The following is a 62,124-nucleotide window of genomic DNA, read 5'->3' on the forward strand; positions in this document are numbered from 1 at the left end:
GGCTTCCTGAGGCCCTTTGGAGGAAACCAATGAGTTGGTATAAAGGGAGTGTGATTTGTCGGGACGACAAAGTCTCGGCTGGGGGGAGGATGTAAGCAGTGTCAGGATGAGCTCCACCCTGACATCTGGTGGTGAGGTGTGGCAAGTTGTGGAAAAGAATTTCAGGGGCCGATCTCATTTGCATAGGCACACCCACCACGCCTAGAATGAGACCATAGCTGCCCAAATGGTCACTTTGGCTGCTGTGGGATCCCCAGTGTCTCTGTTATTGGGGCAGGAAGAATAAATTGTTATTACCCTGATTATGGGAACTGTGCTTGGAACTGTACGTGGCCTTTTGTTACGATGGAGGGATTCACCATCATCTAAGTAGCACTCGCTAGGCAAGGGTCATGGGTTCCAAAACTGTGTGAATGGAGAGAGGCTGGGGACAAGTATTAATACTTGGTGGCATGGGCCCCTTGGTGAGGGCCTTACATGCTAATTGCACTTCCTCCTCTCTCCACTGTGGAATATCAGAGCTAATTTTGATTTCATTAGAAGTCTAGTTACAGGCTGCTGAGCTCACTTTGGGCTGACAGTGCACCAGCACTGGGGCTCCCCTATTATAAGCTGAATTCACCTAAGCGCTGAAATCACTGAGTGTTGTGTTAAGTAGTGGGGGAGCCTGAAGATATATTGTGGAGCAGTTTGCGGGCCGGCTGGCGAAGCAGTTCGACACGGAGCAGTGTGTGGATGGCAGGAGCTGCTTGTGGGCCGTGGAGCTGAGCGAAGGAGTTCGTGGGGCGGCTGGCGGAGCGGAGCGCAGCTGAGTGAAGGAGTTCGTGGGGCGGCTGGTGGAGCGGAGTGCAGCTGCGCGAAGGAGTTTTGTGGGGCGGCTGGCGGAGCGGAGCGGAGCGCCGCTATGGAGCTATGGGGCGGTCAGCTTCAGATCACGTAAGGTGCCTCTTACCCCCGTCCCATTTCCACCCAGGTTGGGAGGTAAAGCTCCGCCGATAAACTTTCGAACTCTGGGGCTGCCCTGACCAGGGACAGAGACTTTTGGGGCATTGGACTTTTGGGGTTGCTGGACTCAAGAACCAAAGGGAAAAGGGCATGCCCCGATTTGCCTGGGGTGGGTTGTTTTTGCTCATGGGTTGTGTTATGAATCCGGTTGGTGGTGTTTCCCCAACATAATGCCACATTGTTTCTCTCTGTTATTAAAAGACTTTTGCTACACTCAGACTATGTGCTTGCGAGAGGGGAAGTATTGCCTCTTGGAGGCGCCCAGCGGGGGTGGTATATATTTGTCCCAGGTCACTGGGTGGGGGCTCGAGCCAGTTTGCATTGTGTTATTGGAATGGAACCCCTAGATATTGAACCCGGCCCTTGTTGCTGCCAACTCTGACGGGCAGAAGGGTTACACAAGAGCTAGTGATATTAATATTACTGTAAATATGGATGAGTGTTTTGGCACTTTAAGTACATGCCTGAGCATATGCATGTCAGCATGTGAGCACATTTAGAATTGTGCAAGTCTTTTAGAACAAACCCCTAAACAGGACAAAATTCACAGTGTTGATGACTCACGGTGTTATGAAAACCTTTTCTTTAAGATGGGTTGACTTTTAAGGGCACCAAAGTTAAGTTTCAGGTCCTGAAAAGGAATGCATGGTAAAAGATGCAATTAAAAAAGAGTTTTAAGTGAGATTCCCTGAATTTTAGGTTTGGACAAAATAGTCTCATGGTCAAAACCTTACTCTAAGAATCAAAATCATTTGAGGATTCACAGACTATCAGGTCTCTGAGTAACATTTTTTCATAATTGAAATGTAGAAAAGGGGAAGAATTGTCTAGTGGCTCGAACATGAGTCAGATCATCTGAGTTTCAGCTCAGACTCTGCCACTGTTTCTCTCTGACACATAGTGAGGTTACATGACTTACCTGAAATCTATTACCTGTTCTTTTCAAGAGGCATGATCTTTCCCCACCGCAAATGCACTGGAATTCTTACTGCTTTACTTAGACTAATTGCTGAGGGCAGAAATTATGTCTCCACTTAATTCTGTGCAGTGGCAACCCCAATTTGGTGCTCAGCAAGTAAGTACTAATAGTAATATTACTAACGTGTCTGAGATCTTTAGATGGAAGGTGCTGCTAAAGTGCAAAATATTAGTATTGATAAAACACAGTGAAACCAAATTTCAAAGGGGGAAGATATCCACATGTAGGCACCAAAGTGAGTACAGTATAAGGAGATCAGAAAGAAAACATTAGCCTGTCCTACGAAGGATATAGCAAGCCACTCAAAGATACATGCCAGAGCCTAAATACCTGTTTTCAGTGCCTTAATACTGTACTGACTTATACTAGACTTGATGTATATTTTAGGTGCCCAAAACTGAAAGTTTGGCTTTCCAAGTTTACAGAAACAGCAAATAGTCTAGCAAGCCTAAGAACAAGAAACAAACCACATGTACTGAAGTGTAAATCAGTTGATAAAGATGATGTTGACAATTCCCCATTTATACATCAACAATTGGAACAGAAACAGTCACCAGGATGAACTCTGCATACAGTCCACCAAACCACTGTGCAGAACGGCTAACATACTCACTGCCATATAGAACATCCCATACACTACCAGGCTTAGATCCATATTTACTACACAAACGTAGGCAGGATAAAACTATATAGTCAAAAGGAACAATCTTGCGTTACTGAGGATGACAAGATTATGCAACACGAACTACAGAGCATCACTTGAGCTAGGAAAGTACAGAGGATCCCCATCTCTATCAGGGGCAGTCTCTGAGCCTGCCCAGTCAAAAACAAAAGGGAAAGCATCAAAAGGCTTTGAGCTGTGTTTTATAATGCAGTGAGAGCAGTCTGAAGTCCACACTAAGCTCAGAAAAAGGTAACTAAAACTGCTTATACATGTGAATTTTATTCATCCGTCTGTGACAAGTTTCTAATCTCTTTCCACGGTCAGTTTCACACAGGTTGGTAGTTTTCCAGGGATTGTGTTGATGAAGCAAGGTCTGTATCTGTGAGAGTCCTGTTATAGAACAGAGTTCTCCTTGTCCCTTTGATAGCCAGTCTCTCACACTTTTGTCTCTCCTGCCTCCATGATGTGCCTGTGCCAAAGGCTTGAAATTTACACGTTTTGCTTTTCTCTCTCCAGCACAGGCCCACAGAAGTGACCTAGCTGCCAGTAAGGTAATGAAAGCTTTTCTGCAGTTTTAAGACAATGCCTTGGAGCTGGAAAGCTTTTGATTAAACCTTCCAGTATAAGAGTAAAGTATGAAATCTTTGAGTGGCTGGCTAAATCCTTGGTAGGACTTCCCTAATACCCAAGGTGGGAGAAAAGGGGAGTAAACAGACCAGATCTGGGAGGTCTTTAGAACCTTGTCATGGGGAAGGATGGGTTGAAGTTGTACCCTTCAGTAGGTTTTCCGCAGATGAGCAGAAAACAGCTGGATTAAAGCATAAGGGAACTGGTCCATCTCACATTACTATGCAGAATTAGTCAGGGCTGATATTCTGATCAGGGGGCTGAGGGTGAAGAGGAGAAAGTATAGGAAAAAGCCTGTAGGTTTTGGTGATAATGACTCATGGGTACCATAGAATCTGCATATTCTCATTTCACAGTCAAGCAGGAGGCATGCTGCTGCTGCTTCCAGTCTTCACACTACCAGACAAAGCCAGCTACGAAGAGAATAATTTACTGTGTCCCGGATTCCAGCCACCCTCTGATTAATACACTCTGCCACAGTACCCATTTAGGGAAGCAACTTTACTGAGCATGTGCAATCCAGTCAGACAGCTACATTAAACAAAAAAGTAGCTGTAAAAAGTAGCTCTTAACCAAATATGTACTACTAATTATTTGTATTGCAGTCTCATCTAGGAACCCCCGTCGCAGACCAAGACCCTGCTATGGTAGGTATTGTACAAACACAAAGATGATCCGCTTCTGTGTCCAATATTGTATAAAACCTAGGAAAGCCTTCAGGGATTGTGTTTTCTTCATCAGTTCATACCTGTTGATAGAGAACATGGAGGATGATTCCTTGAAGACATTAGCATAGTGGAGGACAGACTACCATTCTATCTCTATAATATAAAGGGTGGCTACAGAAAGCACCTAACTGAGTAGGACCTACTTAAGTACAGTTCTAGTCATACAAATGACTAAAACTGGCACCATAGAGGTCCATGTTTAGTGCTGCTTAATGATTTCAGATCTCGTTTACAACTAAATATGTTTCCCCGCAATGCCCAGCCCTGAATACTTTTGCCCCCTCACATATCCCCCCTGGGATAAGTTAAACCTCTTTCATCTATTATCTGTTTACACACACACACACACACAGAACAGATTTCAGAGTAGCAGCCGTGTTAGTCTGTATTCGCAAAAAGAAAAGGAGTACTTGTGGCACCTTAGAGACTAACCAATTTATTTGAGCATGAGCTTTCGTGAGCTACAGCTCACTTCATCGGATGCACGTGATGAAGTGAGCTGTAGCTCACGAAAGCTTATGCTCAAATAAATTGGTTAGTCTCTAAGGTGCCACAAGTACTCCTTTTCTTTTTACACACAGAGAAATGAGCATGCGGAATAGACAGAGGAGGAGCAAGTGATATTTCTACCTACGCCTTTTGTTCTCTTGTTAGTGGCTTTTCCTGCTTCTCTTCACTCTTCCGGTCCCTTGGCCTTGTTAAGTTAATTTTGATAGAATTAATGAGTCCAACCAGTCAACAGTACTAACATGACCCTGTTGCTGTACAACACTAAACAGTTAAACAGATTGGAGTTCCAAGCACAGAGACCTCTGCCTGCTTACTCCCATGGCCACCATACTATTAAAAACCTTAATCTTTTATTTAAGATACAGAAAAACGTATTACAAAGGCCTTAACTGAAGTATTAAACAAGGCTTTCATGTTAATAGCCCTTGTTCCCTTTCTCTTTCCCTGTATAAAGCTTTTAGAAGGAAAATCCCCTGCCTGACAGGCTCTTAGATGGAATTAAAGAGGGCAAATAACTCCTTTTGGGGAGAAAAGAGAGGAAGTTAATTGAGATGGGCTGAAGCTGTTGCTGTAAAGTCCAATCCTTTAAGGCACACAAGAAGAACACACCAAAAAAAGGGAGAAAAAAGAACAGCAAAGAGAGAAAAATGCAGCTTTTGTCTTGTGTACTGACTTACTTTCATTCTCACTACTCAAGCAAACATAGGCCCCGTAGGCCCACTCCAAGATCTGGAAAACTCATACCAGCAATGGTCTGTTTAGGGCATTACTTTTAGCTCTCTGTCATAAGCTTACAGAAATGTTCCAAAATATGCAGTAGTGGCCAGCTAATCCAGACTTATCAAAGAGAAGGCAAAAGAAGAGGGCTAGAAAAGAGAAGAAACAAGGTGGGGAAGAAAAAGGACACATGGGGGAATGGAGGACAGCAGGAACCAAAGTCTCACATTCCAGGTGGCGTCTGGGATTTAGCCAGAGCCAGTCAAGTGGCAGTATCATCAGTATCCCTCCCTCTGGCTCAATCTGGTCAGGACAACAAAGACCTGGGGGTCCCAGGAGATGGTGGTGATCGTAGTCATTATGGTGAAGTTTGCTCCTTCCTTGCCTCCCAGTCCACCAACTTGATTCTTCCCCTGAAATCCTTTTATTAACAACCCTGAAAGGAGTGATGGAAGGAATACCCATCTCTTCATTATTTTGTCTACTAGCTAGGTCCAATTTATGACACACCTACATGGTTTCCAGGCCAACACTCCTCTTGTTTACCTGATTTGATCTCACTCCAGTCCTTGGGTGGCATCAAGAGGCTTTTTGGTTTGGATTAAGTCAGTCTTCGTCCTTGACTTTTGCTGACTTGTACAAGCAGTTCTGTGTTACAGGGACAGCTAGACTCTTGTAATCTTGAATAACTTATAGCACAAGCCTCTGCACAACAGCCTGCAAGCTGCACCAGTTTTGGCTTCCCCGTACTCAGAAGGTCAAACACAGAGGTGATGTGTAAAGGAGTTAGGTGTATGTTAGATGCTAGTAAATGGGTGTGTCTCTCTTAAATTATTCTAAATGGCCCCTAGACTAAGTGTAAGTTAGGCTAATGTATATATTGATTGTGGGGAACACAGAGATGGTGTAAGTTACACCAGCTTAGACTGTGTTCACCTCTGAATTTATCCCTGCATATGCATAAGCAGTATTTGAATAGTCTTCCAAGTGCAACTACTTCTGAAGCACAATTGAGCTCTTTACCACTGGGGGTAACTGTCTGACTGCCCCCCAAAACAAGATGGGAAACTTTAATGACCCTGAAGATCAGGTCTGCAATTTTACATTCCATTAGACAACAAGCATGCATAATTGGATGCTCCTACGCATGGTAAGCTGCAGTTTACACAATACGGAAGTGATTGCAGATTTGGCCACAACAGTGAATATTGTTGTCAGTCACTCAGTACTGGGCTAGCAACAGGGCTACCACATGAGTCTCACTCACTGTATAGTCTTCAGTTTCAGTGCAGGGCAAGAGATTTTCAATACTGCTCTCTCTTCTCATTATCAGGCTAATCTTGAAGAAAGAGACTTGACTCATCCTAATGAGATATGCTACGCCACCATCAATCATGGCCTTAAGGAAAACCTCCCCATGATAAACAGCAACCATGAAACTGAATATACCTTAATCTGCATGCCTGCCAAGAAAGTGACTTTTACCGGTCACCAGGACAATGAATATGATTATGTCCTGATAAGTTAGGAAATCTGCTCCTCTCTTTACTGCACCAAAGGAGCCTGCATATTCTAAGCAACTAGGATGCGTCTTCCAAACCATTTTCCCAGTAACATCAACAGTTACAATAAACCCAGGGGCATCCCTTTAACATACACAGCCTACACTTTGGGGTAGTCCTGCCATTCACTGTTCAAGTGACACTTTACCATAAAAGATTTAACACAATGAAATTTACACAACATGATGTTGGGACTAGTTGGGTAACAAAGCAACACAAATCAACAATATCTGCCCATTGCAAGATGGTATAGTAATTTAGGAGCTTCATTATTAGAAGCTGCTAAGGCTTTCAGTCCTCTTTGCAGAGTTTTAAATAATTGCACAATTTATTTTAGAAGGGGACTAGTGAACATTTCCAGTGACCCAACTGTTGGTGAAAATTTCAGTGACTCTGGTAAAACCTCACCAGAATGCTTGTTTACTTAAATTATAAAACAAAGACCTAGAGTGCCCTTGCACTGGCTGATCTTGCTGTAGGATGGTGTGGGTACAGAGCTGTGGTGGTTAATTTGACCATCCGTACAGTGGTTTTACAACCTGTGACCCAGATCTCAGAGAAGTCTTAATGAAGTTGCATTTGAATGAAGAAATAAAATTACACTGCTGAGGATTCATGTGCAAATAATGCTATCGCTAGTCATACTCACTGCCACCACCTAAAAGAAGATGAAGTCTTACCATGGAACCTAATGCTGCCTTCAAATGCACATGTGCTATCCCTGTCATTTCCAATAGGAGCTCCGCTGGGACACAGCTCTTGCAATTCACTGCACTCCTGGCTTGCAGCACCATATTGCAGATTTGCATATTGCAGCACAGCCTACAGATGGAGTCATAACTTCTGCCCGCAGTTTTGAAAATGTAACTAGTCCTGGCCAGCAGAAGCCCTACCTCCCTACTGTTCCAGTCCTGGGATTTTTCCAGAGACACACAAATATGACATTTTTGAGATGGATAAAGGTTTACAGTCAACTAGATGAGACAGCTGAACTCATTTTGTCTTGCAATTTCAGCGAGACTGAAAACCAAGTATTAAACAGATTAGAAGAGTTAATGCTGTGACACTAAGCCCCCTGTATCCTTGCCTGGACATTTGAATGCCTTCAAATTCTGTATTAGAACACATCTGGAAAAACACATATTGTGTCTTTTTTCTGGTTTTGAACTTCCCATGTACATAACTGCTGACAATACCTCTAGCATTTCTGTGCCTAACTCCTCCCTCGTTTGCAGCTCATTCATCTTAATATTGTCACATCTCCGTGCTACTTCTTTGAAAGACAGCTAGGACTCATGAGTCATGGAAACTCAGCCAGCATGGCACAGACATTGCTAAGGCAAGGCAGTCTTATCTGCATCTGGAGTTTCTGCACACCAGCAGAGAGGAGAGCTGCATTTAGAGCACCGTAGAGAACATGCTACCATTGATTGTTGTACAGAGGACAATAGACAGAGTTATCAGGACTAAATTTTCTCGTCCCCTTTCATTTTGGTTCCAGGATCTTGGACATTACATTCAAATTAGTAAAGCATTTTAAAAAATATACTAGCCAAATTATTGTATATTTTCATGTTGGATAACATTAAAACCCATTCATCTGCCCTGTTATTGTCTTGTATGGTTTAAACTTAAACTCAAAGGAAAAGGTAAAGATCATTTTAAAAAAAAATCTGTTACTCATGTAAATGAAGTGCACAGTTGGAGGATCTATTTTATAATGGAGGCCTGACTGTGTGAAGACTGCTGACAGCCCCTTTTGTGCACAGCCCTTCAGGTTTACTGTATATAAGCCTTACTCCATGTTAGGATCCTGGTGCATTTCCCCCACAGCACTCTTACTGGCCCAACTCCCCCTCTCTGTACTACAACAGTTGGGAGCTACTCCTTTCTCCAAGTATGGCAAAGCTGGCTGGGATAAGGGGAGGACTGGAGAGTGGTGAGTCTCCCATTAATTCTCACTCCAACACTGCTCTCGCTCCTCTCACCGAACCCAGGTGGAAAACAGGCAAAGAAAGATTATCAATTGTGCTGCTTCCCTGCAGGGCCCAAGGGCAGGTACAGTCACCGCAGACAATGCATCACAGGACCAAGCAGCAGTGCAAAGGCAAGGGGACTGGGCATGACTCCCATTGCTCTGGAAGATCTTCATGGCCCGTTGCTTTGCAGGAAAGACTACCTGTCACTTCTGTGAGGGTGGGAGTGAACTTTATCTTCCTCAGGCTAAGAATCAGGAAGACAATATACCACCTACGTGCAGAATATGGCTCTAAAAGCACCTATATCACATTGGTGCATTAACATCAGCCACATTAAAAATGAGAACTGACACCTAGTAAGGAAACATGAAGCCCCGGCCACGTTGTACCTACCAATGTGGTGCTGGTGGCAATAGCTGTGTGACAAATGGGAGAATCAGGTGATTCGCTCATTTATCCTGCACCACTGACCAGACTTCCTCATCGAAATTGACCTAGCCCAAGTTCTGAGTCACTGCTGGTTACACAAGTTTTGCACGGCTCTATCTTTATCGTCATCTTTCAGCTCAAAGTCACCAGTCAAGGCCTAGAACTGATACAACAATTCAAACAAATGTTAAATAATATCGCAAAAAATAATTTAATATATGAGCTACAGTTTTGTCATTTTCTAAAAATAGATTACAATTCTTTTTAAAAAGTGATTTCCCATATACTTGTCTCTTACTGTAATGCCATAAAGTTTCCTAAGATAAATCTTACAGTAAAAATGTATTAAAATTCACATTTCAGTATAAACCTTCACTTCAAAATTCAGAATTCACTGCAGGAAGTTGCACTTCCATAGTATAATGTTGAAGTTCTCTCTTCAGCCCACATGAGTCACAAAAGTCATAGTTCAGTTTCTCCTTAATTTTTCTGCCACGTGCAAATGCAGTATTACTGTCATTACATGATCACATGTTGACTTTCTGATGTGACATGCTTAGAAACAAAGGATTTGCCTGATATTACCACTGACCAATCTAGTCCAGTGTTTTGCCTAGAACTGTGACTAGTATTTGATCATACAAAAGGCCGAAAAACCCCATCTCCGGTCATATATCATATCTGTATATGGAGTGTTGGTGAGTATTTCCTGACCCCTGCAGACAATCAGGATATGGACCCAAAGAAGGGTTTTTAAAAAAACAAATGATAGTTGTGTCAAATACTTGCCATTTGACACACATATTGTGGACTAATTGTATTAAGTTAGCAAGTAAACAGGTATATTGACCCATGAGAAATTCCTAGAACACTGCATACTGGAACATGTCACTGAGGAGCACATTTATCCTACATACCTCTGGGTAAGCAATCCTAAATTCACTTTACTCATATCAATAATCCCACTGAATGGAATGGAAATATTTGTGTCTAAGTGCTTGCAGGGCCAGGCCATGGGACAGTAGTAAAGCATCATAAATATACATGGCACTTCACTGTACCAATAAAGATAAAGTCACTGCTCCATCAGAGCTTACAATCCATCTAAATTAAGGCAAGAAACAGGAGCAGACATCTCCAGAGGGAGGGAGAGAAAAGGGAAAGATGAACAAGAGAGCAACATGACAGAGGTCTCTGGAAGAGACTAATGCAAAAGTTTGAAGGTCAGTTAAAAAAATCAGGAAAACGGTGAAGTATTTAAGTGTGTTCAGTTTGCAAGAAATGGGTTTGGAGAGGGATTTCCGGTTGAGGGATGAAGTATGGTCGATGCAGTCAGCATGAGAGAAGCCAGGAGGTGAGTGTGGGAAACAAAGTGAGTTTGTGTGTGTATGGGGGCGGGGGGGATGTGAGAAAACCTTGATCTATGCAGGAAATAGCCCGACTTGATTATGTTAAGAGTTGTCACTTTGGATGGGCTAGCACCAGCAGGAGAGTGAATTTGTGTGGGGGGGTGGAGGGTGAGAAAACCTGGATTTGTGCTGGAAATGGCCCACCTGTTGATCACTTTAGATAAGCTATTACCAGCAGGACAGTGGGGTGGGAGGAGGTATTGTTTCATGATTTCTGTGTGTATATAAAGTCTGCTGCAGTTTCCACGGTAAACATCTGATGAAGTGAGCTGTAGCTCACGAAAGCTCATGCTCAAATAAATTGGTTAGTCTCTAAGGTGCCACAAGTACTCCTTTTCTTTTTGCGAATACAGACTAACACGGCTGTTCCTCTGAAAAGTTCAGGGGGCAACTGCATGGACAACTTAGCATGTGCAAAGAGGAGAATGTGACTGGCAGTAGGGTGGGAAGAGTGGAATGTTACAAAGGAGCTTGAGGGAAAGAACAAGTTCTGGAGTCAATTGAAAAGGCAATGTAAAACTAGTGAAGGTGCTGCAAAAGTGGATGAAGGTGATCAACATCAAGTTACATGATTTTTGGCAACAAAGCTTCAAGTGGATTGGAGAAGGGTGGAGTAAGTGTCAGGCAGCAGTGAAGGAGATTGCTGTATTCAAAGTGTAAATAGCTGTGATAAATATACTGCATTTGCTACATACATTATTGCATTATGTAAAGTGTTCACAATAGAGCCATATTCTTCAGAAACGTTTCAAAATAATTAAAGTAATTCTCATTCCTCAGGATGGTATTAGATACGGGAAGCACATGTTCTCAAGTAGCCGTGGTAAACTAGGAGTCTTTCCGCTATTACTCTGAAACAGAAACAGTACATTAAAAAAAACTTAAAATTAAATGTTAAAACAATCTCAATACATACGTTTCTTAACTACTTTGTGGTTTTTTTCATTCACTCCATTACTACTTGAAAAATGAAGTAAGTAGTGCAAGATCTAAAATGACAGCACGAGTCGGCTTTCTGTCCCATGCTTCAATAGCTGGACTATATTTCTTGCAACTAATGTGAGAGCCTTTTTTACACACACATTACATGGCATGATATAGGCTGGGATTTTTGAAAGCGTGCAAGGTTGCCCAACTGCCATTGCCTTTCAATGAGAATTGGGCATTGAACTTCCTCCTTTGAGACCCCCACACCAAAGGAACTAAAAATCACTGAAATGAGGCTTTACAGACAGGTTGGGAAAAGGTAAGAAGAGGGTCTAGAGCTTTGAATAAACTATCTCCTAACTGACCAAAACATTTTCAGGGTCTGGTTTGAATTTCCCTCCTGATAAAGTACTTCTACAGTCTTTTTACAACACAGTACTTTTTACAGTGCTTACATTCAGCAATAAGGAAGAAAAATCACCTGACCCTGGGACTTCAGTCAAACTTTAAGGCAATAGGATTTTTAGCTGGTATGTATACATTGTCATTTTGAAAACAGGGGATAGTCATCTCATGAGTTCCAATAGGCCACAATATAATGAGGGGAAGGAGGGAGGAAAGTCAGTACTCAGGGTCTTTTATAAAAACCTGATCATAACAGACAATTTCCATAAGCTTTATCCAACACCTATGTACATATGAAGCAATATTGTTCCTGCACATTACATTAAGGATTTAACACTCTTTTACAAGCATCTGAAAGAAGGGCCTATACTAATGAAGTCTTATATAATATATAATAATAATATAATTATAATATATATAATATATAATAATATAATTATAATATATTATATATATAATGAAGTCTTCATTACTGAGACCTCTTGTAACCAGTTTTCAAAACTTATTGTTCTTTGTCTGGGACCGTGGCTGGAACTGTAGTGTGAGAAGCTGGAGAGATAGGGCAGGCTGGTGGAGCACAGTGATCTTTTCAAGTATCAGGGGGTAGCCGTGTTAGTCTGTACCCACAAAACCAACATGGAGTCCAGTGTACCTTAAAGACTAACAGATTTATTTGAGCATAAGCTTTCATGGGTAAAAACCCCATTTATGCTCAAATAAATGTTTGTGATATTTTCACAACTCTTTCTGCATCTACTCCATCTAGTACTAAATAAATCTCTCTCAGAATGTACGCATAAATTAAAGTAAGAGTACAACAATGTTATAAACACTGATTGTTGATATTTTAGAACATTACCAGTACCTCTATGTGCATAAATATATTAACTGCCAAGTCTCATTATCTTTCCATAAATACTTCTTTCATTTTAAAAAACTGTGAGTACTTATTCTCTTTCTAGAGATAAATTCTATTATATATGGCACTTACAAGTTAGTGTGAGAGAAGCTGGATCAAGCCTTATCTTAGTACATTCAGGTGCTTCCTGATCATAAGTATCTTCCTGATCATAAATATTTTGTCGCAAGACATTCATCACAAACTCTTCACTCATCGTGTACTTCATGAACTCATCAGCCACTGGTGGTAAGGAGAACACCAGCTGGTGGAATGCAGTGGCATTTTCATGTCTGAAAAAGAAACAGACCTCAGGAGGAATAAGCACTGAAAGCTTTTAGAATTGCCTTTCCTTTTAACATGAGCATTTATTTTGAAAAAACATGACCTAAGGAGAAAACATTAAAAACAACGGCATATTTAAACTAACATGCTGTCCGCCTTCGCCCCGCAAGTGCAATTACTGTTGACGCTAATGGGATTTGTACATATAATCCAGATATAGCACGGGTAAGACTTTCAAAGAGTACAAAAACGCACTGAGAAGTCAAAAATCTCCCCCATATGGACATTATTGTGAGCAATCCAAATATGGTGATACCAGGAGACCTGCTGCAATAGGACACCTTTATTTTACATAATAGCTCACAGAAGTGACTACTTTTCTGATAACATTTTCCATTCTTCCCTCTAACAATATCTGATAACAAGCCAATGTTTCTAATTCAAATTCTGGAGTATATTATGTAAACCACTGAATTGAAGTCCAATTCTGGAGTGATTTGTGAATTCATTGAACTGGAATCACAACTTTATATTCGATAGATACAGATTGCTTTTTTTTCCTGGTATCTTTTATCCCAAAGGATCACAAGATATAGCATGCAGAGCAAATTGCCTCAGCACATGCCTATCTCTGCGGTATTCTACCATAACCATCCTCACCCAGTGTGACCCTAAGAAAGCATCACACCAAGATCACTAATGACCACTCCTTAGGTGAATCTGAGGGGGTTTGTCTCTGTCCCCTGGCTTTCAGCTCTGTGCTGCCTTTCATGCTCTTCATCATAGTCTTTGCAAATCTATGTTCTCCTAGTTTCTCCCTATTTTTTTTTAGCCTTTTATGTCATTTTATGTCTTCTGTGGGCATCTCCTGTACCAGGTCTCCTTTGCTTCTCCCCTCCTACCCCCTCTCAGTAAGTGATTCCATAAGTTTCCACAATTTCCACTACCATCTGTACGTGGACAATTCTATAATCTACCTCTCAATCCCCTCTCTAACCTCCTCTTCTGTGTTAAAACACTGCCCTCAAATTCAGTCTAAGCCCTTAACCTCCCTCCAGTGCCATACTGATGCTGACAACTCCATTGTCTTCCCCCGTCTCCCATGATTGCAGCTTTCTCCTGCCTTTCCAGAAAGTCCTGTTACTTCTTACTCTGTACCACCACCACAATCTGTCCCATCCCTTCCTTTCAACCTTGTTGCTAAATTTCTCTCCATAGCTCAGCCACCCATTACCTTTATTACTGTGACCTGAACCTCCAGCAAACCCTCCTCTCATTTCAACCTCTCCAATCTATCCAAAATACTGCTACTTTACTCTCATCTGCTCCTGCTACTCTGAGCAAGCCATGTAGAAAATGGAAATCAAGTGTGATTTTCTTGTTGCTTGTGTGTGTCTGTGCTGTCTTTAAGTTCTTTAGAGCACATACCTCTCATTTACAGAAACACCTACCATGCTTTTGGGCACTGTGATTGGATTTTAAAAAAGGTATTTAAGCAATGCTTCGCTCATTGCAACATGTAACTGATTTAGGAGTCTAAATCTCATTTTCAAAAGGGATTTAGGGGCCAAAATCCCATTCCCTAAAATCCTAAGTACCTAAATTGCTTCAGAAAACGAGATTTAGACTCCTAAATCAGTTAGGTTTCAGAGTAACAGCCGTGTTAGTCTGTATTCGCAAAAAGAAAAGGAGTACTTGTGGCACCTTAGAGACTAACCAATTTATTTGAGCATAAGCTTTCGTGAGCTACAGCTCACTTCATTGGATGCATACTGTGGAAAGTGTAGAAGATCTTTTATACACACAAAGCATGAAAAAATACCTCCCCCCACCCCACTGTCCTGCTGGTAATAGCTTATCTAAAGTGACCACTCTCCTCACAATGTGCATGACAGTCAAGTTGGGCCATCTCCAGCACAAATCCAGGTTTTCTCATCCCCCTCCCTCCCCCTTCCTCAGACGCTTTTGTTAAACCCTGGATTTGTGCTGGAAATGGCCCACCCCGACTATCATACACATTGCAAGGAGAATGGTCACTCTAGATAAGCTAAAAGAAAAGGAGTACTTGTGGCACCTTAGAGACTAACCAATTTATTTGAGCATGAGCTTTCGTGAGCTACAGCTCACTTCATCGGATGCATACCGTGGAAACTGCAGCAGACATTATATACACACAGAGATCATGAAACAATACCTCCTCCCACCCCACTGTCCTGCTGGTAATAGCTTATCTAAAGTGATCATCAAGTTGGGCCATTTCCAGCACAAATCCAGGTTTTCTCACCCTCCGCCCCCTCACACACAAACTCACTCTCCTGCTGGTAATAGCCCATCCAAAGTGACAACTCTCTTCACAATGTGTATGATAATCAAGGTGGGCCATTTCCTACACAAATCCAGGTTCTCTCACTCCCTCACCCCCCTCCAAAAACCACACACACAAACTCACTCTCCTGCTGGTAATAGCTTATCCAAAGTGACCATTCTCCCTACAATGTGCATGATAATCAAGGTGGGCCATTTCCAGCACAAATCCAGGTTTTCTCACCCCCACCCCCACCCCCATACACACACAGACTCACTCTCCTGCTGGTAATAGCTTATCAAATCAGTTAGGTGTTTCAACACTGAGCACAGCAATACCTAAATACCTTTGCAATATCTGGGCCTAATAATGTATATTAAAGCAAAGTTGCTCTGAAGCAATTCCAGTTTTCTCACTTCAACAAGTGTGATAAAGCTGGCAGTTGAGACCACCAAGGACTGAGCATATGGACAATACTTAAAGATATCCTATAACTTAATAACATGTTCTATTGGTAGGCAACTTATCCTTTACAAATGTAATTGGTTAATTTTGGTGGAAACATAACTTCACTGATTGTACTGATATTTCTCCTGAGAAATATTATTTCAGAGTTTTAGAATGTTTTGTATGTCTGTGTGACAGATTCAATTCTGCTAAACAAACACTTAAAGAAAATTCTGACATTAATTTCCTACCTGAAGGAATCCACTTGAGCAGTGATAAAATAGCGCCCCAGGGCTGGAGATGAACTGTAGACATCTATTAGCTTGAAAAGAGAATCAAATATTTCTTTCATGGCATACCTTCCAACACAAGTAGAAGAAAATAGGGTAATTTAAGTTTTCAGAATGAGGGAGTGTATGGAACCTTGAGGTCAAGTCCTGGCAGATATCTGTACAAGGAACTCATTTTATTTTAAAATCTAATGGTAAAAATCAGTTTCTGCTCTCATTTGGGAGTTCAATTTCAGTTTATTTTCTCTGTGCCAACTAATTTTTTTTTTTAAATACATACAATACTTTTCTGTTTATCTGGAAAAATCACTCGGGATTGATGTTAGAGTGGGGACTTCAACAATCTCTACTTATCCTTTGCATTGACTGAACTAAAAACCAGGATAGGAAAGTAGGTGATGCTGCTCCCTTGATAGTAATAAGGAATGTCAGACCGGCCAGGCAAAACTGATCCTAGCTTCTCAAGCCTTCTAGGATTTACAATACTCGAAGGAGCAAGCCTGAGGTTGTGTTATATCGACATTTAATAGAACTGTGTAGCAAATTTGTAAAGTAAAAATACAGCAAACAGCTTAGCTAAGCTAAGGGAAAGTTCATGGTTCAGGATGTAAACCAGCCAGTCTACAGTTTAAAAAAAAATAAAAATAAAAGTTTTTTTACAGCTGCTTTAATTTCCCTGCTAAACCAAGTCAGTTTTTTAACCAGTATGGCTTCTTCCTCAATCTTAGGATTGTGGGATTTTGAGCACATAGTAAAGTGTTCTTAAACAATTCCCAACTATCACTTCCATTTTTCTGAATCAATTCTTCCTCCCAGAGATAAAATTGAGAACCCTTTGACCCAAGAAAATAGCATGGATGAAAGTTTAATGTCAGCATACACAAAGGAAACACCAAATAGGTGTTATGGTCAGAATCAGCTATGGTGAAAGCTCTGTCATAATTACCCTCCTAGTAAGATCTTCAGAATAATTTGATTGAGCAGCACACTTTACTTGTAGTGTTCCAGAAAAATTGCGGTAATTTCCACTTGATACTGATTCAGGATCCCAATATTCATCTTCATCGATGTAAACCTCTGTAATACCAAAAAATGAAAGAGCGTGTTCCCAATTGGCTGCTACAGATAGAAAAAGTTTGGTATCATCCAACAATGGCAGCTCTCAAAGCATGGTCAACAGAACACTGCCGGGGGAGGGGAGCATCAAACTGACACTGTCAGAGTGGAGATGTATTTGTTAGTGCTCAGATAAAATACTTCCTGCCATATGTAGCCCAGACCTATTTCCAGGGACATTTTGACTGGCTGAACTCAAAGGAACTTGTGCCTGGAAGCAGCCCCTATGACTGCTTTGTCAGGTGTTTCTTAAATGTAAATTTAGCCACAGTGAAAACTGGAGGGTTACAGGCTGACAGGCACAACACATAAGTTATCCGAAGAAATTCGAGCAGTTGCGGGTGCAGGCACTGCTCTGACTCATATTAGGAAGACTGACCCCCAGGCAAAGCTAATGAATTGCACCAATACAAAATATCAGGATAACACCAATCTGGCTGCATTCATTGCATTGACACAAATATGATTTTCATCTTGTCTCTTTGACCTTGTCCTAGTATTATTTTCTCATGTAACCATGGTCTGCAATTGCCATAGAGAAGATATGGGATCAGACTGGGGAGCTGGCCGTCACAGGATTTTAGCTTAAGAAAAGGCCCAGAGCATAACAGTTTGAGAACCTTTTGTCTAGACTTAGTTATTATATTAACAACCTTGGCATACCCCTATTCAAATCAACGGGCATGTTGCCATTGGATTCAAACAGCAATTATCTTGAAGGCAAGCTACCAAGCAAATATAGTTTAACAGAAAAAAGAGTAATAGATTTAAATGTACAAGCATCAGCCCCTTAAGATCTCTCGGTGCCTTAACTGAAAATCAGTACTAGTTACAACATGGCAAGAAGAAAATTCCTCAAATACACCGAATACCCAACTGCTCAACCCACCACATATTATAAACTACCTTCATGACAAAACTCTACAGCCAAACTCCAGACAGGCTGCAGCATGCATCTAAAAGAAAACCACAGGTCATTTAGTTTGTGAGACACAAATTATCAAAAGTAAAGTACATACCTGAATAAAGAATTAAGCTGATAATAATCACTAGAAGGAGCCCTAGGAAAACTGAAGATATAACCATCCACAGTTTACATTTCCAAAAAATTGTGTCACCACAAGACCTCCGGTAGTAGGCTCTCCCCTAATCATACAAAGAATAAAAGAAGTTGTCTGTTTAGAAACTAGGATGGAAAAGGGGAGGGGGGGGGAAGAGAGAAAAAAGAGCTTTTCTTTATCTTTAGGATAAAGAATATAAAAAAAAATCTATATAGAGACAGGAGATAATATATTGCATTTTTACTGTGCTTTTAATTCAAGGATATGAAAATATTTTCAGAAGCATTAGGATCATGTATCACTTTCAGGCCTGGTCTACACTGGGGGTGGGGACCGATCTAAGATACGCAACTTCAGGTACGAGAATAGCGTAGCTGAAGTCGACGTATCTTAGATCAACTTGGAATCACTTACTTCGCATCCTCGCAGCACAGGATCGACGGCCACTGCTCCCCCGTCAACTCCGCTTCCGCCTCTTGCAGTGGTGGAGTTCCGGAGTCGACGGCAGAGCGATCGGGGATCGATTTATCGCATCTACACTAGACGAGATAAATTGATCCCCAATAGATCGATCACTACCCGCCGATCCGGCGGGTAGCGTAGACGTGGCCTAAGTAAACCAGCATTAGTTATAATTAATATCAGTCGGTAAATTGACTTGCCTAAGGTTACACAGTGGTAGAGCAGTAAAACCTTGTCTACTTTTGAATCAATCTGCTCTGATAAGTGAAGACTGTAGAAATGATGCAATTTTAACTCAATGATGAAACCAAGTGGTTGTGTATAATCTAGTTGACTATCAACTGAGTTTTTCCTTGGAGATTTGCGTCTATATTATTTGCAAGGGCTTGATTCTAGGCACAGTTGCATCTCTTCAGTTTAAGGTATAATTTTAAACTGATTCTGCTAAACTGCTGCAAAAAACAGTGTGAACACACTTACTGAGGTTTCAATCAATCAGACTTACTTTCACTAAACTTAAATCAATTAGGAATAGGTTTAAAATAAACCAAAACAAGCCACATCTTAAACCAAAGTCTCTACACACACGGGATTTTCACCAGTTTAACTAACCCACTTTAATTAACCTGTTACAAATTTCATATTTAGACAAGAGCCAAGTTTCTTGAAACAGTGCAAAAAGGCTTAAGTATCTAGAGTCTCATGAGTGGTTCTCAGAACCCAACATGGAGCTTAGATCTTTCAGACCTTGTAACCTGCCTAATGGAGCTTACAAGGTCTGCAGGATGGGTCTCTGTTCTTAGTGAGAAGAACTGGAAAAATATACTATTTATGAATATTATGTGTGATTCCATTTCCCTGTTCAGTTGCATATTGGTGCCTGACTGAATCCCCAGAGCTCAGGCAAAGGAGGCTGTCAAGGGGCTGCTACAGAACTCACTAAGAAAGGGAAAAGAATGACATCTAAGAGAGCAGCAAAATACGAACCCTGGACTTCAGAAAAGCAGACTCTGGCTCCCTCAGGGAACTGATGGGCAGGATCTCCTGGGAGGCTAATATGAGGGGGAAAGGAGTCCAGGAGAGTTGGTTGTATTTTAAAGAAGCCTTATTGAGAGTGCAAGAATGAACCATCCACATGTGCAGAAAGAATAGCAAATATGGCAGGCGACCAGCTTGGCTTAACAGAGAAATCTTCGGTGAGCTTAAACACAAAAAGGAAGCTTACAAGAAGTGGAAATCTGGACAGATGACTAGGGAGGAGTATATAAATATTGCTCGAGCATGCAACAGTGTAATCAGGAAGGCTAAAGTACAACTGTAGTTGCAGCTAGCAAGGGATGTGAAGAGTAACAAGGAGGGTTTCTACAGATATGTTAGCAACAAGACAACGGTCAAAAAAAGCGTGGGAACCTTACGGAAAGGGGGAGGCAACCTAGTGACAGATGATGTGGAAAAAGCTGAAGTACTCGATGCTTTTTTTGCCTCTGTCTTCACAGACAAGGTCAGCTCCCAGATGGCTGCACTGGGCAGCACAGTATGGGGAGGAGGCGAACAGCCTTCAGTGGTGAAAGAACAGGTTAAGGATTATTTAGAAAAGCTGGAAATGCACAAGTCCATAGGCCTGGATCTAATGCATCTGAGGGAGTTGGCTGATGTGATTGCAGAGACTTTGGCCATTATCTTTGAAAACTTGTGGAGACTGGAGGAGGTCCCAGACGATTGGAAAAAGGAAACTATAGTGCCCATCTTTTAAAAAGGGAAGAAGGAGAATCCGGGGAACTACAGACCAGTCAGCCTCACCTCAGCCCCTGGAAAAATCATGGAGCAGGTCCTCAGGGAACCATTTTGAAGCACTTGGAGGAGAGGAAGGTGTACAGGAACAGTCAACATGGATTCACCAAGGGCAAATCATGCCTGACCAACCTGATTGTTTTTTGAGATAACTGGCTCTGTGGATATGGGGAAAGCGGTGGACATGATATATCTTGACTTTACTAAAGCTTTTGATATGGTCTCCCACAGCATTCTTGCCAACAAGTTAAAAAAGTATGGATTGGATGAATACACTATAAGGTGGATAGAAAGCTGGATAGATTGTGGGGCTCAATGGGTAGCGATCAATGTCTCGATGTCTAGTTGGCAGCCAGTATCAGCGCACTGCCCCAGGGGTCAGTTTTGTTCAACATCTTCATTAATGATCTGGTAGATGGGATGGATTGCACCCTCAGCAAGTTCGCGGATGACACTAAGCTGGGGGGAGAGGTAGATATGCTGGAGGGTAGGGATAGGGTCCAGAGTGACCTAGATAAATTGAAGGATTGGGCCAAAAGAAATCTGATGAGGTTCAACAAGGACAAGTGCAGAGTCCTGCACTTAGGATGGAAGAATCCCATGCACTGCTACAGGCTGGTGACTGACTGGCTAAGCGGCAGTCCTACATAAAAGGACCTTGGGATTACAGTGGATGAGAAGCTACATATGAGTCAACAATGTGCCCTTGTTGCCAAGAAGGCTAATGGTATATTGGGCTGCATTAGTAGGAGCCAGCAGATCAAGGGAAGTGATTATTTCCCTCTATTTGGCACTGGTGAGGCCACATCTGGAGTAGTGTGTCCAGTTTTGGGCCCCCCACTATAGAAGGTGGTGGAATCTCCATCCTTAGAGGTTTTTAAGGCCCGGCTTGACAAAACTCTGGCTGGGATGATTTAGTTGGTGTTGGTCCTGCTTTGAGCAGGGGGTTGGACCAGATGACCTCCTGAGGTTTCTTCCAATCCTAATCTTCTACAATTCTAAGACCGCCCCTCAGGTACCCAGCTTTAAACAAGTTAAGATAATAATGGATGGGCCATCAATTGAACGGAGAAGTTACTTAGCTGGCTCCATCCAGACCAAAATGTTTTACTCCTCCCAAGGCGAAGTCTAGACTCAAAGAGGAGTCAAACAGCTCATGGACTACATAGAAGGGGTGGGCCGAGAAAACAGCCAGGATATCTGAAGACTTGAATACTGCGTGCGGTTCTGGGTGCCCCATCTCAAAAAAGGAACATTAGAATTGGACAAAGGATGGAGATAGGGAGCAGACATGTGTAGGGATATGGAACAGCTTCTGTATGTGGGGAGATTCAGAAAAAAAGATTGGGATATGATAAAGGCCTATAAAATGGTGACTGGTGGGGAGAAAGTAAAGAAGGAAGTTTTATTTACATAAACCCAACACACAAGAACCAGAGGTCACCCTATGAAATTCATGCACAGCAGGTTTAAAACAAACAGAAGGGAGTACTTCTTGACACAATGCACAGTCCACCTGTGGAACTCACTGCTGGGCAATGCTGTGAAGGCAAAAAATATAACCGGGATCAAAAAAGAGTTAAAGTTCTGCAGGATAGGTCCTTAAATGGAGATGCAACCCCATGTGCTGGGTTTCCCTAAGCCTCTGACTGCCAGAAACTAGGCCTGGATGATGGATCTCTCACTAATTGCCCTGTGCTGTTCATTCTCTCTCAACCATTGGTCTGACCCAGTATGGCCATTCTTAGACTCTTATGTGTGAGTGAAAAACCTGGCAGCCTGGACAGACACATACACAGACAGAAGGAGAAGGATGCAAGCAGTCAGCTGGTTCTCCCAGCTCAGAGGTGGGAAATGAGACCTGACTAAGCTGAGGATAAAGAGGCTAAGCGTAGGTGAGGGAATAGGTGTGCACATCTCTTGTTTTGACTCCAGCTCTCTAAGTGCTGCGTATCTTCTGAGCAAAATAAATTATGCCTTTTGTGCAAGACGTCGTTTCTGTAGCACTGCCAATGCATTCTGTGTCAGGCTCCCAAGGAAAACTGGCAGGTCAGGTTTTCCCCCAGGTCAGATTGGCAGTGACCTTCAGATTTTTACACCTTCCTCTGTAGTGCATGGGTCAGAGTTAGTCATCAGGATTATCTAGCTAAATCTCATTTAATCATTTCCCTGCCACTGCAGGGGCGGTAGGCACTTGTGCACATTGGTCCCTCCTATTCTCTGCCTCTGGCACATAATAGTCTATTTTTCTGTGGGCTGACACACATTGGTCTAGTTTTGATGGCTGGATTTAATGCAGAGGTCCTGGGTGGTGTTTATGGGCTGGTTGGTGTTGGTGAAATACAGGATGCCAGACTAGATGATCTGGTGGTCCCTTCTGGCCTTAAACTCTATGACTGTGACCTGCTGAATTAGTTAGGGGCTATAACCTAAAGACTCAGCGAGAAATACACAAAGAGAGGAAGAGGGATAGGCCTATTCCTTGAAAGGAGTTCAATCTGGTGACTGGAAAAGGGTCTCAGCAGGGGCAGACTACCCAGGAACTTGTGACACTTAGTAAGGAACAGGCTGCCCCTCCAGACCTTGCAAGCTACCTGTGTATAATAGTACCTGGGTAACAGAACATCTTCCTAATGGTACACAGTTCTTCAAGGGGATTAAATTTATGTATGGAGTTTTATTCAGTGGAACTTCTGAACCCAAAACTGTCAGGCTGCACTTACAGACTTCCTATTCTCGAATCAAAACTAAAACATTATACTGTAATACCCAGCGTCATTTCAAAGTTTCTTGGACCAGACCACTTGGTTTATGAAGTTTATAGATTCCTCCGGGTGTTAAAGTATTCATGGAGAACTTTACAAAAACATCCACACCTATGAAGTTTATAATATCAGTCCACATAGCCCTTATATACAAACTGTCATAGCAAATAGCAGAAAGAAGTTTTGAGGGGGTTGTTTTTTGGATTGTGGGGTGAAGTAGAAATCATTTACATTGTTAACTAGGGCATTGCTAATGTTAAGGTGTTGATGTCTACATTAAAAAAATGAAGAAAATATGGAGAGACAGACAAGAACCATTTGATTATTGTACATTTAGGTTTTCACTTTTGAGGGCAGGTTGCAGGAGGTTGGCAAAGGAGACAGTGAGTAAGGCACATGTGTAGGATGTACTATTTTTGTTTGGATATTTAAACACATGAGGTTTATAGTAAAATTAATAGTAATGTTGTGTTTAAAAAAAAGAAACAGGGATTTTCTAGCTTTTAATTTAACGCTTGGCGCTAGTGTATCACGTTATTTCTCACAACACTTCTGTGTAATCAGAAGGCACAATACCCATTTTATGGGTAAGGAAACCGAGACAGACACTTCCCAAGGCTACAGACATGAAGGCACGGATTTCAGCTCAGGTTTCCAGCCTTGTGCTCAGACCATTACAGAATGCTGAGTAAAGAAGTTTTAACTGACTTGATGTAAAGTACACATTCAAATCCTGGATTCCTCCCTAGAACTGAACAAACACCCTCTTTACTTAGATAAGAAAAATCAATATGTCAGAGAGCTCGGGGGAAAGGTAGCGCCTGAAAACAATGAATAGTTTCACAGACGTGTTGGGCAGTGCTGTAGGGTTGATTACTGTGCAACAGGAGTGAGGCAGAAGAAGAAACCGGGAGTAACCATGTTCAAGATCATTTTCAATCACGCTTTAGATCTCGTCGATAGCTCAACACCTGATTTGCCAGTGCAGACAGACACACACTTCTAAACAAAAACTAACCACAAGAGTCTGGTGGGTAAATCCCTAGACTGGGTTTTAGGAAACTGGATTAAATTTTTGGCTCTGCCACAGACTTCCTTTGTGGTCTTGGGCAAACCACTGAATGTGACTGCGTCTGAATTCTCCATCTGCAGAATGGTGATACTACTTCTTTTCATGTATTTGACTAAGCTTTTTGGGGCAGGAGTCATCCTACTATGTGTATATGTAACATGCTCATCATACAAATTAATAATCGTTCGCACTCACAAGTTACAAGCATTGTTATTAACAATCCTACTCTCGTTTTAGCAAAGTTAAAGAAGTTTACAATAGCTGACAATATCCCTCTGCTGGTGATGTTAATGATCTAGAATACAGAATTTATATCTGCCGTTGCTTCCTTTGATCACACTACACACTTACTTATATATTAAAGGAGAAGTGCTAAATAGTTTTGGCCCAAAGGTTAGATTGTGGAAAGGAAGAAACTTTTTTAAACAGAAACAAATCCTAATATTAGTAGTAGTGTTTTCCTGACATTTTAATTCTTTTCCAAATGAAAAGCTTTTAAATTTGCATTTTAACATCTCCCTTTAGTGACTGCAATTCATCCATTGCAATACTGATATCATGACAAACTGAAAGCGAAACTTGTAAAATTACAAGTGTGATTAGCATTTCACTCCAAAAAATGAAATGAACAAACAGCATTAAAAATGGTAAATGAGTTAGATTTTAAATATCCTGTTTCAGTCAGATGTCATTAACAGCGGAGGAAAAGAAATCTGCTTTTAACCTTAGTATTTCTGACATTTAACTATAAGTCAACAACAACAAAAAAGATGTAAAATAAATTTTACAATAAAGCAACTTATTCCACCAGAATGCTCCTCAGTTATTTCAATCACTGTACAATGTTTAGGTAACATGCTTATAAGTAGAAAGTGAATGAATATGAGTCCTACCTTATTTGTGATAGATGCTTCAGGATTAAGAGGTTTATTATGGTCCGCCTCATTTTCCTCCTCAAGTTCTCTCCCCCCCTGTAATTCAATAGCCTGACATTCATGTTCAGGAACACAACCATTCATCGCTTCCACTTCTGTGAGGAATTTTGACTTTATGGCAAATACCAACAAGATACACTTCCTTCCTGTTTATGCTGCAATAATATTGGTGTCTGTTCAGGGACAAGATCTGATATGTCAGCAGCCAGGGTCAGCATAATTTACAAGCAAGTGATCTCAGTAAGTTGGGTAAACAAGGGAAATTCCATGGAGCAAGGAGTGGACTGGGACTGTATCCTCTGAAAAAGAAATGGAATGAGGCGGAAGTATTGATTTGCCTGTACTTTTGAAACACAAATGTTCATTCTCAAGTTGTGTCATACTAGATTTTCCAGTTTGGTTACCTTACCACACCAGCCCTTAGCCAGCATAAGCAGCTAAGTGAACCTGAGGCAACATGGTGCTTGCTAAAACAACAAAGTCAGCAGATGAAGCAATCTATCTTCGTCTCGGAAGAGAAGACTGTGTTTTCCGACAGGGCAAGCAAGCAAGCAAGCCAGCCCCCTGTCACATTCTGAATACCACTATACCTTTACAATACAAAGGAACTAAAGCAAGCTGATATTTATACAGCACTTTTCCCAAAGAAAAGAAACCAAATGGGTCAGTAGAGAAAGTAGGTCTGAACTGTCAAGTTCAGTTCTGAACTACCCTAAAACTCTGGCACCTGCATTCATGGCTTTGTTTCATGTAGTGATTGCCTGACCCAGAGGCTCCTGGAGAGGTCTCAGAATATTCCTGATGGATATGAGCTCCTTTTGCTCTTAAGCCAGCAGTTCCTAGAAAAGTAGGAAAACTCAGCAATACACTTTCAGATGTTAAGATCTGCAATCATGAACCTGGTGTAAGCTTTGTGAAAATGTCATTCCTATTTCACTTACCTGTCAAGGCCAACATTAGTTCATTCACAACTAATAAGTTAGACCTGCACACTAACTCCTGAAATATGCATCCAGATGCGTACTTTGTGGTTTACCTCTCGCATACACACACACTTATATGTAATGGGCTGAACTAAAACCCAGGTTTTGAGACCCCACCTTCCTAGTGTAAGGGACTTTGAGAACTGGATCTGAACTTTGTGGCCAAGGCTCATGTCTTATCTAAAACTGTAGGAATGCAACGTCATTCTCTGGTGATGATATTCAGAGTCTTATCAATATAAAACAAACTCAAACCTTGGCAGGTTAAGCGCGTCTCAGTTCAACTTTATTTAAATAATCAGGAAACTTCAGTTGATTTTAACTCATCTGCAGCTTAAAAGCTGTGACTGCAATTCTAAGCATACTAATAATTCAGGGTGAATTACTTTATTTCAGTAGTGCAATAAAGCTAATAAATACTTAGTCTCCACATTTTATTTAAAAGGAGGAAGTGAATGACGATTCAAGAAAAACCTGTACATTAATAAAATACTTTTAGAATTTTAATGTCTTTCGAGTTTAGAATAGACAGTGCTTTTACATTCAATTAAAAAACCTGGAGAAAGTAACACACATTTTAATGAGAGAATTATATTAAAAAAATGAATCTTAAATACATGAATTATGTAACATGCAGACAACAATAAAATTCATTCCTGTACCTAAGTGTAATTTACAGAACGCCTTCCCCGATGTACTGTACAATGAGTCAGACTACGAAAGTGAGCTAAAAATAAGTGAGGGTAGTATTGCCAACCTCAAGAGAGATTACAAATCATGAGTTAGACTCAAAGTATGAGGGTTTAAAAAAAAGAGAAAAGATTACATAGTGGTTTCAGTCTTGATTTTTGAATGCTCTCCCATCCCCACCCCCAAGAGAGAGAGCCACAATTACTGGGGCCCACTCTTCCAAATTTATTAGATAAGTAGATTTTGGCTGTTGCTGCAGGAGCGCTCATCCCCACACCAGCCAACCCCCTGCCCAGCAATTCATTCTGCCCCTAGCCTCTGAATCACTCCTGTCCCCTCAATCCCGGTATCACTTCAGTCCCTCGTAGCCCCCGCCCCTAAATCCCACATCAGAGCAACCCGGCCTCCCCTCTTCTCCTCCGGGGTTCTTCATCCCCGTCTCCCAGGTGTGGGGGGGCTCCAAAGGGGTCCTCTTTCCCACTTTCAGGCTGGAGGGACAGATCCAGGGTTCTTCAGTTTCCCCAGCCCCGCTGCTCCTTTCCATCCCCCAAGGCCAGGTGCTGCAGAGGGGAGGAGGGAAGAGCAGTGGACTTGCCCTGAGCTGCTGGGCTCTTTCTGCTACCTCCTCCCCATGCCCCTCTTATGAGGAGGGCTTTGGGTTGCTGCAGAGGGGAGGAGGAGACAGCGCTCTTCCTGTGGCAGCTCTGGTTGGCTGCCTGCCCCATTTGCCCACCTCTTGAGGAAAAATAACCAAGCAGAGGGCTCAAATACACTAGAGGGCTTGAGTTACTTGCATCATTGTGAGACTAGCTCCAGCCCAGCCAAAATCCCATCACTCATGACAAAGAAAAAACAAATCACAAGAGCTGGCCACACTATGAGGGGCACGTTCATCGAACCATAAGCAAGCTGTGCATTTGTGAGCGTGGCAGGGAGTGGCAGCCATGTCGCCAACTGCCGCCATCATCATGTTACCTCAGGTCTGAAAACCTAAAACTACAAGTTCTAGAAGGGGAGACAGTTAAAGCTGTCTAGCGGGGTTAGACATATCTTCCATTCATTTTAATGATACAGGTGCTTTAAATCCCCTAGACAGCTTTGGAAGTCTCAGTCAGGATCTATCTACTGATACCAAGCAACGAGAAAAACTTGTGATCAGTCTGCTAAGAAGGAACCCCCTCCCCACTGATCTATAACCCCCTGGGATGGACATTCAGGCAGGCTCATCACCTTCTGTGGGCCAGTAGGGAAAAGGGGCAGAAACTATGAGAAACCCTGACCCAGGAAGTAAGCTGGCACTTGGGGAAGTGGGGCAGCAGAGAAGCTGATGTCAGAGGGAAACTGCCAGGTAACTGTGTTCAGAGCAGGCTGCAGCAGGAGCTGGGAAACCACATATGGAACAGTGACTGATGGACATTGCAGCCAGGTTCAGGTACGTGTGGATGCAGCAGAGGCTGGGCCGGGAGCCAGCATAAAGGGTTCTAACGAGCCACACCACTAACTGATCCAGGCCTGGAACTCTGCACAGTCTTATTAGCTTTTAAAAGAAAACTGGACTGGAGAAAGCACCCTGGGCACTAGGCCTGAAAAGCTGTTTAGTGGGCCCAAATAAGAACCACTATAGTTTCACTTTGAGCTCTAACTGTTTAAGCCACTATACCTAGGGTATTTGCAACCTTTCCCTCTCCTGCCAGCCCGAGTAAAATGCCCCTTTCCTTTCTCCAAGTGTCTGGAGGGTTCTTGGGACACGCCAGGGCTAGCATGACAAGGCCTAGCAACTGAAGCACCTCATCCCTTACCTGCCAGTTGCAGTATCCCTGACACACTACTAGTACCTTAGAGGCTGGGTGTACTACAGCCCTAAGCAGATAGAATAATTGCAGCCTAACAAGTGCTATAGATCCAGGTGAACCTCAAGCTGTTTTGACTACAAGATAATCATCCAAAAAAGTGTAGATTCCTATTAAAATGTACTCCAATTGTTTTAGTTTGGAATATCCTAAGGTCAAGCTCCTGGCTTTCTTTGTATAGGAGATAATTCAAGATGAGCCTCTTATTGCAGTCTGACACCCACGAAAGAGTTAATTTGAATAAGGCTATTACCATAAGTAGCTAGCAATAGGTTTGTTCTCACAAAGTATAATCAGCTTATGAGACTGTGTTGTGATTATATAGTTTAACATTTGATAGCAGCTAGGGAGCTTGTGCGTGTGAAGTTTTGTTTGTACCAGACTGAAAAAGAATTCTCTCTCCATCTAATAGGTGCAGTTCCCTTTAGATTAACTGAACTGAGCTCCTTTTAATAACATGTTAAATCCTTTAACAGCATTTTCACCTGTTCTAAAATACCGTCACTCCAAAGACACCAATAATGGTATTTAAGTCCTTGCAAGTCTAGGGCCAGAACTTCAGGTTTAATATGACTGATTTATGCTACACTACTGATGGAATTTGATCACCTTTACATAGGCGCTGGCCTAGGGATACCTGAGGGTGCTGCCACAACCCCTGGCTTGAAGTGGTTTCCATTCTATACAGGGTTTACAGTTTGGTTCAAGAACTCTCAGCACCCCCACTATAAAAATTGTTCCAGCTCCCCTGTATGCTTGTCTTAACCACCCCAGGGAGCATCACGAGAATCATAGAATCTCAGGGTTGGAAGGGACCTCAGGAGGTCACCTAGTCCAACCCCCTGCTCATAGCAGGACCAATCCCCAATTTTTGACCCAGATCCCTAAATGGCCCCCTCAAGGATTTAGCAGGCCAATGCTCAGACCACTGAGCTATCCCTCCCCCCAACATTGGCATAGAGCTTAGTGTTATCTTTGGTCTTGAATGCCAAACACCCTCCCTGCTGCTAACTTAACAAGGAAAGGGAGCGTGGCTACCAAAGCGGGAGAGAGTTTGGGGTGCCCCTACATCACAACAAACCTGAACTATGTTTTTGGCCTCTTCCGGCTATTAAAAACCGTATTAAGGTAGAACAGTCTGAGACCTCCTCTAAACACAGCACAGGAGGCAGCAGTCCTGCATAGCAGCACCATGAGCAAAGGAGAGCTTTAACCCACTTTTGCACACCACCCTGACTTGCAGTTTGTATATTTTGACCAGATGTGAGAAGTGGGCCCTTGATCCTGTCTGAAACCCCAATACATTGCATATAGAGAGTGCATGTATATATTTATATGTGCTGGGGCTGGAGAGGAGGGGAGAGGAAAGGAATGATCCAAATATCCAATAAGGTTTGGTTAGAATTTGGCCCAAGGTTCCACTCCATTCTTACTTCATTCAGCCCTGTTTGTCTTCATCACCAAAAATGGACAATGAAGATGGAGAAACAATTACTTTCAGTTCAAACTGTTCCTGAAATGTGCAGAGAAGTTAATTACAATTTTTAAATATTTATATTTATATTTATGAACTTCAGCACAAACATCTACAGTGTTTCCTTATGATATCAGAAAAACATATTTCATGGATTACTCCGGTAAAAATAGTGACTTTTGTTTTCTTCTAAGCACATCAGTTTGTGTACTGACGAATCCAGTCATAAAGCTCTGTCACCTTTGTATATACACCAGGGCGGTTACGCCGAGCACATCCTTCACCCCAGCTGACAATGCCGGCAAGATACCATCTATTTCCCTTTCCTACGCAGGCCAATGGACCTCCAGAATCACCCTAAAGCAAAGGATACAGTTCAGTCATTAGAACAAAACACATTGCACTGTAATACGAAGATTAGGTAACATATGGACAAAAGACACTCTCCCCAAATTATTATATTTTCTATTTCTGGACAGTGGCTGTACATTTGTTCATGCATCCAATTCACGTTGTGACATTTCATTACAACCAAGACGACCAAAGAATGCAAATTAATAGAACTCTGCTAGGGAGGATTAGATTTTTATTAGTGAAGGCTAGTAAATGTTAGTTTTACCATATACACCACAAACTGACAAAAAATATTTCCAACAATAATCATTAAAATTTACAGCTAGGCAAAGAAAGAAAAATGCTGCTTGAGAATTTATTAGAGAGTTTGATTTAAGGATATTTACTTTGTGTGTTTTGATGTGTGATGTTGACAATTTGTTTTTTAACTACTAGAAAGTTTTAACTTTTTGAATCTCAGGATCTACTGTCATTACACAATTATTGTCCGACACCCTCCACCCATAATGTCCCTAAGTCTGAGCATTTAAAATTGATAAAAATAAAAAATGCTTAAAACAAACATCAATATAACCCATCAAAATTATTTAAAAAAATGAAAATCTAATTCTGCCAAACCCAAATGGAACACAATGGCAACAACAAGGGGATGCAAAGGAGAAGAGAAGAAGATGAATGGTGACTTACCTCTCTTCTCCGAATCATCCCATTGAACAAGCAGCTGGCCATAGGGCAGTGCAGGGACAGTAGAAAGAGATGAAAAGAGGGAATTCCACCTTGACTAGCCCATGAGTTCAAGAATAAGAAATTCATCCTTAAGATTCCACAAAGAACCCTAACTCAAACTCCTTGATCGCTATATCCCTGTTCAGCCAAAACCAATAGAAGCCCTCTTATGGCAAAACAATCTCAACAGACTGGATCTTACCTATTGTTTTGAAAGGCAGCATTTGTTTCAAAGCATGGGCAGCGGATATCAAAGGCAGGGGAAGGCTGAGCCTCCCCAAATAGCCTTGCGTGGCCCCACCCATGCTCCATCCCCAGGCCCGTTCCTGCTTCTCCGTGCTGTGCTGCAGGGGACTCTTCTCCTAGTGGCCAGCGCCCCAGACTGGGGCTGCAGTTAATGGGGACCAGCCTGCGCTCTGGGGCTGGGGGAGGGGGCTGCGCCGCCCACCCACCCGGCGCTCCAGGGCACACCGCCCGCTCACCTGCCTGGTGCTCCAGGGCTGGGGGTGGCCTCTGGGCTTTGGCAGGAGGGGCAGGACTCAGGCAGAAGGAGCAGGCCGGGCCAGGGGCTAGCCTCCGCGAGCCTGGGGTTCATCTGCCGCCCATGTTTCAAAGGATGCAAGTATTGCCTGTCAAACTTACCTCCCTGCTTCTGAGATCCTTATGTCATGTTACTAATTAACCACATTCCCAAAACACTGTGCTCCATTACTGCATTAAAGCCAAACAATCCTGATATACAAAGGAAATACATAGTGGTAGTTTTCCTACAGTTTTCACTTTTACCTGGCATGCATCAATGCCACCATTAAGATTTCCAGCACACAGCATTCGAGATGTAATCAGATCATCATATAGCTTGTTGCAAATACTTTGATTAATTATTTTCACTTTAGCTTCTTGCAGTGTTTTGGCAAGGTAACCTAGAACAATATAAAATGTAACATATGCCGGTTTTACAGTTCTGAGGAAAAAGCAGATACATCAGAAGGGAGGAATGTGTTTAGAATCTACCGAGCCGAAGGATTACTATGTACTGTAGTTTAAATTGCCCTTCCCCACAGCTTTTGAATGTCTGTCACTAATGCTGCTTTCATATAAGGAGGGCAGGAAAGTTTACAACCCTCTGCCATTGTTGCCTTCTTGCATTTCCTTAGTTCTTGCTTTGATAATGATTAGCCAAACCTTGAAGCAGGGGATGGCATGGAGATCTGCAGGAATTATCAGTACAACATGTGACACCCATTCCAAAATTTAACAGGTTTTTGGTTTTGTTACATGCTTTGCCCTCACTTGGGCTTTTTAATATTTCTGTGTTATTTGTATTGAAATTGTACCCAAAAGCCCCATTCAGGTCCTAGTATTTGGCAACCCACTGCTGCTCCTAGCAGAGAGGGAATCGGGAAGGAAGATGTGGATAAAAACAAACCTGCTTTGATTAGTTATAATTCCCAATGATAGTAGCTGATTGCTAAATTGCATCATGGGCCATATTTGGCACCCTGCAGAATACCAGACTGGTGTGAGTGTCAACTGTTTCACCATCAATATCTTTCATCTGTGCCACAATTTGTACTAGCAACCTGGTCTTTAGGACCTTTTTAGGGCTTTGGGGGGGGGTGGGTAACTGAAATTATCAGAGGGGAAGGTGTTCAAATATTTTAATTTCACAGTTTCAAATTAAGTTGAAATTATATATATCTCAATTTTTATTGAAAAATGGACACTGTATAATAGCTGTTTTTATATTATAACTTCACTTAAAGTATATTTAGGTATAAATAACCAGTCTTGGGTTCAGATGTTAGATGAAAGGTATGTTAAGAAAGCCAAAGATACCCTGGTAGATAAATTTGGGTCCAATGTAAAACCTTAGATTAGTGGTGGGCAGCCTACGGCCCATCAGGGTAATCTGCTGGCAGGCCATGAGACAGTTTGTTTACATTGACCATCCGCAGGCACGGCTGCCCGCAGCTCCCAGTGGCTGCGGTTCACCATTCCCGGCCAATGTGAGCTATGGGAAGTAGTGACCAGCATGTCCCTGCAGCCCGCACCACTTCCCGCAGCTCCCATTAGCCAGGAACAGCAAACCGTGGCCACTGGGAGCTGCGGGTGGCCGTGCCTGCAGATTATCAGCGGAATACCCTGACAGGCTGCAGGTTGCCCACCACTGTCTTAGATCATAATGCAATTTAAGAGATTAATTTAAAAAACTGCGAGCTTGAAGCACTTGAGTTCTAATTCTGGATCAGATATAGACTACTTCCTAGTTTGTGCTAGTCTCAACTTTTTTCCTATTTCTCTATCTATAGAATTGTTTTCGAAGTACTGCAGAAATTAAATGAGTTGTACATGTGAGAAACAAGTGCTAATCCAGGGTAATTATCTTTCTAATGGCCTATGACAGTCTTCAGTGCCTAATGGTAGGACTCCTAATTGACCTAAACTATTTCTACATGCCCACATTAAGAAACTCCACAGATGTTCAGCTGCACCTGAGCCAAACCACTGAAGTTGCTTTGACAAAGAAGGAATATTCTAGCTTTTAAAAGACCAACCAAGTCAGGGGTTCTCAGCGGGTCGCAAGGTGGTTCCATGGCAGTCGTGAGCTGTCAACTCCTTGGGGTTGACAGCCCTGACCCCCCGCCCTGCCGCCATTAAATTAGACACACCCCCGTTTTTAATTTCTAAGGGGCTTCACAGTCAGCAGCTTGCTGCATGAAAGGGGTCACCAACACAAAAAGTTTGAAAACCACTGTGCTAAGTAAACCGTGATTATATTTGTTTTTAGCATAATCACATCACTCTTACAGTTTAAAATTAGAGTCAAACTTGCAAGAAACATATCCAGGAAATGAACATACTATTTTCTTTTAGGGCTCCCCAGCCAGTTACATAGCAGACAGTTCCATAAAAAAATACTCTAGGACTGCTGGGTAAACAAATGGGCTGTACCAGCTCACTGAAGAATACTGGTGTCTCCATTTCCAACAGGGCAATGTCATAGTCTGAGATATATTGGTCATACCGTGGATGGACAATAATCCTTTTGATTGATCTCATAGCTACATGATTGCTGTTTTTGTTAATGATCCTTATGCCCATATACGCTTTCCAGCCAGAAGGCACAGAGTATCTGCAAAACAGACAATATTTATAAAATGCCCATCGGATAAACATCATCATGCCAGGTTGTTGTTTAAGAGGTATTCACAATATTTTGTGAGAAATACCAAAGTCGGGGAGAGAGGGGGGCCCAAGGGGCACAATATGAAATCAGTAGGACAGATACATCTCATTTTTATTTTAAGTAGAATATTAGTTTGCGTTTTTGTTCATGGTTTCCAAAGGGATGCTTTCTGGGAGTAATATGACTAATACTTTGCACTTTTCATCTAAGGATCTTGAAGGACTTTACAGGATAGGCGAGTTATCCCCATGTGACTAATGTGGAGAACGGAGGCACAGATATGTTAAGTGACTTACGCGGGTCTCACCGAGTTAGTGGCAGGGCTGGGATTCCCAGTCAGATTGAGCCAGTAATGATTGCTACAGTTCCAATTATATGGTGAGCCCCATCCTTTAAGCTTTCTTAAGAAATAAAGTTTCTGTTCCTTCTGATTGAGAACTAATACCACCATTGTCACTGCTGCACCAGCCAGCAAACCAACAGGAACAATAACTCAAACACATAAGCAACAATTGCTCATATTCATCTCAATGAAGTGTTGACTCTGAAACCTAATAATACTTTAAAGGCACGTTATTCATAATTGCAGCTGATAATCTATGCCTATTTTGTCTGATTTTTTTTTATGCAAAGTGGGTAATTGTGCTTCCAAGTGGCCAGTTAGATGTATAGCTACCCTTTTTCTGAACATAATTGCAGTAATTACATTGTACAAATCTGAAAAATCAAGGTTCCTAAACATCAACATTGCCAACTGTTTCACTACTTATTTTGGCAGAACTTCCAGCTGCTCAGATAATGCAGATGGAGTCTGAATGGAATATTGCCATTTTTATCCCTCACTATGACTCTTGTTGTGAACAGAACCCAGGAGTTCTGAGTCCTAAACTTCAGGTATTTCACCTAGCCATCCAATTAAAACCAGGAGGGACTACAGCTTGCTCCTAACATTGCACTGATGGGCTACCACTCACTCATTAGCTTGATAGGAGGATGGCATTTTAAACATAGAATGGGTACTTGGGATCCATCTACAGTTCAGGAAGTCCAGCCTTCCAAATCCCTCCAGGATACAACACATGAGTAATCTTGATGACACTTTGCAGGATATTATGCATCACCATGCCTGTCTTCACTACACCACCAGCCCCTAACACCAGCCAGTTTCCATACTTTTCCACTGTTAGCGGTGCTCTAATCTTAATGGTTAGGAGTATTATTTTGGAAACATTTTTTTAAGCTGTGTTCACAGTTAACTCCATGGTTCAAAAGCAGGATTTACTTTCTGGTTACAGTGGTGGTATAGGTTTCAGAGTAGCAGCCGTGTTAGTCTGTATTTGCAAAAAGAAAAGGAGTACTTTAGAGGCTAACAATAATTATTCTGGATACTTTATACTTTTGATTATTGGATGAAGTGTGCTCTGGGTCTACAAAACATACCAATTAGACCATATGCACAGAACTATGCATTCAAAGCCACTATGCCAGCAACATGGATACATAAATTAATGAAACTAAAACTGTTAAACTAAACTGTGTGTACTCTGGATTGTACAACCTGTACTTACCTTATAGAATCAGAGTCCAGAAAACAATGAGCAGCAGATAACAGCCACCTATTTGAAACAACAGATGCACCACAAATATGGCCATACATTCCCATCTGCAAGCTTGCTTGCCAAGGCCACTTTCCAGATCTTGCATCTTCACCTCCAACAATTCTAGATTTTTTTAACAGGATTCTTCCACAAGCTAATAAAGAAAGTTTTGAATGGGAGGATTAAGAATTTAATACACATAAGGCACTGAGTCATTTTACTTAGGTTTATTAATACTTGCCTCTTATACTTTGTTCTTCTAGCTGCCGATCCCAAAATGCTTCACAAAGGAATGTTAAGTATCATCATTCCCATGTTACACATGAGATGAAGTGACTGCAAGGCAGGGACAGGTCCTCAAGGAATCCATTTTGAAGCACTTGGAGGAGAGGACGGTGATCAGGAACAGTCAACATGGATTCACCAAGGGCAAATCATGCCTGACCAACCTGATTGTTTTCTGAGATAACTGGCTCTGTGGATATGGGGAAAGTGGTGGACGTGATATATCTCGACTTTAGCAAAGCTTTTGATATGGTCTCCCACAGTATTCTTGCCAGCAAGTTAAAAAAGTATGGATTGGATGAATGGACTATAAGGTGGATAGAAAGCTGGCTAAATTGTCGGGCTCAACGTGTAGCTATCAATGGCTCAATGTCTAGTTGGTAGCCGGTATCAAGCAGAGTGCCCTAGGTGTCAATCCTGGGGCCGGTTTTGTTCAACATCTTCATTAATGATCTGGATGATGGGATGGATTGCACCCTCAGCAAGTTCACGGGTGACACTAAGCTGGGGGGAGAGGTAGATACGCTGGAGGGTAGGGATAGGATACAGAGGGTACTAGACAAATTGGAAGATTGGGCCAAAAGAAATCTGATGAGGTTCAACAAGGTCAAGTGCAGAGTCCTGCACATAGGACAGAAGAATCCCATGCACTGCTACAGTGTGCCCTTGTTACTAAGAAGGCTAATGGCATATTGGGCTGCATTAGTAGCAGCATTGCCAGCAGATTGAGGGAAGTGATTATTCCCCTCTATTTGGCACTGGTGAGGCCACATCTAGAGTACTGCATCCAGTTTTGGGCCCCCCACTACAGCAAGGATGTGGACGCATTGGAGAGAGTCCAGCGGAGGGCAACAAAAATTATTAGGGTGCTGGGGCACATGACTTACGAGGAGAGGCAGAGGGAACTGGGCTTATTTAGTCTGCCGAAGAGAAGAGTGAGGGGGGATTTGATATCAGCCTTCAACTACCTGAAGGGGGGTTCCAAAGGGGATGGAGCTCGGCTGTTCTTGGTGGTGGCGGATGACAGAACAAGAAGCAATGGTCTCAAGTTGCAGCAGGGGAGATCTAGGTTGGATATTAGGGAAAACTATTTCACTAGGAGGGTGGTGAAGCACCAGAATGGGTTACCTGGAGAGGTGGTGGAATCTCCATCCTTAGAGGTTTTTAAGGCCCGGCTTGACAAAGCGCTGGCTGGGATGATTTAGTTGGGATTGGTCCTGCTTTGAGCAGGGGGTTGGACCAGATGACCTCCTGAGGTCTCATTGAATTCATGTCTACTGATCCTGCTCCAGTGTTCTATCCAAGCTAAGGTACAAAGTGGACGCTCTTGATAATACTAAACAAACTATTCTTATAGGTATTACAGGTAAGATCTAACTTAAAACGAAGTTTAAATATTAAATTTACTTTTCACCGCATATGTGACTTCTTAATTTTTTTTTTAACTTCACTTGGCTTCGACACGTCAGTTTCACTTAGTGCAGTATTTTAACTAATTGTCACTTTCTCGGCGTCCTCAATTGGCCCAAGATTATTGTGTTTGGGTTGATGATAAAGCAGAGAAACATGTAAAGGAAATGTTTTCATACAAATATTATCAAGGAATTATTTTTATTCATATGTGGTTTTATAAATCCTATCTTTTCTTTTTAAATGTATACTAAATTTGACCCAATTTTTGAGCCAAATACATAAATATATATTTAAGTTTGCTGCAATAATTCACTCATGAATTAACTTTCATTTAAAATGTATTTCAAATGAATTAAACTTCACATACCACAGTTCATTTCATCAGATCCATCTCCACAGTCTCTTATTCCATCACATTCTGGGTTTGGTTTTGTGGGGCATTTTCCATTCAGGCATTTATATGCATATGAGGAACAACTTTTATAGGCTGAAAGAAAACATAACTGAGGTGAAAAAATGGAGTATAGGAGCGGACGGAGGAAGGCAAGCTACTGGAGAGCTGGGCAGTGCAGTGCAGTGCAGATGCTGACAAGCATTACGAGAGGAGCCACGGAGGTATAGAGGCGAAGGGTAGGAGAATCCCTGCCCAACAGGGCGGACAGCCCTTCTGGGCCACAGAGGTCTGAGGGAAGAGACCCTGCCATAGGGGAGAGACTGAACCAGGTGTCTGGTCTGTTGCCACCACGTCTGGAGGGGCTACCAGAGACCGAGAGACTCCCCTTCACACACACACACACCCTGCAACTCCCCAATCAGGAAGGCTGGGAGGAACCCTGCTCTGACAGAGTGTGGACAGTAAACCCAGGGGCATGGGGGAAAGTTCTGAGGGAAAAGAGGAATACCCCAGCCCGCTGCTAAACGGAAGCATAGGACCCACCGAGGCGGAGAGGAAGCTTTGTCACATTATTTATAAATATGATTTGGACAAGGGCATTGAAGGTCATGACCTCTAAGGTCATGTCTGTATGGGGACACTCAAGACATTTAAGTCACCATATGAAGTTAATGTGCAAAAGTCAAAGTGCAAAGTGCATTAGTCCCATGTGGCTGCTGTCATTCAAGAATGAAGTGGCCTACGTTGCCAAAACAAAGCCACCCTGCTTTACCTCTAAATTATGTAGCTTTAAGGCACTCTATTACTTTTATTGCATCACCAATACTTTCAGCATTCCGAATACTTCCAACATCTGATCAGCCTGTTGTCCAATTACGTGGCAGTTCATCACCATAAAAGGGGCTTTGGGGGTTTCAAATTTGAGTAAATGACTTCCTTTTATGATACCACCTCCTTTTCCAGGTACATTTTTAGAAATCTATTACAATTTATTACTTGAAAATCCTTCCAGAAACCTCAGCATCATGCATTTATTTATTATTATTATTGTTTTATGGTAACATCCCAAGTATACTGAGCTATTTGCAGACAGACAAGAGAGTACAGCCTCTGCCCCAAGCAATTCACAATCTACAGGAAAACAGAGATTAGGAGGAAGGAATATAACATGTAAGTAGAGCTATTTCTACACCATCAGATTGTTAGTGTTTATAAAGATCCTAAACTTTATTGATCAGTATACTAAATGACATTTGTTTACAAGTTCTTATCCATTCCTATGCCCCAAATTGTGGCATTTTTGTAGGTATTGTATTTGTGTGGTAATGACAATTAAAGTAGTCAATGCCTCTTGCTGTTTTACTGTCCAAAAAGCTTGTCGCTGTACTGCTTTGCATTGCTGAATGGAGCCAAGTTCCTAGACATTCCTTTTATATTATGTATCAACGGAAAGGCTAGTATGTCATATTGTGGGTATTCAACTGTCCTGAAAAACTAACAGAAAACCTATGGCAAGTAAGAGAACAAAGTAGATATTTCAAAATCAGCCACTGTCTGTCATTCATTAGATATTTAACTGTCCATCTGCCTTCATACTACACAGCTCTTCCAGTCAAAAAACAAAAACAAAAAACCCACAGAAGTTGGAGATGGAAAATACCTGATTTCATCATCTTGCTCATTCTGGCCTTAAGTCAGAATAGCATTGTTCCCTGTACTATACTTGAGTGCTTTGTCTAGTCCAGATTTTAATGCATTAAAAATAGGATTTCTACTAGTTCTCTAGGGAAACTTTTTCAAATAATGGATACACATATTTTTGTGCACATCTAGCAACTCGGATGGATATATATATAGAGAGAGAGAGAGATAGAGAGAGGGTAAAGTAATAAGTTTCACATCAATGAAACAGTGAGTTGTCTGGAGACATGTGATTTCATTTGATTATACTGTGGAATCCCATTCCAGAAAGCACGACTTGCATCGAAGATGTTACTCTCACACATTCTTATAAGCCAAAACGGTATACTGTTAATGTACTTATTTTATATTCTAAAGCTTCCTCCACATTACTGAAGGACACCAGAGACACATTTGGATTCTGAGACTAGGCTTACTTTGGTAAGTTAAAAAAAAAAAGCTATATTTTATAGCTAGTTTCTCACAAAGCAGTTTTAAACTAACAATTTACTTCAGATTAATAGTCTTATACACAGATTGCAAATCAGATACGTAAAAAAACAAACAAACAAAAAGAAATTTACCCAACCATAATTGAGGCCTCTAGCATTTCCCTCTAAATAAACATCCTGCCTGCAGAGAGTCTGTGATCTTTAATTTACAACAGAAACAAGTGACTCTCTTCTAATGATCTGTATCTCTTTATGGTGGCTCCTGTGATAAAATACACCCCTATCCCACTGGTAGAAAGGCTAGTGCCAGTTAGGCATGCCTGAAGGACATGCTCCACCTGGAGAAGGGGAGCTCAAAATGGGTAAAGTGACCACAGAATGGGGGGCAGGAGGAGTTTGCTCACACTGCTAGGGACTGCCAGTATCAAGGGGAACCCAGCCCATGGCTCTGGCTAGCCTTTCCGCCTTCCCTTTAACCCCTTTTGGTTGGGGCAGACTGACAATATGAGCATGATACAGGCAAGGAGCCCTAGAAGGCTGCTTCCTGCCTACTACCTGTGGCAGGACCCAGGGACCTGGGTAAGTGAACTGTAATTAGATGCTGAGAATACCCCAGGAGTAACCTAAACTCCCGGTGGGAGGAGTGAGATTCCACAGCAGTGGGGCTCCCATAGGGGACCCAGGGACAAGAGACTCAATGACACTAAAACCAAGCCCAGGCTGAGGGTCGGCTGACCACAACCAAGGGAGAAGGCAGGCATGAAGCCTTGCGCCTGATACAAGACCCTGAGACAGAAACAGGTTCCACACCAGCCCTTTGAGAGGGGACTTCAGCTGTGATAGACCCTGAGCACTGGTGTAAATGGATAGCAGAATGGCAATAGCAGCAAGCCAACTAGCAACAGCAATTCCAGCAGCCAACGTTGCAGCATTGGATGTCCCAGCAGCAGTTGTTGCAGGAGGTTGTGTCCAGCAGCACAAATTCCAGAGGGACTTTCTGCAACAGTTAAGATCCACCCCACAACTGCTGCACAGGGAGGCCCCGCAGCACCCAATCCCCTAGAGGGAGCTCTGTCAGCTGTGACGTTAACTAAGATGGGTCCTAACAACAATCCTGAGGCATTCCGAACCACTGTTGAGAGGGTGGCGCTGGTCTCTCTATGGTCTCTGGAACTTTGGGACTTAGTTTTAGCTCCCTACAGGATGGGACAGGCACAGCTGGCCTTCTGCAACCTTGACCCAGAACCGGACAGAGACTACAGTTGGGTGAAGACCACTGTTTTCGATTACCCGGCTATTCGTGAAGATGCCCATTGGCAGCACTTTAAAGCAGAGATGTACCACAAGGGGGCGGGTGCCTGGTGGTGGTGCACTGATTACAGAGCATTGCTGGTGGTAGCTGCGCCCAGGCGAGAGCTCTGAGCCAGTCCAGGATGCAGAGTTTGTATCCAGACTTCCAGCAAGGGGCCTGGACTGGGTGCTCCAGCATCACATGGTGCAGCTGATGGGTCATTAGATATGGGACTGTGCAACCTCTGTCCGCTAGCCAACTAGGGCCACTCATGGTGCTGGATGCCTGCCAGCAGATACTGAACCCCAGGCATGACAGAAAACGTGTACAAATACCAGCCCAGTGACCCAAGCTACCTGCACGGAGAGGGGAAGACCTCGACAATACACGGGGGCAAGCTTTTCTATAGTCAATTCCATCACAAAGTTTTACACTTACCCAATGACAAAGGTGGCTGAGCTGTTAGAGTGGTTGGGCCTGGCGTGATACCTCAGCATGGATGAGCTTACAAAAAGCTATTGGCAGATCCCCTGGTCTCCATTCTCCCAGGAAGAGAATGTGTTCTCAACCGCCTTTGGCCATTTCCATTTTAAAACCATGCCATTTGGTCTCCAAGGGGGGTGGCAACAACTTTCCAGCACTTTATGAATTGAATCCTTGGACACCACCACCAATACGCTGGGGCTTACCTTGACAACACTGTAGCCATAGTCGTATGTGGGATGACCACCCTAAGAGGGGTTCTGGTTCCCTACAGGAGGCCAGCCTCAGAGCTAATCCTGCCAAGTGTAAGTTGGCCGTGACAGAAGTGTCTTACTCAGGGTATCAGTTGAGAGGAGGCCTCGAGACACTGGTGCTAGCTAAAGTCCACATATTAAATTCATGCCCCACATGTTGGCTCAGAAGACAGATACGCTGCTTCCTCAGTCTGGAAGGATATTATTACTGGTTCATCTCCACCTTTGCATTGATTGCGGCTCCCCTGAATGATCTACTAAAAGGCAGAGACACCAAAAAGGTCTGGTGAGATGATTGATGAGATGAAGCTTTTAACAGTCTGAAGGCATGGCTGGTCTAGGTGCCTAACCTCGCCAATGCAGACTTCTCCCAGCAGTAATTCATTCGCCAGAGGCCAGCCTGGAAGTGGTGCTCTCCGAGGACTTTGAAGGCAAAGAGCACCCAATCCGATATTTAAGCAGAAAGTTGTACCCCATGATAACATATTCTATTATTGAGAAGAAAGCTCTGGCTATCAAGTGGACTGTGGATTCCCTGAGGTATTACCTGACCTGCTGGTAGTTCCTTTTCCCTAGTCACAGAGCATGCATCGTTGTGATGGCTACATTCTATGAAGGACTCAACCTCCCAGATTATGCAAATACTATTTTTTCCCAGGGGCTTGGGACAGGGGAAAACACTCAAGCAAGAAACATTTTGTTTTTTGCAGCAAAGACATTGACTTAGTTTCAATTTCATCTTCGGAACCTCAAACTCTCCTGCACTTTTTCAAGGAACATTCCGGCACTGACAGAGCCATGGATATGATGGTAAATCACTCTCTTCCATCGCTGACACCTTTGATTCTCCAACAGTCTTTATTCCCACATGTATAAATACCATCACTCTTTTCTGTTCCTCCAGCAAGTTCATCTCTACCCTCATCGGTATCCAAAACCATCCGGTTCACCCAGTCAATCTAAGGTTCAGTTGTTATGTAACAAAATGGAGAGCACGTAGTGTGATCAACACATGCTAATAGTCTAAAAAGCATAACATGATGCATGCGTATGAAAGTTCTAATTATCCTCACACCACACATATAACAATGCAGGCTATTCCATCTATTTATCAGATGATTCACAAAAACTTTAGACAGTAAGAAAATGAACATATCCCTATCCCCCGACTCCCCACCGATATTCTAAACTATTTTTCAACACACTTACGGCAATCATTTTCATCACTATCCTCTCCGCAACTATCGTCCCCTTTGCATGTCTTTGAACGGTGTTTACACTTCCCATCACCACAGTTAGACTCCTCTGGACTACAGCCTGAAGAAGAGAGATCTATAAATTTGGTGGCACTTCCCAGTCACAGCATCATTCATCCAAGGATCTGAAAACACTCAAGAACACAATATTCTGAAGTAGGCTAAGATTATCCTTCCCATGATTTTAGTCCTGTCACAGGAAGCTCTGGAATAAATATGTTAAACATTATTGACTGTTTCTTGGAAGGTCTGGTTCTTATGCAATATGTATTTTATTTTTGGTAGGTGCAGGGTTATATGGTATTATTGAAGGGTATTATTTCAAGTATTATTCCCTCTGATTGCACATTTTAAAAAAAAGCATTTTATAGCCCTCCAAGTGCCTTGCTGAAGGACTGTTTTTAAAAATAGAAATTGAATAAACTTACCACAGTCTAATTCATCACTGCCATCTGAGCAGTCTTTCCAGCCATCACACTGATTGTTTAAAGGAATGCATGTTCTGTCTGTACATTTAAATTGTCGAGGACATGCTAGAAGAAATAAAGAATAGAAGTAATGAAAATGGTGTTAGGGACCAAATATGCACTGAGGACAGTAGTACCTCATTTATTTTTGTTCTATAAAATTCAACTAAGGCAAATGCCATCTTTCTTCTTCTTCTTCTTGTTTTTTTAAAAGGTAAGTGATTTTAACAGGCACTCTGATTTACGTGAATTTAAATGAATGGATAGAATGGAGAATTTAAATTAGTATTAACCTTCTTATCATTGTCATTAAAGAGGTGGAGGCCACACAGTTCTGTTTGCTGTGAGCACTAATAATGCAGATGTTTAATGATTTAAATAGACCAAGAATCTCCAACTGGACAGCAACACTAAGACTGAAACATGTAGGTTATCATTACTAGAAAAATTTGTTAGTAACACGAGTGCCCTCGCATAATAACTGGAGCACGCCAGCCTCTAGATTCTTAGGGACAAGGTTTAATACTGTTTACCTGAAAATTTGCTCTCTATGCCTAGATCAAGTCAGCAGAGACTCTTTTCCCCTCACCTCTGGACCAGACAGGCAGGATCAGCAACCAATCAGGTTGAAGGACAACTCCTGTTCATTCCACAATTACTATGAGTTAGAGTGTGGAACGTAGGCCTATGAAGCAAGGTTTCCCCCAAAGCTATAACATGGACCCCTTAAAAATTAAAGTGCGCTTGTATTCACTTACGGTCCACGTGACTGAAAGCTTTATATTCAATATAAAACCCTCTCTGCGTGACCAGTTCATCTGAATGGAAATTAATCGCAACTGAATAGCCATATTCCTTGTTTCTGTTGCTTTCAGCAATAGCTTTACAATATCTGTCAAGTGTAGAACAGAATAATTACAACTACAGTTCACCTTCACCAAGTCTTAACACTTTTTGTATGTGTTACTTTACTGTATCTTGCCAGCTCAGCTACCCTTACTATTATTACAGGTACAAAACTACTAACATGTAAAGAGGGTGATAAGGTTCGGATAAACCTTTACATTAAACATGTGCTCCCAAAACTTATCTTTGGAGGTTGAAAATACAGTGTGTGTAACTTTTTTTTTCCCCCAAACTATTTTGCATGTAATGAATTTCCTGGTTCTCACTGAGAACCTAAAGTTCTAAAAATATAGCAAGAAGGTCAATATTGCAACCACATCCTCTGCCTTTGGAAAACTAAGAAAGCTTGTTTAAAGGTTTTCAGCTCCGTTTTGCAAACCCAGCATTTTCACTTCCTAGACGTGGTTCCAAACATTGTACTGCCACCTTGGTTTTTTTCCTTCTGAAGGATGAATGACTGGCCACTTCTAATTTTGTTTTCAATAACCAAGGCAAAGAGCAATCATTAAAGAGACATTGGAAACTGAAAACAAAGCTTTAAAATGGCAAAGGATCTCACTCCCTAGAAAAGAAGCTAGTTCAAGATGGTAGCCAAGAATTCACGTCTCCAGTAAAACAATGCAAGATCCTGCACTCAACATCTCTTGAACCACCAACCTTTGTCATGAAATGTATAGATTAAGTATTTTTTTATTGATGTGAAATGGGCATGAGGCTTTTATTACCATTGGTGACAACTATTTGACCTGTTTGCTGCATGGCATAATTAGGAAAAATACATCCTTTGAAAGCCTGAATAAAGATGTCACAATGTCTGCAAAGTTGTATGTTTCTGCACTGGAAGTAGCTGGAGAAATCCAAGATTAGAGTACAGAACGTTTTGTAGAATGACAAATGGCGTCCTCGCTGAGTATCACCAATGAATGTCAATGTCAAATAAAATAGTGAGCAGTGTTTTAACTCACCTAACTCCATCAATTTCTAACCAGTCCTTATCGCATTTATTGGACCCTGGAGACTTCTCTTGAATTTGTATGACAAGGACTTTTAGCGACAACTTATACCCAGGCAGGGGTGCCTACAAGCAAAGCGTTAAAGAAAATAAACAAAAACCAATCCAAACCAAGGAGTTTACATATGGTTAATACATTCTGTTCTATTACCTCACAATCAAGTGGACAGCCATTCATCAATCACATTCCCGTCATCAGATTATAAAAGAAAATACCTCCACCACCACCTGCTCCCAGCAATAGGCAAGAAAGGTATGTAATAAAAAGGAGATTTCCTCAGGCACAAATTGCAGCTAGGCACCCAACTGCTTTGGTCCGTTAGGGAGCTGGAAGCCCAACTGCCATTTGTGTCTTTGAAATTTTCCTCCTAAACCTTTACAGTTAACAATATTGGTGTACAGATAGGGCCCTACCAAATTAGTGGTCCATTTTGGTCAATTTCACAGCTATAGGCTTTTAAAAAAAAGTCAATTTCACATCTGAAATGTCACAGTGTTCTAACCTTGGGAGTGCCCTCCCAAGAGAGGGTTGTGGGGGTATTGCAAGGCTATTGTAGGAGGGTCGTGGTATCGCCACCCTTACTTCTGTGCTGCTGCTGATCGAGGCGCTGCCTTTAGAGCTGGGCAGCAGGCAGTGCAGAACGAGGGTCACATGGTATTGGGGGGGGCAGGGCCAGCCTTCTGGGTGGGGTGACAGTCCAGGGCCCTGTTGTTGGGGGGCACTGTGGTTCCCCCACCCAAACACTGCCAGCCCAAGGCCCCTTTAACCATGAAGCCCTGGGTCTGGAGCCGGGGAGGAGCAAGTATGGGGCAAGGGTGCCGGAACCTTTGTAGAAGTGGGGAGACACAAGTGCCATTTCCAGGGGGGGCCAGGAGCCATGCCTCCCCCCTCTAAACTGCAAGCCTTGGGAAGGGTCAGAGAGGCACTGGCAGGGGCTGCGTGCCTGCCCGAGGCTTGCAATTTGGGGGGGCAACATTGCCCCTTCCTCCCAAAACTATGCCCATGTTAAAAAGGGAGGGCATGGCCCTCAGTCCCCCAGTTCTGGCACTGTTGGCTAGGGGTGCTCCAGCCGGGGGGCTCCTACTATGTGCTGGGCTCCAGCTGCTAATCCCAGCCGGGTCAGACCCACCCCTGGGAGCTGCTCCCTGTAATGACCCCTGGGGAGCAACCTGTACAGTGACCTGGCTGGGGAGCGATGGGGGCAGGAAGTGGGGTGGAGGTGCGGAGCTTCCCGCAGCTGTGGGAAGGTTTCTGGAGATGGGTCTGACCCTGCCCCAGGAGCAGCCTCCGCAGGACAAAAGGAAGTCCCATCCCTCCCCAGCCCTGCCAGGACTAGCAGCTGGAGCCTGGTAGGATCCCCAGCTGAGGCACCCCCAACCCTGCCCCTCCCTGGCAGATTTCACAGGGGAGACCAAATTTCACGGTCCGTCATGTGTTTTTTACAGCCATGAATTTGGTAGGGCCCTATGCATAGATTATAGTGTTATACTGTCAAGTGTTAATGGCTGCCATCAAGCAGAAGTCTGATCTATAGACAGTTTCAGGCCTTTATGTAATGATAGCCAGAAATAATAGTAATCCACTGCCCAAGGCAATGGGGCTGCATGGCAAAGCCTATTAGAAGCTAAGGCCAGTGGACTGCAAAGTTTCCCTGGGACTGATTGTAAACATAGGGGAAAAGGCATTGATTGACATAGAAAGCCACGCATTGCTGTAACCACAGGCAGAAAGCTCCAAGAAAGCCTGCAGGTAGTGGGAGAAGCAGAAGTTTACATGGCCCTGTGAGGAAGCCGAGAGGCAGAGTTTCTTTTGCGCACATCTTTAGGAAAAGCAGACTTAGATTTCTGAACAAGAAAGCTTCTTCCTGTTTGTTTCTACTATGTTCAAGCAAACAGGACTGTGTGCATCCTTTGGAAAGGAACAGGATTGTACCAAAGTAATATGTGTCTTGTATCATCCATTTCTCTTCCTAGTGGAAATGATCCAGCAAGGCCCCAAATAACCACTCACTGCTTAGGCCAAGAGGGTAATAATAGGATCTGCCAAGTTAGAACAAACTAATAGGCCTTCTGGTCCAGTATTTTGTCGCTACCACAGGCTAATTTGTCATCTCTTGCCCCACTTGCAGAGGTACCTAAAGCCTAGTCTGCAGCACAGATGAAAACATGCAATCAGCTGCCATATTAATGCACAATGGTTGCTAGCAGGGTTCTTGGCATGGATTCCCTTGTTTCATCCATAATGGAAGACACGTTCTCCCATTTTTACTTCTGGTATGTAAAATGAAAACTTAATGAAATCACTACTATTTGCACACACTTACTCTGATTAGCCAGCTGCAGTCAATGTTTGGTGGATAGTAGCTTGGATAATAAGGGGAGCTCACTGTCCCATTCCAAGAGATGTAACGCCCACCACAGACTGGAAGAGAAAAATACCAATAAATCTACACTGTTACATAAATGGCACTTAAGAGGAGTATTTAATTCACTCTCTGTTCCTTCTCTAAGTATAGACTAGAGATAGGAGAATGGGCCATGACACTTGCCATCTCACTTCATCCTATGTTCCCAGAGAATAACTATCCTACGTTGTCATCATTCTGGGATTTCTTATCACATCTCCTATTTCTAGATATAATTACAACAATTAACTTTCAAATGAGAGCAGTAGGTGAATCCAAGTGCTGTTCTCCAGTATTAGCTAAGTAAGGGTATATTAGATATCCATGATAAGAGTAACCAAATATACTTTGCTTCCTGTTACAAAGTACTTGTTGAACATCCATTTTGTTGTTTCATATTGGATACGATAGTTTTGTGTCTTTAACTGTTGTATATGTGCATCTACCCCAGCAGCAGAAGTCTTTCAGTGGCAGGTGAAGTGAACATTTCCTCCCTCTTGTATCTACCACACTGCCTCATCCCCTCCCTTCTCCTGGTATGTATAGTGGTTCAAAGTTTTGCTCTCTCTTGTCTTCAGCAGGGTTACACAAGTGCTGAACAGAAGTCAGAATAGTATATAGACTTGCATGCTTTGGGAGGCCCTTAGAACCAGAGGTGCAACACAAATGAGAAATTATACTAATGTATTATTAAGACAAGGCAAAATTCCTCACTCAGTACAACAAACATAAGTCTGCAATCATATCACTGAAGTCAATGACTGACACTGGTGTCAAACTGGTTTAAGTAAAAGTAGACTCAGGCCCCTGACTTTGCTAAGTGTCAATATGGTTGAATACAATATGGTTGAATACAATATGGTTGTGCATAGCAAATATTGGTACTGCTTCCTCCTTCTTTCCAAGAATAATATTTCTGCAGTTATACCCCAAGACACGCTTTGTTCATTTCAGTAGGGAGGCCACCTATTGATTTACTTCATGAAGATAATAGAGTTTTTTTGACAAATTAAACAGAAGGTATATTTTAGTAGTAATGGGAAATACTCTTGCATGAAATTTTTCACTATTACTATAGCAGACTACATTCACAGGTTTTATTCCTTTCTGGTTCCATCTGTGGGCTATGTATAGAAGGAGTAACAAGGAAAGATCAACCCACACATCAGCAAAGAACAACTGTAGTCAAATAAAAAGAGAAGCTGTTTGACCTAACACTCTCATTTGCAACTTCACTGTGGGAGGAAAGAGCAAACATTCTACAGAAGAGGATACAAGAATGGAAAATCCCCCAGTGCACTCTTTGTAAACACAGTGGCCTGCAAAGAGGCATTCACAGACACACACCACACGTGTGAATGTACCTCAACACTGATATGCAGAAACAACCTCTCCAAATGGTCATTGACCTCTCTGAGGAGCTTGCCATAGAATGAAGATGGCATTTTTATGATGTTAATGCTGAATCATTAAAAAGTAGACGGAGATCTTCAATTCATTTCATGTAAGTCAAACAGTTTGTGTATCTTTAAGACTTGTGCTGCACTTGAACTGGTGACTGCAAAGCTCCACTTCCTACTGACAATACTTGTAATCATCCAGTCCCTGCCCCGCAATTCCTATTGACTGTTTTCTTGAGGCAGTATAGCAGTGTGAGAATTAAGAAACCATGAGTAATTGCATTTATGTATTACATTTAAAATTGCATTCATTTCTATGGCAAAATTTGTGTGTCTAGTAATTTTGGGTGCCCACCTTGGGCAACCTTGAAGGGGTCCGATTTTCAAAAGACAGGTGCTGCTGAGCATTTACGTAAAGTAAGACCACTGAGGGTATGAAGTTGGGCATGCAAAAACCGATGTGCTCAAAATTACCTGTCACCTTTGAAAATTTAGCTTCATAGGGGCTATTCCACATAATTTACTCCATAGGGACAAAAGACGTTGGACATTAATCCTATCCATTAATACCAATGATCCCTTATGTATCAGAAGAAGGGGGAAATATTCAGTAATGGCAAGCGAGTAAATAATTATTGGTATTAGTTTAACTTCAGAAGTGTCTGCAGCAAAATGCAGGTGACTCAACCATGGCAACTCAAAGTATTCCACGCTAACCAGACAGAATTGCGAGCTTACCCCATCCACACTCTACCAGTGTGCCTCATACTGGAGCTGGCAGGAGTACCAAGAGAGGCAAGATTGTATGGGAGCCTTGTGCCTCTTTACTGAGATTGCCAATGTGCTCTCTTGGGAGTAGTATATGTGAAGAGTAAATATGACATTTAATGAGTTTGAGCTGGGGCAAATGCAACCATTTGGAGAGATGGTCTAGTAGTAACCAGAGAGGAAGATTAATCCTACCAAATGGAAGGATCTCAAATCTCATCTTCTGCTCAGCTACCTGAAATCATCTTCAGGGAGATCAGAATGGAAATTTCTTTTTTCCAGAAACAATAACCTCCAAGAAGTAATGTCCTAAATTAGTAGTGGCTAAAGTATGACCTTGCCTACCTCAAATACATAATTGATTTGAGTACATACCAACTTTAGGAATAGCTTGGAAGTATGCTTTTAGCATGTTACTTTCTTTTCTTCTGTCCAGTGAGAAGGTGACCAGCATAACATTACTCGATGAAGTTAACCGTATGACAGGAGGACTCCAGGCCCCTGGTACTCCACACCATCTGAAATATATACAGACTGAATTAGATAACATTCTGTATTCCTGTCCTTCTCTGAAATTAGACTGCATTTCTTCCAATACATTAAGCTGAACTTTGACATAACTCCCCTAGACACTTGCTTTGACATAACTCCCCTAGACACATCCCATCAGTGAACTGTTTGTCATTTGAGAGCCCAATACATTGACCTGTAGTTTCCCAATCTTAGATTTCATTTACTCAAAGTGAGGGTCTGGGGTAGTTTTAAGAGATGCAGTCTCACTGCCAAAAGGATGCTGCTAATAGGTACATAGAGATTTGCAGTTTTACAAAGCCATCAGATATGTTAAGCCTGTACATAGTGATAGTACCTAGAAGACAACTAGGCTGGGACTGCATTGTGTTAGGTGCTGTACAAACAGAGTGACAGTCCCCTGAATTTTGGGGGGTAGACAGAAACACACATTCGGTCAGTGAACAAGTGTGACAGATTATTAGTACCCAATAGAAACATCAAAACAAGTGAAAAAAAGTATTTCCCGCACTTGAATTGTACATTGCAGATAGTGGGATTGGAGAGAGTCTCTCTTTCCTTTGTATATACTTAATTTCTCCCCGTGTATCAGCTCCTATTTTTGAGACTCCTGTTGGCAAACATGAGTGCCCAGGTGAGTTCAAGGTACTTTGTACGAGATAAATACATGTAATTGAAATTAAAATGTCTTCTCTGACATGAAGCTTTAACTGACAATATCACAAGCCTCTTGATACTAACATCAACTGAATTCAAGCCAACACATTTCTTCATTGCTTTCTAAATAGTCGAATTACTGCTTGTAAAACACGATGGGTTGACAGCCCTTGAAATTGATCTCTACCCACAGAATGGATACAGCATGGACAGTAGTGACACAGAGTTCTCCACAGTGCTCACCCTGTGTGTCTCAGTGCTGATTTGGAGGGAATGAGGGACTACTACTAGGCAATGAGTCAACCAGTCTGTGCCCTTTTCAACCCCTGGCCTCCTTGCTGAGTGCATAAACAAAGGTGAATGTGAACGCCAAATATTAGCAGATACTTATGAGTCCAGATATCTCTTTGATAGGAACTGCAAGAAGACTACATACTTATTTCAGGTAGGTTACCAAAGAGACCTCACATGGTACTGAGTTCTGGTCACTGCTAAACCAGGCTGGATCTTGACCTAGCCTTTTAAAGCCTGTATGTTTCATTACCAATCCTTTGAGCCATGCAAGCCTCCTTTTTAGAAAAAATAAAAATGTGTTCATGAAAGGTCAGGTAGGTGATGCATACAGATAAGATTTGGTGTGTGTTTTGCCAGAGAAAAAAGTAGCTTTCCTTTATGATCATACCTTGTAATGATCTTGTTCTGAAGAGGAAGAAGAAAATCATATGCAGATAATCTGTGCGATGCACAACTCCCTGGAGTGACACCATGCAGAGTAAGGACTACAAGTCTCACAATATAGTTAGAAGGAACACGCAGCCTCCATTGATAAAAAGATTTCTTGGGATTCAGCAAAGTTAAAGTCCTGTTGTTACCTGGCTTTGCATACAAGTCGAAGGATACCGCTATACAAAAGACAAACTAGATCAGTGTCTGAAAAAATGTAGACAAAAGGGTAAATAAGAAATTAACTGGGGAAATCTCTGTCCAGATCCTTGTGAGCAGTTGTCCACATCACTCAAAGACCACCCCAGCTGGCATTCTTGTCAGTCTCAGCAGAGAGGACAAGGACTGAATATACACTGAAGCCATGCTGTGATTCATTCTCATACCCAGAGGTGACCCCCTTTGGGACAAAGCTGAAGCACAGTGGTATGGTAAGGGGAGCTCTGTGTACCTGGCCTGTGAATATAAAGCCAAATTTCTACTTCTGTTAATCCGACATCTTTCACGAATGCTAACTGCAGTGCTAGAGTTAATTCAGACCAAAGCAGCACTCATTACTTTTAGCATTAGCAAGTGCAATTAGGCCACAATCCGTTCTAACCAACTAAACAATTATCACGGCAACCAAAGTGCACACAAAAGATGAAACCCCCCAAATTAGGGCTTTTTTTCCATAACTCAATAACTTTGTATGTGACCCTCCAAAACTCACCACACGAAACCTAACACAACATAACTGATCTCACTGCAAGGCTGAAAGCACATGTGCCTTAGGTTTAGCCCCCAGTGGATTGTTTTCGTCGTTTCCTTCAGTCAGTTGGGGCTTATGTTGGCTCAGAAGAGATACTCTGCCATCATCTAAATATCTTTCAGGTACAAGTCTCCAGACACAAAAGTGCTTCTCCAAGACAAGAGACCCTTCAGTTACAGATCCGCATCCAATAGCTCCCTCTGGTCTCTCACCTTTTATTTGACTCTGCCTGCACTCTTCTCTTTCTTTTGCAAATCTTCAGACTACTGCTGGTGCATTGTTCGTTTATGGCATTACCTTGACTCCACCAAGGCGGAAACTCTATCCACACCGACATCTGTAGTGTTTGATTATTGCAAGTCTGTGTCCCCACTATCCCTGCCATCAACCCAACATATACAGAGGCTGCTGCAACCTGCCTTCTCACAAATACTGGCTGCCCATTCATTTCACATTCTTCCCAGAACTCCACCAGCTCCCCACTCATCTCACATTCCATTAGCCTGACAAGCCATTTCTTCAGCTCTTGCCATATCATTTGAACTCTCCGCTGTAAAAACCTTGTCTATGCCTCTTCATTTCTCTCCCTCTACTATTCTTGACACTATAAAGAACTTGGGGATACCATCAGTGTAGAAAATAACATACAAAAGGATCGCTAATTGTAACGGCCAAAATTTTCTAAACTGGCTGCCTAGAGTTAAGTTCTTCAGTATATATTTAAGCAATATATAAGTGGTTTGATTTTTCGGTCCTGAGCAGCTCCAACTCCCAGTACAAGTCACTGGGAGCTGCTGGCTCTCATCTACACCTTTGTATTCGGGTTGCTAAATATGGCTTTAAAAGCTGAACATGCGAGAAAGTTTTGACCAGCAATTATAAAAAATACTCTCTCACTTAGTCTATTACAGTATACTCCTGTTCATCCAATTATCTGTACCTCTGCATTACCTGAATCCCTTTGTTGGCCCACAGCATGAGATACTTGTCCTCTGCAGCCTGCATCTCATGGTGGGGCAGAAGGAAGGAATCTGGATAACACAGAGGTCCGGATAATAGGTCAGAGACATCCCACCCACTTCCCCTTCCCCCAGCCAGGACTGTGAAGAAAATCCACCCCTAGTTGTGGGGGAGGCCACCCTGCTGCTGAACAGCTCCTGTGACAGTGCAGTAAGCCCTCTGCAGCCCCGTTGTCACAGGAGTGAATAAGGCAGGCAGAGCAGAGACCCCGTCCAGGACTGCAAGGTGGAGGAGGAGGAGGAACCCCTTACTGTGGAGGAGGCCACCCCGCTGCTGAATGGCTCCTGCACTCTCAATTATCTGAACTCCCAACTATCCAAACAAAATCCACGTCTCCCATGCTATTCGGATCATCAGGAATTTACCGTATTTAATGTGTAAACTCTTCAGGGCAGGGACTGTCTACTTCTGTCTTAGTACAGAGCTTACCGTAATGGGACCCAATTCTCACTAGGCCCTTAAACATTACCAGAATAAATATAATTAATAATTATTATTAACATGGTGCTGCCACTGTTTTATTGTTAAAGAACACTTAGTTTTGCAAGTAGTAAAGTTGTGTATTTAAGAATAGCAATTACCTGACTTCAGTGTCACATCATAGTCTGAAGAATCTGAAACTTAAATTAAAAAAGGGACATTTGTCAGCTATGTGAGCAAAACACAACCTGAAGGAGTTAAGACTTTAAAAAACAAACAAACAAACAACAGTTAGGTTGTTACCAAAAAGCTCCATTGTTAAGAGATCAAAATCCTCTTCCACAGGAAAGGATTCAGCAGAAGAATTAGTAGTCTGAAGTGTATGTTTTCTGATTATTTCCTTATGTTTCAGTGAGGTTAGTTTTTTGAAAGAGTGCACTATCTCTTGTGGTGCCCAGAATGTATTCCAGTAGTAAGCTCGGAGACCATCTTCTCCTTCGCTGTGGGGGGAAACAGTACATTATAAATGGATTTCAGTTGTCATTTTCAGTTTGATTTTGATTAGTTCTGTAGTCTCAGCTAGCATATGTCAATATTAACTTTCTGCACAACTGTTTTGCTACTGCTGTATATAAAGGTACAAAGCCCTCTTCTTGCAAAGTTCCTCTTTTCCCATAGACTAGACCGACAGAAGTTGGATACAGACAGATCCATCACTAAAACAGTGAAGCATGAATGCTGAGAACAATTCCCTTGAGGAGAAATCCTTTTAAACTGTTCTATAGACTCATAATTACTTTTTTATTTTATTTGCCATCATGTATTCAAACTCTAGAGCAATTTTTCCTAAGGGCCACCTATGTGGTGGCTTTTTGATAAACTTTGAATTGCCTTGTCTGCTCCCATTGAAGTCAATGGTAAAACTCCTGTAATACTATGAAGTCAAGTTTCATTTGCCTTTTGAAAAATGCCACCACAAAAGTATATCCATATTCTGCCCAGCCAGAGAACCACACAGTCCCTTGTTCAAATTATTTGTATGAAGAGGAAAAATAGTCTGTGTGCATATGTACATGAAGAAGCCATGGCTGGATCAACCGATTTATATGCACAAAAAGGCAGATGATCATGCCTCGTGATCGCTAGACTCCATCCCAAAATGGCCAGTAGCTCAGTCTTTCAAAAAATTACAGATGGAAATGACTGTAGGACCATTCTACTCTGTGTGCTGGTTTTCCTGGCAGGTACAGTGCCCCACCAGAATGTACCCCTGTATATTTTGTTTTAGGACGTCAGAAAAGGTGTTGCATTGGAAGGCATCTTACATAAACAGGTTATTCAAAAGAGTGGAAGAGAAAGAAAAATGTCTGTTGAAAACTACTTTATAAGATCTGAAGTAGGTGGATATACTTAAAAGCAATCCCTTCAACCAGCATGAAACCAATCCACAACCAACAAACTTGGATTTTGTCTAATAGTTTTCCTCAGTAACAAACAAAGTATTGAAAGCAAAAACCTTAAGTATTTATCTCATAGCATTTACCCCTTGGTTTTAAGTATGCTACAGTACTTGGCTTTATTTCCCATATTATAAAATTCTACATATCCCTCCCAGGAAAGCCATTAAAAACAACACACACCGCAAAACACACACGCACACACACACACACACACACACACTTTATTTAGTACATCTAGAAAAGGACTTACCTAAACGCAGCAACAACAGATTTCAAGTAATATCTCCCTAACGTAGAAGACTCGTATAGTTCTGAAAACTGACAGTTAAATAATTAGAAAGCTAAATATAAGAACAAAAGAAATTGTTAAATTTGATTGTCAGCTAATCACAAACTTTTTGAAGAATCATGCCATAAACACTTCACCAGTAAATTGCATTTGAAAGTGACTACATAGTATAAAGCGTTTCGAGTCAGGTAAGAATGGTAAGCAATGTACACATTTCAACTTCCATTTCAGTTTGAACAAAGTTGAAATGAACTCTTCTTTAGCCAAGAAAAAAAAGTGTGTGTGTAAGGAAATATAAAAAAATTCAAAACTAGATTATGTGTTTTAATTATTTAAACTCTGTGACATTTCTGGTTTATAATCCAGTCACGGACAACTCATGTCGGCCATGCACAAAGCAGTTTTGAGACACAAGATTAACTCTGTTGGGAAATACAGGCTAACAGAGGGCGGCTTTGTGCTTAAAGCCCTCTGTTAGCATGGACCCAGGAAACAGCATTGATCTCACAAATACAAACTTGTATGAGAAGCGCAAGAAAGCAAGCATTGTTGTGCTGGTGAGGAGTGGGGAACCAAAAAAGAGTTTGTGCAATAATTTAAAACTGTAATTAAAAAAACCACACCCAAGCAGCAACAAATCAATACAGGGTATCTAGGCTGAAAAAAAAATTCACTTATAGTTCTTTTATAAAAGCTGAATGCTTTCAGCTTTGAACTACCCTTTTTTAAAAAAACAACAACAAATATTGCTATTTAGTGTAAGACAACAAGGTTGAATTTGGCTAGTTACATTCCTAATGCACTGTGGCAGTGTAACAAGTTTAATTGTCTCCCATCCACTTGCCCTGTCTTAAAGAGGGCACTTGTCTTAAGCTTTGTAACTTGACTCTCTCCCAGACTAATCCTCGATTTTATTACTTTGAAAGAAAAGAACAAATACCCATGACTCAAACCTCAGCTTTCTACTATACCTTTGAATTTTGAAGAAAGGATTTCAACGAAACAAGTGATAAAATATTTTCGAGTTATAGGTTATGTCACCTGTGAGTACTTACATAGTTCTGGATTGCTTCTGCTTGCCTTATAAATTTCTGTGACTTTGGATCAGTGAGGTCACTTGTATAGGTCAAGTTAGGTATTTCTACACTTCCACCAATATAGATAAAGGAGAATGCTGGAGCTACAGAAACAGGATCATGCATTAGCAAGGGTAATAGCCTAGCCTTGCTCCAAACATTCAAGAACCAGATGCTTGTGAAAGAATTGATTTAACCTTGATGTTACTCAACAGAATTATGTGAAAATAAGGCATGTTAATTAATCAAACTATTGCCATTCAGTGGCCGAGGATAATACTTAATATAGAATAACACTGTATTTGTAGGGGAGTAGGCAGCACCCAGGTGTTGGATTTCTAGCTATACATTCAATTTGCTAAAAATCAAAGTTTCCAACATCACTGGCTCACAAGGATAGAAATTGGATGAGTTTAGGCTGGGATTTGAAAAGGGCGAGTTTCTATAGGATCCAAATCCCACTGCAAAGATGACTGAATTGCAGTGGCATGCGGGCACTAACTCCCTTAATTGTAGCCCTACTGATTATGGAGTCTACCAAGTGTCCAAGCACAGTCCACACCGTCATGAGTCTCGAACTCCTGCTAATCAACACATAGTTGAATTAACATTAACTCATCAGCCTACTTTTTAAGTTGTGCCTGTCCAAACACGGAATGGATTCAGCACTTAAATGGGTATTGAAAAATAAATGGGGTTATTGAGGAATGGCACTTACATAATGAACAGTACAGGACCAACACGAGCACAGTGACTGCTAAAGAAATCAGAGGTAACATTCCTAGAAGCCATCTTCTCCAGAAATGCAGATTCATCTGTTTGAAGAAAGAGTGTTGCACACATGAGATTTCTTTTTGAGGAGACTGGAGATGAGGAAGATTTGGACTCTGTCAAAGAAAAACAAGTGGGAAATATCAATATCTCAGACAACAAATCAGGTGCTGTTTTCCTTGCCCAATTTATAACTCTTGCTTCATTTATGAGCTGTTTTCCAAACGTGAACACAGTCAGCTACATCCCCAAGAGTAAAACATGTTTATTGTGCTTTGTGCAATAAAGCTTAGTTGCAATCGCTTACCTGTCCAGATCCATGTTCAGAATCACTGGGAGCGGGTATGTTGTATACCACAGGGATCCGTTTGGAGGGGAAAGACTGCATCATTATGCTTCAAAAGACTTGCTTCTGACAATTCGAAACATCAAAATCCTGAAAGGAACTTGAATAAGGTGCACTTTTTCCTACTGCCTCTCTCATTTCACCTTCGGCATACTGCTTAAAGAGAGAGCCAGTCTGCGTTCAAGGTAGGTGGGAAGGAAGAGTCATCACTGCTGTAACTCTTTGTTTTCCACACAGGCTTAATAGATCCCTCCAAAGGAATGATAGATCTGTTATTCCTCTCCCTTAGAAATACATGAGCTAGAGAAACTTTCAGTTACTTTTCCAAACAGTGTGTGTTCAATAAATGATCAAAAACAAATTAAATCCAAGCTGATTTAAATGCAGCAGCTTCTGTTGAACACCTGATAGAAACCCTGGAGATATTCACAGGAATCTGTGGCGCACCATTTCTGAGGAAAATGGACTTCTACAATTCTGAACAACAATGTAGTGCCTATGGCACAGAACAGAAGTACTAACAATACTTTTCTTAGTGTTCAAGTTTACCTTTTTGGAGTAAATTGATTTACTGCAACTGAAATGAAATTCCGCAAGTCAATAAAGAAAATGGAGGCAGAGATGCTGAAACTAGCAGGTGCTGGGGGTGCAGCAGCACCCTCTGGCTTGGAGTGGTTCACATCACATACAGGGTTTACAGTTTGGTTCAATGGCTCACAGCACCCCCACTATACAAACCATTCCAGCGCCCGTGAGCGTAGGGTGCTTAAAATATTAAAGGTCCTGGTACTAAAGTCAATTCAGGGAAAAAGTAAATCCAAAAGTGATAGAATGCAGAAGGAATTTGCTTGAATGCAATCTAGTCCCTCTCATGACTCAGGAATGCAAAAAAGAACCACACAAACGTTTCTCTTTCAAGTCCTCCTCCCCTTTCCACCTACTCCCATTTTATACCTGGCTCGCTGATTGACTGGTATTTGTCTGACTTAAGTTAGAAGAAACTTTGAGATAGAAGAAATGCATTAGGGAAGAAGGCCTCTTAGATTTTCTTTTTTTTTAAATAGTGTTAGCCCTAAATAAACTAAACGATACTCACAAAGAAAAATGCATGAGAAGCCTTGTTTCTAGTTTATAGTACCCAATTTGCTGCAGTCATTACTTAGCAAAAATGTACATGGATTTTTAATGACTTTTGCATAAGTATGGTCTACAGATCAGGCATATAGCTGGTTGAATGCAAAACAATACTTGACCATCCTACTAAAGTTCAGCAAGATCCTTGCATAAAAACTAGTGTATGTGCAAACTATTAAACATTATACTCAATTTAGGGAAACTGAGGCTGAGAAGTATGGTGACTTTCTTAAGGTTACATAGGGAGCTGGAATAGAAACGGGAGTAGTTTGAATTCGAATCCTTTGCTCCGGCCACTTAAACTTATCCCATTTTAGGAATTTGTAAACTACAAAGGTTCGGGCCCTATAGATTAGAGAGGAGTAAATTATAATTCCCTACACCGTAATTTATTAGTTGCATGGAGATTTAAGATTCAGATTTCAAAGATGCAAAGCTCAACTAAGTGCCCAAATCCCATTTGGTCCTCTCATAATCTCCCCTTTAGGGCACGTTTCAGTTCTACCCTGATCATTTATCTGCTGGAGTTTATGCATCAGGTAAGAGTGAAATCACAAAGGCATGTGGACATGCGTAGGGAGGCTTCATCAAAGAAATAGGTTTAAAGATAGGGTTTGGAGAAGAAGGGCAATAATATGCAGGCACTACAGTGCCTTAGAGCTAGCATACCATTTAGTGAAAAAGCAAGCCTCAAAGCTGCTTGTAATTTAGATATAACCACCACTATTCAATGCCTCAGAGGAGGTATTGCTATTCCATTGCACATTTTAAAACTTTGGTTTTGAATTGGTTCCTTCTTCAGAGTACATTTAAGAATGATATGAAAATGTATTATATTAAGGCCCCGATCCTGAAAAGCCTCATAGACTTTAACAGCACTGTTCAGTGCACACATTTAAATATGTATTTATTAGGGCTGTCGATTAATCGCAGTTAACTCACACAATGAACTCAAAAAATTAATCACGATTAATTGCAGTTTTAATCCCACTGTTAAACAATAGAATATCAATTGAAATTTATTGAATATTTTGGATGGTTTTCTACATTTTCATATATAGTATTCTGTGTTGTAACTGAAATCAAAGTGTATAAATATTTGCACTGTAAAAATGATAAACAAAAAAATAGTATTTTTCAATTTGCCTCATACAAGTACTGTAGGGCACTCTCTTTGTCGTGAAAGTGCAATTTACAAATGTAGATTTTTTTTTGTTACATAACTGCTCTCAAAAACAAAAGAATGTAAAACTTCAGAGCCTACAAGTCCATTCAGTCCTACCTCTTGTTCAGCCAATCACTAAGACAAACAAGTTTGTTTACATTTACAGGAGATAATGCTGTCCTCTTCTTATTTACAATGTCACCTGAAATGAGAAAAGACATTTGCATGGCTTTTTTGTAGCCAGCATTGTAATTTATGTATCAGATATGCTAAACATTTGTATGCCCCTTCATGCTTCAGCCACCATTCCAGAGGACATGTTTCCATGCTGATGATACTCATTAAAAAAAAATGAGTTAATTAATTTTGTGACTGAACTCCTTGGGGGAGAATAGTATGTCCCCTGCTCTGTTTTACCCGCATTCTGCCATATATTTCATTTTATAGCAGTCTCGGATGATGACCCAGCACATGTTGTTCATTTTAAGAACCCTTTTCACTGCAGATTTCACAAAACGCAAAGAAGGTACCAATGTGAGATTTTTAAAGATAGCTACACCACTCGATCCAAGGTTTAAGAATCTGAAGTGCCTTCCAAAATCTCAGAAGCATGAGGTGTGGCGCATGCTTTCAGAACTCTTAAAAGAGCAACACTCCGATGTGAAAACTACAGAACTTGAACCACCAAAAAGGAAAATCAACCTTCTGCTGGTGGCATCTGACTCAGGTGATGAAAATGAACATGTGTCAGTCTGCACTGCTTTGGATGGTTATCGAGCAGAACCCGTCATCAGCATGGACGCATGTCCCCTGCAATGGTGGTTAAAGCATGAAGGGACATATGAAACTTTAGCATATCTGGCACATAAATATCTTGTGACACTGGCTACAAAAGTGCCATGAGAACACCTTTTCTCACTTTCAGGTGACATTGTAAACAAGAAGTGGGCAGCATTATCTCCTGCAAATGTAAACAAACTCATTTGTCTGAGCGATTGGCTGAACAAGAAGGAGGGCTGAATGAACACTGAATGCTCTAAAATTTTACATTGTTTTATTTTTGAATGCAGTTATTTTTTGTT

General features: G+C 41.8%; 2 protein-coding genes across 3 annotated transcripts; both read right to left on the reverse strand.

The window, feature by feature from the left end:
• Positions 1–1,601: 1,601 nt before the first annotated feature.
• Positions 1,602–25,643, reverse strand: C1H3orf52 (chromosome 1 C3orf52 homolog). Of its 2 annotated transcripts, XR_012154300.1 has the most exons (8): positions 25,327–25,643; positions 18,302–18,428; positions 17,113–17,243; positions 16,128–16,198; positions 12,933–13,132; positions 11,305–11,460; positions 9,165–9,363; positions 1,602–1,636 (listed from the first exon to the last, which is right to left on the reverse strand). XR_012154300.1 is itself a non-coding variant. In XM_073305928.1 (6 exons), coding segments are annotated over exons 1-6 (657 nt in total). In that variant the 5' UTR covers positions 25,453–25,643; the 3' UTR covers positions 10,919–11,458. The 2 variants fall into 2 exon arrangements, 1 of the variants encoding a protein (XP_073162029.1); XM_073305928.1 differs by lacking the exons at positions 1,602–1,636; positions 9,165–9,363 and having other exon boundaries at positions 10,919–11,460.
• Positions 25,644–30,563: 4,920 nt separating this feature from the next.
• Positions 30,564–58,788, reverse strand: LOC140906389 (suppressor of tumorigenicity 14 protein homolog). The gene is made up of 17 exons (XM_073330260.1): positions 58,705–58,788; positions 56,512–56,579; positions 55,105–55,301; positions 54,963–55,001; positions 54,313–54,392; positions 52,570–52,805; positions 51,075–51,217; positions 48,451–48,548; positions 46,080–46,192; positions 44,967–45,100; positions 44,170–44,274; positions 43,695–43,802; positions 38,299–38,418; positions 36,204–36,387; positions 34,310–34,581; positions 32,232–32,368; positions 30,564–30,722 (listed from the first exon to the last, which is right to left on the reverse strand). Exons 1-17 carry the CDS (start codon positions 58,786–58,788, stop codon positions 30,564–30,566), a joined length of 2,277 nt encoding a protein of 758 aa, XP_073186361.1.
• Positions 58,789–62,124: the final 3,336 nt, after the last annotated feature.

Source organism: Lepidochelys kempii, chromosome 1 (genome assembly GCF_965140265.1).
Source record: "Lepidochelys kempii isolate rLepKem1 chromosome 1, rLepKem1.hap2, whole genome shotgun sequence".
Taxonomy (NCBI): domain Eukaryota; kingdom Metazoa; phylum Chordata; order Testudines; family Cheloniidae; genus Lepidochelys; species Lepidochelys kempii.

What these genes read in the sequence shown, in the direction of transcription:
- LOC140906389 (XM_073330260.1), bottom strand. Translation starts at nt 58,788, where the DNA reads ATGATGCAGTCTTTCCCCTCCAAACGGATCCCTGTGGTATACAACATA. An exon ending in TCTGTTGTTGCTGCGTTTAG is followed by an intron (nt 55,302 to 56,511) that starts GTAAGTCCTTTT and finishes TTCCCCCCACAG; the next exon opens with CGAAGGAGAAGATGGTCTCC. An exon ending in TAGTGATGAAAATGATTGCC is followed by an intron (nt 38,419 to 43,694) that starts GTAAGTGTGTTG and finishes GTTTTCTTTCAG; the next exon opens with CCTATAAAAGTTGTTCCTCA.
- C1H3orf52 (XM_073305928.1), bottom strand. Translation starts at nt 25,452, where the DNA reads ATGAATGGTTGTGTTCCTGAACATGAATGTCAGGCTATTGAATTACAG. An exon ending in AAGCATCTATCACAAATAAG is followed by an intron (nt 18,429 to 25,326) that starts GTAGGACTCATA and finishes TTGTATGATTAG; the next exon opens with GGGAGAGCCTACTACCGGAG. An exon ending in CTGAAGATCTTACTAGGAGG is followed by an intron (nt 16,199 to 17,112) that starts GTAATTATGACA and finishes TCTCTTTTCAAG; the next exon opens with CTAATAGATGTCTACAGTTC.